Source organism: Puma concolor, chromosome A1 (assembly GCF_028749965.1).
Source record: "Puma concolor isolate L17-30 chromosome A1, mPumCon1.1.hap2, whole genome shotgun sequence".
Classification (NCBI taxonomy): domain Eukaryota; kingdom Metazoa; phylum Chordata; class Mammalia; order Carnivora; family Felidae; genus Puma; species Puma concolor.
The window spans coordinates 151,277,068-151,335,954 of NC_141667.1; the positions used below are offsets into that span (position 1 = coordinate 151,277,068).

Genomic DNA, 58,887 nt, shown 5'->3' on the forward strand with positions numbered 1-58,887 from the left:
AATAAGTAGAAGAACGAATTAATGACCTAAAAGACAGAGTAATGGAAAGTAATCAAGCTGAAAAAAAAGAGAAAAAAGAATTACACAAAACAAGATTAGATTTAGGAAACTCAGTGACTCCATTAAATGTAATAACAGTTGTATTATAGCAGTCTCAGAAGAAGAAGAGAGAGAAAAGGGAGTAGAAAATTTATTTGAAGAAATTCTATCTGAAAACTTCCCTAATCTGGGGAAGGAAGCGGACATCAAGTTCCAGGAGGCACAGAGAATGCCATCAAAATCAAGAGAAGCAGACCCACAACAAGACATATTGTAATTAAATTTGCAAAATATAAAGAAAAAATCTGTAAAAACAGAAAAAGTAGTCAGCAACTTACAAGGAAAAACCCATAAGGCTAGCAGGAGATTTTTGGATAGAAACTTTGCAAGCCAGAAAGGAGTGGCATGATATATTCGACATGCTGAATAGGAAAAATCTGCAGCCAAGAATACTTTATTTAGCAAGCCTACCATTCAGAATAGAAGAAAAGATAAAGATTTACCTAGACAAACAAAAACTAAAGGAGTCCATATCCACTAAACTAGCCCTGCAAGAAATATTAAAAGGGACTGTTTGAGTGGAAAGAGAGAACAAAAGTGACAGTATAAAGGCAGGAAACACAAAAACAGTAAAAACTAACATTTCTGTAAAAAATAGGTCAAGGAACTCACAAAAAAGGATATGAAGTATAATAACATATACCTAAAATGTGGGGGGGGGGAGGGAGGAGAAAAGAATGGGTTCAAATTTAAATGACCATTCAACTTGATATAGACTGCTATGTGCAGAAGAGGTTATATACAAACCTAATGGTAACCGTATATCAAAAACCGCTAGTAGATATAAAAAGAATAAAGGGAAAGAATTCCAGATATATCAGTAAAGAAAATTAGCAAAATGTGAAAGAGAGAAAGAAAGGATCAGAGAAAATCTTCAAAAATAGCCACAAAACAAGTAATAAAATGGCAATAAATACATATCTATTGGTAAATACTTTGTAAATAGACTAAATTCTTCAATCAAAAGACATGGGGTAACAAAATGGATTAAAAAAACCACAAGACCTGTCTATATGCTGCCTATAAGAGACTCACTTCAAACCTAAAGACACCTGCAGATTGAAAATGATGGAGAAACATAGATCATGCATATGGATGTTAAAAGAAAGCTTGAGTGGCAGCATGTGAGACAAAATAGACTTTAAAACAAAGACTGTAACAAGAGACAAAGGAGGACACTATATAATAATAAAGGGGACAATCCAAAAAGAAAAAAATAACAATTGTAAATATTTATGCACCCAACATAAGGAACCCAAATACATGAAATAGTTAATAACAAACATAAAGGAACTAATGAATAATAATACAATAATAGTAGGAGACTTTAACACCCCACTTGCATCAATGGACAGATAATCTAAACAGAAAATCAAGAAGGAAACAATGATTTTGAATGACACTGGACCAGATGGACTTAACAGATATATTCAGAACATTTCATCCTAAAACAGCAGAATACACATTCTTTTCAAGTGCACGCAGAACATTCTCCAGAATAGGGGTGCCTGGGTGCCTCAGTCAGTTAAGCAGCTGACTTTGGCCTGCGTCATGATCTCATGGGTCATGGGTTCAAGCCCTGTGTCTGGCTCTGTGCTAACAGCTCAGAGCCTGCTTCAGATTCTGTCTCTACCTCTCTCTCTGCCCTTCTCCCGTTCACTCTCTCTCTCTCAAAAATAAACATTAAATTTTTTTAAAAGAATGTTCTCCAGAATAGATCACAGATTAACCCACAAAAGAAGCCTCAAAAAATTTAAGAAGATTGAAGTCATACCATGCATCTTTTCTCACAACAATGATATGAAATTGGAAGTCAGACACAAAAAATCTGGAAGGACCACAAATGCATGGAGGTTAAATAACATGCTACTAAACAATGAGTGAGTCAACCAGGAAATAAAAGAGGAAATTAAAAAATACATGGAAACAAATGAAAATGAAAGCACGGTAGTCCAAAATCTTTGGGATGCAATAAAGTGGTTCGAAGAGGAAAGTTCATAGCAATACAGGTCTACCTCAAGAAGAGAGAAAAATCTCAAATAAACAACTAACCTGATACCTAAAGGAGCTAGGAAAAGAAGAACAAATAAAACCTAAAACCAGCAGAAGGAAAGAAATAACAATATAGATTATAGCAGAAATAAATGATACAGAAACTAAAAAATAATAGAACAGATCAATGATACCAGAATCTGGTTCTCTGAAAAAATTAATCAAATTGATAAACCTGTAACCATACTTACCATAAGAAAAGAGAAAGGACCCAAATAAATTCACAAATGAGAGAGGAGAAATAACTAACACCATATAAATGCAAACAATTATAAGAGAATATTTATGAAAAACTATATGTCATAAAAATGGACAACCTGGAAGAAATGAATAAATTCCTAGAAACATATAAACTACCAAAACCGAAACAGGCAGAAATAGAAAACTTGAACAGACCAACAACCAGTAAAGAAATTGAGTCAGTAATCAAAAATCTCCCAACAATAAAGTCCAAGTCCAGATAGCTTCACAGGCAAATTCTGTCAAACATCTAAAGAAGAGTTAATACCTATTCTCCTCAAACTATTCCAAAAAAATTGAAATGGAAGGAAAACTTCCAAATTCATTCTATGAGGCCAACATTATCCTGATGCCAAAACTGGATACAGATACCACTAAAAAAGAGAACTACAGGCCAATATCTCTGATAAATGTAGATACCTGTATCCTCAACAAAATACTAGCAAACTGTATCCAACAATACATAAAAAAAAAAATCATTTGCCATGATCAATTGGGATTGATTCCTGAATTGTAAGGGTGGTTCCATTTTCCAAATCAATCAATGTGATACATCATATTAATAAAAGAAAGGATAAGAACCACATGATCATTTTAATAGATGCATAAAAAGCATTTGACAAGTACAACATTCATTCATGATAAAAACCCTCAACAAAGGGTTAGAGGGAACATAACTCAACATAATAAAGACCATCTATGAAAAAACCCACAGCTAATATCATCCTTAATGGGAAGAAACTGAAAGCTTTTTCCCTAAGGTGAAGAATAAATGAGGATGTCCATTCTCACCAATTCTATTCAACATAGTACTTGAAGTCCTAGCCTCAGCAATCAGACAACAAAAAGAAATAAAAGACATCTAAATTAGCAAGGAAGAAGTCAAACTTTTACTATTTGCAGATGACATGATACTCTATGTAGAAAACCCAAAAAACTCCACCAAAAAATTTCTAGAACTAATACATGAATTCAGCAAAGCTGCAGGATGTAAAATCAATGTACATAAATCTGTTGCATTTCTATACACCAATAATGAAGCAGCAGAAAAAGAAATCACGGAATGGAGCCCACTTACACTTGCATCCATAACCACAAGATACCTAGGAATGAATCTAACCAAAGAGGTAAAAGACCTGTATTCTGAAAACTATAGGACACTTATGAAAGAAATTGAAGATGACACAAAGAAATGGAATATTCCATGCTCATGGATTAGAACAAACATTGTTAAAATGTCTATACTACCCAAAGCAATCTATAGATTTAATGCAATCCCTATCAAAATACTACCAGAATTTTTCACAGACTAGAACAAACAATTATAAAATTTGTATGGAACCGTAAAAAAACCTTGCATAGCCAAAGCAGTCTTGAAAAAGAAAAGCAAAGCTGGAGATGTCACATTTCTAGACTTTAAGTTATATTACAAAACTGTAGTCCTCAAGATAGTATGGTACTGGCACAAAAATAGACACATAGTGAATGGAATAGAATTGAAAACCCAGAAGTGAACCCACAACTGTGTGGTCAATTAATCTTTAACAAAGCAGGAAAGAATATCCAGTGGAAAAAGTCTTTTCAATAAGTGGTGCTGGGAAAACTGGACAGCTGCATACAAAAGAATGAAACTTAGACTACTTTCTTACACCATACACAACAATAAATTAAAAATGGATGAAAGACCTAAATGTGGGATGGGAAACCATCAAAATCCTAGAGGAGAACACAGGCAGTAACTTCTTTGACATCAGCTATATCTTCTTTCTAGATATGTCTCCTGAGGCAAGAGAAACAAAAGCAAAAAATAAACTGTTGGGACTTTATCAAAATAAAAAGCTTCTGCACAACAAAGGAAACAACCAACAGAATTAAAAGTCAACCTGCAGACTGGGAGAAGATATTTGCAAATGGCATATTCGATTCAGGGTTTGTATCTAAAATATATAAAGAACTTATAAAACTCAACACCCCAAAGCCAAATTATCCAATGAAAAGTGGGCAGAAGACATGAAAAAACATTCTCCAAAGAAGACATACAGATGGCTAACAGACATATGAAAAGATGTTCACCATCACTCATCATCAGGGAAATACAAATCAAAACCACTACGAGATACCACCTCACACCTGTCAGAATGCAGGTGGGAATGCAAATTGGTGTAGCTACTCTACAAAAACAGTATGGAGGTTCCCCCAAAAGTTAAAGATAAAACCAGGCTACAATCCAGCAATTGCACTACTGTGGGTATTTACCTAAGGAATACAAAAACACTAATTCAAAGGGATACATGCACCCCTACGTTTATAGAAGCATTGTCTACAATAGACAACTTATGGAAGCATCCAAAGTGTCGATCGACAGATAAAGAAGAGGTGGCATATATATACAATGGAATATTATTCAGCCATAAAAAAGAATGAAGTCTTGCCATTTGCTACATGGTGGATGGAGCTAGAAAGTCTTACGCTAAGTGAAATAAGTCAGTCAGAGAAAGACAAATACCATATAGTTTCACTCATGTGGAATTAAAGAAACAAAACAAAAGATCATAGGGGAAAAAAAGGAGAGACAAACCAAGAAACAGACTCTTCACTATAGAGAACAAACTGATGGTCACCAGAGGAGAGATGGGTGGGGGAATGGATTAAATAGGTGATGGGGATTAAGGAGTGTACTTGGGATGAGCATAGGGTGATGTATGGAAGTGTTGAATCACTATATTGTACACCCCAAACTAACATTACACTGTATATTAACTAACTGGAATGAAAATAAAAACTTAAAAAAATAATCAAGCTCAGAGTAGAGAAACCACCTGAAAACTAGTCGGCTTGTGATTTCCAAGTGTTAGAATGAAATTTTGGGTTGAACTCCAGAAAGGCCAAGAATAGAAGACTCAGACCACAGAATTTAAAAAATGAAGGCACAAAATAGGGAAGTAGCTATGATATAAGAACCATTTTTCCAAGGAGAGACATGTGTATCATAGGTAGACAGGAAGAAGTGTAGGGACCCAAGTCTGATGAGGCCTGGATTCTCAGGGGTATGTGGTATCCCCAGTAATTGGGCCTTGGCCCAGGAAAGTGGTCTTGAGATGATGGTTGGGGGCTACTTCAGGGCACAGAGGCAGTGCCATATTCTGGAGGTTGCCTGGAAATAACATGAGCACCAAAGATAAGCCCATGTCCAGCACACTGCTGTTGGTCCTGTGGAGAGTAGACAAGAAAAGGCTGAGGGAGATGCCCCGAGTGACAGGCCCAAGGCATCCTCCAGGGAAGGCCCCATGCAGTGCATGCCAGGAATGTTGAAGAGAGGTCCTGGAATTGGTTTCTATAAGACCCTGTAGCAGGTGTGGCCTGGAGGAGCCAGGGTCACGACAGGAGGTAATGGCACCAGGCCAGCCAGCCGCATGGCAGTGATTACATACAGTGGAGACCCTAACTCTGCCCAGAGCTGTTGAAGAGTGGAGAGTGAACTCTGGGGAGCCTCTACAACCTCCCCAAACTTAGATCACCCTCAGGGATGAGGGGAGCTGATGGAGAATTGGGGGAACCTTGACATGCCAAGCATTTACCCAAAGGAGCCTGAGTTAGCTTGAGAGGAACTGAGATTCAATTCAGAAATGACTAAAGGGACATGTAGGCACAAGTGTGTTTACAGAATCTGTGGAAACAGAGGATGTTGTCCAGTAGTAACTTCATTCAATTATGGATAAAGAGCCATGCATTTATGTGCCTCTGAGTTACAATGTGTCCATGTCAAAACTTCCACATTTGTGAGACAGAGAAAAGCTCAAGAAGGGATTTGGTTAAGTAAGTTAATTTAGCTTCACATCATGAAATCCCAGATAGCCATTAAAAGGTGGTGCTTGCTTTATATGCACTAACTTGGGGAGATGCCCTTGAGATATGATTAACTGAAAAAAAGTACAAATGACAGAGCAAACATTGTCCCTTTAAGTGAGAGAAAGGAAGGCAGATGGGGACACAGGTGGGAAGGATGAATAGATCTCAGGACCTGCCAATTGAGACACTGCCTCATGGTCAGGGTGCTGCTGTTCCACTCTTCAGGGCCCACCTGAATGGAGGAAGAGGAAGATGCCCAGGTGGAGCCCCTCCCCCTACACACACCAGCAGCCCTGACCCCACCCTACAGGCCACCCTACCTGCTCATCCTCATTCCCTCCCACTGCACAGGGCACAATTGTGATTTCGTTTACCCCTGAGATTGGCCTACATGGGGATAATACTGGTACTCAAATACCTAATGGGCTATTGTGGAGAACAGGATTTGATTTCTTCCATCTGTCTCTGGTGGAGGGCAACTTAGGAACACAGTCTTTTTGAATGGTTCCAGTTTTCTAAAGGCCCTGCATAGTTGAAACCATATATTTATCAAAGTTAATTATTCTGTATTTTCTCTTCTCCACATTGTCTCTTTTACCTCACAGACTCTCTGGCATTATAGCATGTCATACTGTAGTAGAAGTTTCATTGGCTTCATAACATTGTAGCACATGTAATTTCAAGCACTGATTCTTATTTGTGTTTCTCAGCTCTGGCACTAATGTTGCCACCTAATGAATGTGGTACACTACTGTGGTACTTCTGGGAAACACAGCTTACAGTATGATAAGAATTTTAAAATAGTATAGTCACATTGTAGAAAGAAAGAAAAAGAAAGAAAGAAAGAAAGAAAGAGGGAAAGGGAAGGAAGAAGGAAGGAAGGAAAGAAAGAAAAGAAAGGGAGGGAGAGAGAGGGAGAAAGCAAGCAAGCAAGCAAGCAAGCAAGCAAGCAAGCATAGTCAGAGACCACTTGCAGGTGAGATGTGGGGATATTGCAGCCTGGGTTTCAAGATCCTAAGCAACTGAAGCAAAAATTTGGTTACTTCCTAAAGGGCGCCACCGTGTGGCTATATTGTGCTGTGTGGCCATGAACCTAAAACTGCTTACCTATAAAAATCACTGGATCTTGAGAAACTCAACAGAAGACCACAGGGGAAGGGAAGGGGTAAAAAATAGTTATAGAGAGGGAGGCAAACCATAAGAGACTCTTAAATACAGAGAAAAAACTGAGGTTTGATGGGGGGGTGGGGGAGAGGGGAAAATGGGTGATGGGCATTGAGGAGGGCACTTGGGATGAGCACTGGGTGTTGTATGTAAGCAATGAACCACGGGAATCTACCCCAAAAACCAAAAGCACACTTTACACACTGTATGTTAGCCAGTTTGACAATAAGTTATATTAAAATAAATAACTATTAAAAATGAAGAAAATCACTGCCATTCACAATGATGTGCATGGAACGTATTATGCTAAGTGAAATAAGTCAGTCATAGAAAGACAAATACCTTATGATTTCACTCATATGTGGAATTTAAGGAATGCAATTATGATGAACACAGGATAATATATGGAAGTGTTGAATCACTACATTGTACTCCTGAAACTAATATTACACCGTGTGATAGCTAACTGGAATTTAAATAAAAACTTAACCAAAAAAGTCCAGAAACATAAAAAAATCCAGAAACATAAGAAAAAAATCACTGCCCCAATATTTTTTTTAATTTAGAAGGATTCACATTATTTTTTATTTATTTATTATTTTTTTTTTAATTTTTTTTTTCAACGTTTATTTATTTTTGGGACAGAGAGAGACAGAGCATGAACGGGGGAGGGGCAGAGAGAGAGGGAGACACAGAATCGGAAACAGGCTCCGGGCTCTGAGCCATCAGCCCAGAGCCCGACGCGGGGCTCGAACTCACGGACCCCGCGAGATCGTGACCTGGCTGAAGTCGGACGCTTAACCGACTGCGCCACCCAGGCGCCCCAGGATTCACATTATTTTTAAAAACCGTGCACAAAGAGAGGACTTATGAATTATTTTTAGCATGCAATTTCAAATTCACATAATTTATACCTATGGAGAAGAGCATACTTAGGGAGAGACGAGCTGCACTACTTTGAAGAAGAGCTGTGTAGACAATGTGAGTCAAGAGGGTCCATCTTTCCCCTTTCCACCGGTGCTTGGGTGCTTGTGCCTAGAGAAGAAAACCCCTCTTTAAGATAGGTGACCAATCCAGTTATATTTTACTGAGTGCTGACTGGCCAGCCCCCATGGTAAGTACTCCATGCATTTATTTATTTGCTTATTCATTCAGTAGTGACACCTTGCACTCCTACTATGTGACAGGATCTCAGGATATAGGGGTGAATGAGTAGGAGCTCCTTGCTCCTTTGTAATCTATTGGTCTCACCACAACTCTGTGAGGTAGGTACTATATTCATCTTCACTTTTCTTATTGGAAACTGACTTGCCCCATAGCATTACTCTGTCGCTAGTTTGGACATGCCCCTGCCACCTATGGTCCCAAGTAGAGGCCATCTCTTTGGGGATGCATCATGCAATCAGGAAGGGCCACAGAGGTGAGGAGCACTGCCTGGTATGCCAGATCTCCACACACCTCCATTATCTGTGGATTTTCTACTTACTTGCTTATGCAAGAAGGACCCATTAGGCCTGTATAAGGAGCTCTTGGAGACACATGTATGAATGACCTCTCAGGGCTACTCAGTGGGAACTTTAAGTTGGAAGGGCCGTGAGAGGTGATAGCTTGTCCTCTGACCTTGCACAGTACCCTCTGCATGGGACCTCTGCTTTGGCTTGCATCCTTTCAGTGATAGGGGCTCAGCCCTTGTAAAGCAGCTGGTGAAACAAGCCAAGCTTCCCTTTATATATGAAGAAAACCACAGAAGACCCATGACGAAATGAATCTTTTACTCATGAAATTAAGACTTACTTCTTTGCAAAAAATGCAAAATACTTAAAATACGGAAATTGAGTTGCCTCCTCAGACCCTCAGAACTGTCAAGCTAGGACCTGTTTGAAAGTTGCATATGAGCTAGGTCTGTTTCTGGGCTCTCTGCTCTGTTCTATTGGTCTATTCATCTATCTCTGTGCCAAACCATCCTCATCATTATGGCATAATCAGGAATAATCAGGGATTTATAAATATGATATAAATATGTCTATTTATATCAGACATCATATAGCAAATCACATCCCTTTAGGCTTTTTTGGAAGTGTCTTGGTGATTCCAAAATTTTTTTTGAATATAGGTTTTATTATTATATAGGTCTGGCTAGGCCAACAGATGATGAAGTCATTGCCATTGAAAAGATCCCAGGAAGAGGGTACATGCTGCCACACTAAGGGGCCACAGAGGGAAGCATAGGGTCAGCAGATTTAGGATTGACTAGTTTGAATAATTTTAGGGGGCTCTGGATGAGATTAGAGCAGGTGGCAGAGTGTGAAAGCCAATAAAGGAGGTGGTTGGGGGTGGTCTCTGGGTTATGTGGTTCGCATATGAAAGATGCACTCTCTCTCCTGGGAGTTGTTCACTGTCTCTGGGAATTGGCTGACCCTGGGAGGGGGAGCCCCTCTGGCGTCCCCATGACTCCAGATGTCAAAACACCAGAACCCAGAAAATAAAAGACACCATTAATACTGTACCCATTTAAAGCTTTATTCTAAAATTTAGTTACAATAAAATTTTGTGATATGCAGTTTTGTAAATTTCATCTAATGCTTAGATGGGTGTATCAACTACCCTAATCATCATACACAATTTTATCATTTGCCCAAATTCCTTTATGCTGTCCTGCAGCCCCAACACCTGGCAACCACTAATGTAATTTGCCTTTTTCAAAATACTGTACAATGCAATCATGCAAGAGGTAGGTAGGCCTTAGAAGTGGCTTCTTTTACATAGCATAAGGCTTTTGAGATTCATCTAAGTTATTGTATCCATAATTCATTCCTTTTTGTTGAGGTAGAATTCACATAACAAAATTCACTATTTTAATCATTTTGAAGCGTACCATTTAGTGGGACTTAGTACTTTATAATGTCGTGCAGCCATCACCAATATCTAGTTCTATAACATTTTCATCTCCCCAAAAGGAAATGCTTTCTTTATAAAGCAGGCATCCTGATTCCCCCTCTCCTCATCGTCTGGCAACCACAAATCTGCTTTGGGTCTCTGTAATTTGCTTGTTCTAGATATTCATAGAAATAGAACCATGCAGTCTGTGGACTTTTGTGTCTGGCTTCTTTCACTTAGCATTGCTTTTGAGGTTCATCCATTTTGTAGCACATATCAGAACTTCATTCCTTTTTGTGACTGAATTGTATTTTATTGTATGGATAGACTGAATATTTATCCATTCATCTGTTGATGGCCTTTGAGGGTGTGTTCACCTTTTGTCTACTGTGAATAATGCTGCTATGAACATATGTGTACATGTATATGTTTGAGGGCCTGTTTTCAATTCTTTTGGGCACATGCTTAGGAGTGGAATTGCTGGGTCTATGGTAATTCTAACTTAATTTGTTAAGGCACCATCAAACTGCTTCCCATAGCAGCTGTGCCATTTTACATTCCTGCTAGTAATGTATGAGGGCTCCAATTTCTCCATGTGTTGGCCAACACTTGACATTTTTTGTTTTGTTGATTATGGCCATCCTAGTGGGTGTGCAGTGGTATTTTATTGTGGTTTTGACTTGCATTTCCCAAATGACTAATCACATCGAGCATCTTTTCATAGGCTTGTTGGTCATTTGTATATCTTTTTTGGGAAAATGTCTATTTCACCTCCCTTGTCCATTTTTTTTAAATTGAATATTTTGTCTTTTTGTTATTGACTCAAAGGAGTCTTTTATATATTTTGGATACTAGAACCTTGTCAAGATATATGATTCCCAAATATTTTCACCCATTCTTTGGTTTTTTCTTTTAATGTTTATTTACCTTTGAGACAGACAGAGAGACACAGTGTGAGCAGGGGAGGGGCAGGGAGAGAGGGAGACACAGAATCCGAAGCAAGCTCCAGGCTCCAAGCTGTCAGCACAGAGCCCAACCCCGGTCTCGAACTCACTAACTGTGAGATCATGACCTGAGCTGAAGTCAGATGTTCAACCGACTGAGCCACCCAGGCACCCCTGTTTACTAGTTTTAAAATCTGACTCAGAACTAATAAATACTTGTTGTATTTTCTATTATTTTCCCCAGGATATAATTCTTTTATGACCTCATTTGAAATATTTAGTTAATGAATATATCTGGGGTTCATTTGGCATATAAATTGTAGAGTTAACATAACTATTTTTGCTGAATTGTTATATATTTACCACAACACTTCCCACTACTCTATACCTACTTCCTTTTTAAATAAGCTTACTGTACAAAAAAAAAGAATACACATATATCATCATCTTTTTTTTTTGGTTTTCCACTCTGTTACTGTACTCTATATTTCTACTTTTGTACTAGTGTCAAAAGCTTTAAGGTTTGTTGTTTTATAATATGCTATAATATCTGCTCTTATCTGGGTGGTCTTTTGCTATCTACTTCTAGTACATTTTTTTTAAAGGAATTTTAGAATCATTGTGTTAAAAACATCCTTTGAGGATTTAGATTTCAATTTCATTTGGTTTGGTTGCATTTAAAAATGTATTTACGGGAGAGGGAAGATGGCGGCGTAGGAGGACGCTGGGCTCACCGCGCGTCCTGCTGATCACTTAGATTCCACCTACACCTGCCTAAATAACCCAGAAAACCGCCAGAGGATTAGCAGAACGGAGTTGCCGGAGCCAAGCGCAGACGAGAGGCCCACGGAAGAGGGTAGGAAGGGCGGCGAGGCGGTGCGCGCTCCACGGACTGGCGGGAGGGAACCCGGGCGGAGGGGCGGCTCACCGGCCAAGCAGAGCCCCCGAGTCTGGCTTGCAAAAAGCGGAGGGGCCTGACGGACTGTGTTCCGACAGCAAGCGCGACTTAGTGTCTGGGAGGTCATAAGTTAACAGCTCTGCTCAGAAAGCGGGAAGGCTGGAGGACAAAGGGAAGGAGAGCTGCTGAGCCCCCTGACGACAGAGCTCAGTTTGGTGGGGAACAAAGGCGCTCGCCAGCGCCATCTCCCCCGCCCATCCCCCAGCCAAAATCTCAAAGAGCACCAGTTCCTGCCAGGGAACTTGCTCGCTCGCGCAAACACCCAACTCTGCGCTTCTGCGGAGCCAAACCTCCGGCAGCGGATCTGACTCCCTCCTGCTGCCACAGGGCCCCTCCTGAAGTGGATCACCTAAGGAGAAGCAAGCTAAGCCTGCCCCTCCTGCCCCCGTGCACCTTGCCTACCCACCCCAGCTAAGACGCCAGATCCCCAGCATCACAAGCCTGGCAGTGTGCAAGTAGCCCAGACAGGCCACCCCACCCCACAGTGAATCCCACCCCTAGGAGAGGGGAAGAGAAGGCACACACCAGTCTGACTGTGGCCCCAGCGGTGGGCTGGGGGCAGACATCAGGTCTGACTGCGGCCCCGCCCACCAACTCCAGTTATACACCACAGCACAGGGGAAGTGCCCTGCAGGTCCTCACCACGCCAGGGACTATCCAAAATGACCAAGCGGAAGAATCCCCCTCAGAAGAATCTCCAGGAAATAACAACAGCTAATGAGCTGATCAAAAAGGATTTAAATAATATAACAGAAAGTGAATTTAGAATAATAGTCATAAAATTAATCGCTGGGCTTGAAAACAGTATAGCTGACAGCAGAGAATCTCTTGCTACAGAGATCAAGGGACTAAGGAACAGTCAGGAGGAGCTGAAAAACGCTTTAAACGAAATGCATAACAAAATGGAAACCACCACGGCTCGGATTGAAGAGGCAGAGGAGAGAATAGGTGAACTAGAAGATAAAGTTATGGAAAAAGAGGAAGCTGAGAAAAAGAGAGATAAAAAAATCCAGGAGTATGAGGGGAAAATTAGAGAACTAAGTGATACACTAAAAAGAAATAATATACGCATAATTGGTATCCCAGAGGAGGAAGAGACAGGGAAAGGTGCTGAAGGGGTACTTGAAGAAATAATAGCTGAGAACTTCCCTGAACTGGGGAAGGAAAAAGGCATTGAAATCCAAGAGGCACAGAGAACTCCCTTCAGACGTAACTTGAATCGATCTTCTGCACGACATATCATAGTGAAACTGGCAAAATACAAGGATAAAGAGAAAATTCTGAAAGCAGCAAGGGGTAAACGTGCCCTCACATATAAAGGGAGACCTATAAGACTCGTGACTGATCTCTCTTTTGAAACTTGGCAGGCCAGAAAGAATTGGCACGAGATTTTCAGTGTGCTAAGCAGAAAAAATATGCAGCCGAGAATCCTTTATCCAGCAAGTCTGTCATTTAGAATAGAAGGTGAGATAAAGGTCTTCCCAAACAAACAAAAACTGAAGGAATTTGTCACCACTAAACCAGCCCTACAAGAGATCCTAAGGGGTCCCTGTGAGACAAAGTACCAGAGACAACACTACAAGCATAAAACATACAGACATCACAATGACTCTAAACCCACATCTTTCTATAATAACACTGAATGTAAATGGATTAAATGCGCCAACCAAAAGACATAGGGTATCAGAATGGATAAAAAAACAAGACCCATCTATTTGCTGTCTACAAGAGACTCATTTTAGACCTGAGGACACCTTTAGATTGAGAGTGAGGGGATGGAGAACTATTTATCATGCTACTGGAAGCCAAAAGAAAGCTGGAGTAGCCATCCTTATATCAGACAAACTAGACTTTAAATTAAAGGCTGTAACAAGAGATGAAGAAGGACATTATATAATAGTGACAGGGTCTATCCATCAGGAAGAGCTAACAATTATAAATGTCTATGCGCCGAATACCGGAGCGCCCAAATATATAAACCAATTACTCATAAACATAAGCAACCTTATTGATAAGAATGTGGTAATTGCAGGGGACTTTAACACCCCACTTACAGAAATGGATAGATCATCTAGACACACGGTCAATAAAGAAACAAGGGCCCTGAATGAGACATTGGATCAGATGGACTTGACAGATCTATTTAGAACTCTGCATCCCAAAGCAACAGAATATACTTTCTTCTCGAGTGCACATGGAACATTCTCCAAGATAGATCATATACTGGGTCACAAAACAGCCCTTCATAAGTTTACAAGAATTGAAATCATACCATGCATACTTTCAGACCACAATGCTATGAAGCTTGAAATCAACCACAGAAAAAAGTCTGGAAAACCTCCAAAAGCATGGAGGTTAAAGAACACCCTACTAACGAATGAGTGGGTCAACCAGGCAATTAGAGAAGAAATTAAAAAATATATGGAAACAAACGAAAATGAAAATACAACAATCCAAACGCTTTGGGACGCAGCAAAGGCAGTCCTGAGAGGAAAATACATTGCAATCCAGGCCTATCTCAAGAAACAAGAAAAATCCCAAATGCAAAATCTAACAGCACACCTAAAGGAAATAGAAACAGAACAGCAAAGGCAGCCTAAACCCAGCAGAAGAAGAGAAATAATAAAGATCAGAGCAGAAATAAACAATATAGAATCTAAAAAAACTGTAGAGCAGATCAACGAAACCAAGAGTTGGTTTTTTGAAAAAATAAACAAAATTGACAAACCTCTAGCCAGGCTTCTCAAAAAGAAAAGGGAGATGACCCAAATAGATAAAATCATGAATGAAAATGGAATGATTACAACCAATCCCTCAGAGATACAAACAATTATCAGGGAATACTATGAAAAAGTATATGCCAACAAATTGGACAACCTGGAAGAAATGGACAAATTCCTGAACACCCGCACTCTTCCAAAACTCAATCAGGAGGAAATAGAAAGCTTGAACAGACCCATAACCAGCGAAGAAATTGAATCAGTTATCAAAAATCTCCCAACAAATAAGAGTCCAGGACCAGATGGCTTCCCAGGGGAGTTCTACCAGACGTTTAAAGCAGAGATAATACCTATCCTTCTCAAGCTATTCCAAGAAATAGAAAGGGAAGGAAAACTTCCAGACTCATTCTATGAAGCCAGTATTACTTTGATTCCTAAACCAGACAGAGACCCAGTAAAAAAAGAGAACTACAGGCCAATATCCCTGATGAATATGGATGCAAAAATTCTCAATAAGATACTAGCAAATCGAATTCAACGGCATATAAAAAGAATTATTCACCATGATCAAGTGGGATTCATTCCTGGGATGCAGGGCTGGTTCAACATTCGCAAATCAATCAACGTGATACATCACATTAACAAAAAAAAAGAAAAACCATATGATCCTGTCAATCGATGCAGAAAAGGCCTTTGACAAAATCCAGCACCCTTTCTTAATAAAAACCCTTGAGAAAGTCGGGATAGAAGGAACATACTTAAAGATCATCAAAGCCATTTATGAAAAGCCCACAGCTAACATCATCCTCAACGGGGAAAAACTGAGAGCTTTTTCCCTGAGATCAGGAACACGACAGGGATGCCCACTCTCACCGCTGTTGTTTAACATAGTGCTGGAAGTTCTAGCATCAGCAATCAGACAACAAAAGGAAATCAAAGGCGTCAAAATTGGCAAAGATGAAGTCAAGCTTTCGCTTTTTGCAGATGACATGATATTATACATGGAAAATCCGATAGACTCCACCAAAAGTCTGCTAGAACTGATACATGAATTCAGCAAAGTTGCAGGATACAAAATCAATGTACAGAAATCAGTTGCATTCTTATACACTAACAACGAAGCAACAGAAAGACAAATAAAGAAACTGATCCCATTCACAATTGCACCAAGAAGCATAAAATACCTAGGAATAAATCTAACCAAAGATGTAAAGGATCTGTATGCTGAAAACTATAGAAATCTTATGAAGGTAATTGAAGAAGATTTAAAGAAATGGAAAGACATTCCCTGCTCATGGATTGGAAGAATAAATATTGTCAAAATGTCAATACTACCCAAAGCTATCTACACATTCAATGCAATCCCAATCAAAATTGCACCAGCATTCTTCTCGAAACTAGAACAAGCAATCCTAAAATTCATATGGAACCACAAAAGGCCCCGAATAGCCAAAGTAATTTTGAAGAAGAAGACCAAAGCAGGAGGCATCACAATCCCAGACTTTAGCCTCTACTACAAAGCTGTCATCATCAAGACAGCATGGTATTGGCACAAAAACAGACACATAGACCAATGGAATAGAATAGAAACCCCAGAACTAGACCCACAAATGTATGGCCAACTCATCTTTGACAAAGCAGGAAAGAACATCCAATGGAAAAAAGACAGTCTCTTTAACAAATGGTGCTGGGAGAACTGGACAGCAACATGCAGAAGGTTGAAACTAGACCACTTTCTCACACCATTCACAAAAATAAACTCAAAATGGATAAAGGACCTGAATATGAGACAGGAAACCATCCAAACCTTAGAGGAGAAAGCAGGAAAAGACCTCTCTGACCTCAGCCGTAGCAATCTCTTCCTCGACACATCCCCAAAGGCAAGGGAATTAAAAGCAAAAGTGAATTACTGGGACCTTATGAAGATAAAAAGCTTCTGCACAGCAAAGGAAACAACCGACAAAACTAAAAGGCAACCAACGGAATGGGAAAAGATATTTGCAAATGACATATCGGACAAAGGGCTAGTATCCAAAATCTATAAAGAGCTCACCAAACTCCACACCCGAAAAGCAAATAACCCAGTGAAGAAATGGGCAGAAAACATGAATAGATACTTCTCTAAAGAAGACATCCGGATGGCCAACAGGCACATGAAAAGATGTTCAGTGTCGCTCCTTATCAGGGAAATATAAATCAAAACCACACTCAGGTATCACCTCACGCCAGTCAGAGTGGCCAAAATGAACAAATCAGGAGACTATAGATGCTGGAGAGGATGTGGAGAAACGGGAACCCTCTTGCACTGTTGGTGGGAATGAAAATTGGTGCAGCCGCTCTGGAAAGCAGTGTGGAGGTTCCTCAGAAAATTAAAAATAGACCTACCCTATGACCCAGCAATAGCACTGCTAGGAATTTATCCAAGGGACACAGGAGTACTGATGCATAGGGGCACTTGTACCCCAATGTTCATAGCAGCACTCTCAACAATAGCCAAATTATGGAAAGAGCCTAAATGTCCATCAACTGATGAATGGATAAAGAAATTGTGGTTTATATACACAATGGAATACTACGTGGCAATGAGAAAAAATGAAATATGGCCTTTTGTAGCAACGTGGATGGAACTGGAGAGTGTGATGCTAAGTGAAATAAGCCATACAGAGAAAGACAGATACCATATGGTTTCACTCTTATGTGGATCCTGAGAAACTTAACAGGAACCCATGGGGGAGGGGAAGGAAAAAAAAAAAAAAGAGGTTAGAGTGGGAGAGAGCCAAAGCATAAGAGACTGTTGAGAACTGAGAACAAACTAAGGGTTGATGGGGGGTGGGAGGGAGGAGAGGGTGGGTGATGGGTATTGAGGAGGGCATCTTTTGGGATGAGCACTGGGTGTTGTATGGAAACCAATTTGACAATAAATTTCATATATAAATAAAAAAAAAGAAAAAAATGTATTTACATCTTGGTAACTGTGATTATTTAATATTCCTCTCCCTGTACTTGATTTTTATCTGTTTCTTCTAATACAACTTTGAAGGTTTTTTTTTTTATAAAAAATGACTGATTTTTAAAAATTAATTGATCATATATGTGTGGGTGTGTTTTTGGACTTCATTGATCTATTTGTGTATTTTTATATCAATGACAAACTGCCTTGAATCCTATGGTTTTTTAAAAAGTCCTGATATCAGATAGTGCAAGTCTTCCAATTTTGTTCATCTTTTTGAAATGTATTTTGGCTCTCCTAAGTCTTTTGCATCTCCATATGAAACAGGTCATCATTTTCTATTAAAAAAAAAAAAGCCTGTTGAAATTTAAATTTAGATTGCATTAGATCTATAGACCATTTGGGGAAAAATTGATACCTTAACAATATTTCATCTTCAGGTCAATCAACTGAGAGGCTTTCTTTCTTTCTTTCTTTCTTCCTTTCTTTCTTAATTATTTATTTCTCTTAGCAATGTTTTGTAGTTTTCAGTGTGCGGGTCATATGTATTTATTATCAGACTTATTTGCAAGTTTAAAAAGTTAATTTAATTTAATATTTTAAAAGTTTGTATTTAAATTCCAATTAGTTAACTTATTTTGTAACATTAGTTTCAGGTGTACAATACAGTGATTCAACACTTCCATACAACACTAAGTGCTCACCACAACAAGCACATTTCTTACTCCCCATCACCTATTTCACCTATCGCCCCCCCACTTCCCCTCTGGTAACCATCAGTTTGTTCTCTGTAGTTAAGAGTCTGTTTCTTGATTTCTTAATTTCAATTCCAGTGTTTTTTATTTATTTTATTTCATCTGTTTTATCATTTTTGTTGATTTTTATATTTTGAATTCCAACGGTCTTTGTGAGTCCATAGAAATATAATTGATTTTTGTTTATTGATTTGGTATGGTGCAACATTGCTAAAGTCACTTATTTCTAGTAGTTTTTGGTAGATTCCACTGGAATTTCTACGTAAAAGATTATGTCATCTGCGAATAAAGAGTTTTACTTCTTTTAAAATCTAAATAGAAATCTTTATCTTGAGTTATTATACTTTCTAGAGCCTTTAATGCAATGTTGAATATAACTTGTGTAAGGAGATATCCTTGCCTTGTTTCTGATTATAGAGGATAGCATTTAGTCTTTCACTATTAAGTGTGACACTATTAAGCAGTCACACCAGAGGCTGCACACTACAGGGAAAGCTGAGTTTAAAGGAAAGTCACTGAAAAAACAAAAAAGAGTAAAAACAACATTCCCTAGGGGACCAAAATTCAGAATTACTTCAATAGGATATTTACAGTTTCCAGTATTCAAAAAAATCTATACAATCTATACAAAAAAAATCTATACAAAGAAACAGGAACATGTGACTTATAATAGGAAAAAAGTTAGGTAATAGAAATTGTCTTTAGAGGGCCCAGATGTTGAAATTAGTAAACATATTTCAAAGCTGTTAGTATAAATATGTTCAAAGAACTAAAGAAAACCATATTTAAACAATTAAAGAAAATTATGACAATAATCCATCAGATGGAGACTATCATTAAAGAGGTAAAGATTATTTAAAAAACAATTGAAAATTCTGTAATTAAAAATAAAATGACTGGTATGGAAAATTTCTAGAGGTGCTCTAGATTTGAGCTGGCAGGAAAAAGAATCAATACCTTAAAGACAGAGGAATAGAGATTATGCGATCTGAAAAACAAAAGTTAAAACAATGAAGAAAAAGAAAAAGAGCCTCAGAGTCTTGTGAGACACAACTAAGCATAATGGGAGTACCAGGAGAAGAAAAAGATTGAAGGACAGAAAAACAAAACAAAACAAAAAAACCCTCAAGTAATATTGGCCAAAAATGTCCCAAAATATTTGATGAAAAATAATCCATACATCCAAGAAGTTCAATGAACCCCATGTTGGATATATTCAGTCATCCACATGGTCCCCTCATCGTCAAATTGTTGAAAGCTAAAGATAGTGAGAGAGTTTTGAAAGCAACAAGATAAAGCTAACTCCTCAGAAACAACAGAGGACACATGTGTGTGATAATATATTCAGTGTGATGAAACCTCTCAGCTAAGAATCTTATACTGAGCAAAAATATTTTTCAAAAATGAAGATGAAATAAAGGCATTCCCAGATAAACAAAAATGAAGAAATTAACTGTTAGCAGACCTGCATTACCAGAAATAGTTTAGCAAGGTTTTTTTCAATGTGAAAATAAGCAACACCAGACAGTAAATGAAGAAAGAACAAATATCAATAAAAGCAATTATGTAGATAATTATAAAACAGTATAATTATATATTTTCTCTTTTTTCTCTTATGTTATTTAAAAATAAGTGCGTAAGACAATAATTATAAAATTGTATTGTTGCTTTTTAGCATATAAAGGAACATATATATTATCTATATCGATAATAGTACAAAGCGGGAGGTAGAGATGAAGCTATAGATTTTTTTTTCTTTTCAAATTTTTATTTAAATTCATTAGTTAACATACGGTGCAATATTGGTTTCAGGAGTAGAATTCAGTGATTCATAACTTACATATAACACCCAGTGCTCATCATAACAGGTACCCTTTTTTTTTTTAAATGCTTATTTACTTTTGAGAGAGAGAGCGCGCGAGAGAGAGAGAGAGCGAGCAGGAGAGTGGCAGAGAGAGAGGGAGACACAATCCAAAGCAGGAACCCAACTCGGGGGTCCAACCCACAAACTGAGATCATGACTACAGCCGAAGTCAGACTGAGCCACAGGCGCTCCAACAGGTACCCTCTTCACTACCCATCACCTGGGGCATCTGGGTGGCCTAGTCAGTTAAGTGTACAACTCATTATCTTATGGTTCATGAGTTTGAGCCCTGCACTGGGCTCTGCACTCCTGCCTGGGATTCTCTCTCTCCCTCTCTCTCTGTCAACGCCACCCCCACCACATGCTCTTTCTCTCTCTCAAAAATAAATAAATAAACTGAAAAAAATACCCATCACCCATCTAGCCCATCCCCCACCCACCTCCCTCCATCAACCCACAGTTCTCTATCTTCAAGAGTCTTGGGCGCCTGGGTGGCGCAGTCGGTTAAGCGTCCGACTTCAGCCAGGTCACGATCTCGCGGCCTGTGAGTTCGAGCCCCGCGTCGGGCTCTGGGCTGATGGCTCGGAGCCTGGAGCCTGTTTCCGATTCTGTGTCTCCCTCTCTCTCTGCCCCTCCCCCGTTCATGCTCTGTCTCTCTCTGTCCCAAAAATAAACGTTGAAAAAAAAAATAAAATAAAAAAAAGAGTCTGTTATGGTTTGCTTCCCCTTCTCTTTTTTCTTCCCCCACTCCCATATGTTCATCTGTTTTGTTTCTTAAATTCCATATATGAGTGAAATCACATGGTATTTGTCTTTCTTTGACTTATTTTGCTTAGCATGATGCTCTCTAGCTCTATCCATGTTGTTGCAAATGGCAAGATTTCATTCTTTTTGATGGCTGAATAATGTTGCATGGTATATATATACCACATCTTCTTTATGCACTCATCTATGGACACTTGGGCTGCTTCCATAATTTGGCTGTTGTAAATAATGCTGGTATAAACGTAGGGGTGCATGTATCTTTTTGAATTAGTGTTTTTATACTTTTTGGGTAAATATCCAATAGTGCAAATCCTAGATCGTAGGTTAAGTTCTATTTTTAATTTTTTTTGAGGAACCTCCTTACTGTTTTCCACAATGGTTGCACCAATTTGCATACCCACCAACAAAAGCGAGGGGGTTCCTTTTTTCTCCACATCCTTGCCAACACTTGTTGTTTCTTGTGTTTTTGACATTAGCCATTTTGACAGGTGTGAGGTGATATGTCATTGTAGTTTACATTTGCATTTCCCTGATGATGAGTGATGTTGAGCATCTTTTCATGGGTCTTTTGGCCATCTGGATGTCCTCTTTGGAGAAATGTCTGTTCATGTCATCTGCCCATTTTAATTGGATTATTTGGTTTTTTTGAGTGTTGAGTTGTATCAATTCGTTATTTGTTTTGGATACTAGCCTCTTATTGGATATGTCATTTTCAAATATCTTCTTCCATTCAGTAGGTTGTCTTTTAGTTTTAATTTTTTTTAATGTTTATTTATTTTTGAAGGAGAGAGAGACAGAGTGCAAGTGGGGGAGAGGCAGAGAGAGGGAGACACAGAATCAGAAGCAGGCTCCAGGCTCCGAACTGTCAGTACAGAGCCTGATGTGGGGCTCGAACTCACGAACTGTGAGATCATGACCTGAGCCGAAGTTGGACGCTCAACCGACTGAGCCACCCAGGCACCCCATTGTCTTTTAGCTTTATTGATTATCTACTTAGCTGTGAAGAAATTTTTTATTGATGTAGTTCTAATAGTTTATTTTTGCTTTTATTTCCCTTGCCTCAGGAGATATATCTAGAAAAATGTTGCTATGGCCAATGTCAGAGAGATTACTGCCTGTGCTCTCTTCAAGGATTTTTATGGTTTCAGGTCTCACATATAAGTCTTTAATTCATTTTCAGTTTGTTTTTGTGTATGGTGTAAAAAAGTGGCCCAGTTTCTTTCTTTCTTTCTTTCTTTTTTTTTTTTTGCATGTTGCTGTCCAGTTTTCCTAGCACCATTTGTTGAAGAGACTGTCTTTTTCCCATTGGATATTCTTTCCTGCTTTGTTAAAGACTAATTGTCCATATAATAGTGGGTTTGTTTCTAGGTTTTCTGTTCTATTCCACTGATCTATGTGTTTATTTTTGTGCTGCTACCATTGTTTTAATTACTACCGCTTTGTAATATAACTTGAAATCTGGAATTGTGATGCCTCCACTTTTGTTTTTCTTTCTCAAGATTGCTTTGGCTATTCAGGGTCTTTTATACTTCCCAAGTTTAAAACTTGTTACAAAGATACAGTAATCAGACAGTTTGATAGTGGCATAAGAAAAGAGATACAGGCCTGTGGAATAGAATTGAGAGGCTCAGAAATAAACTCTTACATTTATGATTAATTGATTTTGAACAAAGGTGTCAACACAATTCAGTGGGGGTAAAGGATAGTCTTTTCAATAAATAATGCAGGACATCTGGGTGGCTCAGTCACTTAAGTGTCCGACTTCAGCTCAGGACATGATCTCATGGTTCGTGAGTTCGAGCCCCGAATTGGGCTCTGTACTGACAGTTCAGAGCCTGGAGATTGCTTCGGATTCTGTGTCACCCTCTCTCTCTACCCCTTGCCTGCTCACACTCTGTCTCTCTCTCTCTCAAAAATAAATAAGCATTAAAAAATTATAAATAATGCTAGTACATCTGGATAGCCACATGCAAAAAGATGACTTTGGACAATTACTTCACATAACACACAAAAGTTAATTTAAAATATATCATATACCTAAATGTAAGAGCTAAAGCTACACAATTTCTAGATACAAAAAACAAAAACACAAGAGCAAACCTTTGAAACCTTGTATGTAGGAAAAATCCTCACTCTTCCTTCTGTGTGTTTCTCCATTACTCTCACATGGCTACCACAGTCACATTTCTGACACCTGATGTGTGTGGGATTTCCCAACACCAAGCAATTCTGTGACACAAGCTGGGTTTCCTACCATTTAATTCCACTCTGACACTATCTACCTGGAGATAGAGTCAGATCCCACAGGTTAAGGGCTCAGTCCCACAACACTGCCCCCACTTTAGATGCTAACTGCAAGTAGTAAGTCCCTAGGTTACCCACAACTTCTGTCCAAGTTGGCTATAGATCAGAGGTTCCCATCACCCCCTTCCTCTTTGATTTGATTATTTGCTAGAACAGCTCACAGAACTCAGTGAAACACTTATGTTTACTGGTTTATTATATAATAAAGGATATAATAAAGGACATGGATGAACTGCCAGGTAAGGAGATACATTGGGCAAGATCTGGAAGGGTCCTGAGAGCAGAAGCTTCTGTCCTCACAGAGTTGGATCACATCACCCTCCTGGTATATGGTTGTGTTCACTGACCTCAAAGCTCTCCACACCCTTACTATAGGGATTTTATGGAGTTTTCTTTACCTAGCCATGATAAATTATTAACTACATTTCCAGCTCCTCTCCCCTCTCTGGAGAAATACGAACTTTAAAAGTTCTCCTCGTGAAATCTCAGATGAATATGAGGAATATGTTATTGCAAACTGGAACTTGAACAATCCTGAACTTGGCCAAACTATGTTTCCATGTGTTGTGAAAAGTAGAACTTGTAAGTGTTGAACTTGGATATTTGGTTGAGGATATTTCCAAGAAAAATGTTGAAAGCATGGCTTGCATTCTCCTGACTGCTTATAGTGAAATGTGAGAGGAGAGAAATCATTGAAAAAGGAATTGTCAAGCAAAAAGGAGCCAGAATGTGAAGATTCGAAAAATTGTTTATCTATATTGCAAAAAATGAGAAGCTGTGCTCATAGAGAACACCATGTGTGGCTGAACAACCTCCATTACAGAGATTGTGGGTGTGGAACATGTGGATTCAATCAACCATCTCAGTAGAAGCACTGTAGCTTGGATTGAGGAGGGCCAGAGGTGGGATGAAATGAAGAAAGCCCATCAAACTTCTGGAATTCCACAGGCAGGAAATGGAATGGCATAGCTCTCTGGATGTGAACATGCATCATCCTTCAGTAACACGGAAAAATGACCCCAAAAGGAGCTCAGAGGTCAGCAGGGCTGCCACTGCCCCCATGGGTTTAGAGGGCAAATGCCCAGGCAGCAAGACTGTCTCCTTCATTCTAGAGGGTTTGGGGCTGTAGCTCAGGGCTGAGGGAGCAGGGCCACTACCTTGGCTTGTCTGGAGGACAGAACATTTAAGCCAAAGAGGATTATTCTCTAGCCTTAAAATCTGGTGGAATTTCCCACAAAAGCATCTTGAGATTAGCTGCATATATTCACGTTGATAAATGAGTTCTGTAGAAGTATTGCAGGCTGAAGAAGCAAAGATGTGAATTCTAGTGCTGATGTTGATAAAATAAACTAAATATATGAATAACTTACAAATCTAATGGAATTTGTCCTGCTAGGTTTTGGGCTTGCTTAGGACCTGTTACCCTTCTTCCTTCCAATTTCTTTTTTTTTTTTTTTTTGGGGGGGGGAATGAAAATGTCTATCTTATGTCTGTCTTACCATTGCATTTTGTAAACAGATAACTTGTTTGTTTTCACTGTTTCAATACTAGAGAAGAATTTTGCCTTAAGATGAACCGTACCTCTAATCTCACCCATACCTGATTTAGATGCTATTCAGGTGGTATTTTGGACTTAAAGTTGATGCTGGGATAGGTTAAGACTTTTGTGGTTGTTGCGATAAGGCAAATGTATTTTGCATTGGTGGACATGAATTTTGGAGAACCAAAGGATAGAGTGCTATGGGTTAAATTGTGTCTTTGTACAATTCACACTTTGAGGCCCTGAGTACCTCAGAATGTGAATGTACTTGGAGATAGAGTTTTCAAAGTGGTAATTAAGGTTAAATGAGGTCACTGGGGTGGGTTCTAATCTGACATGACTTGTTCTTATAAGAAGAAGAGGCTAGGACACACACATACACAAAAGAAACAACATGTGAGGGGCACCTGGTGACTCAGTCAGTTAAGTTTCCGACTTTGGCTCAAGGTCATGATCTCATGGTTTGTGAGTTCAAGCCCTGCTTTGGACTTTGTGCTGACAGCTCAAAGTCTGGAGCCTGCTTTGGATTCTGTGTCCTCCCCTCTCTCTGCCCCTCCCTCATTCACATTCTGTCTCTCTCTCTCAAAAATAAATAGACATGAAAAAAATCAAAAATTAAATAAAGAAAAAAAGAAAGAAAGACCATGTAAGCACACAGGGAGGAGACAGTCATCTACAAGCCAAGGAGAGAGGCCTCAGAAGAAATCCACTCTGCCGACAAGTTGATCTCAGCATTATGAGCAAATAAGTTTCTGTTTAAGCCAAAAAAACAGTAATAAAGTATTAATACATGTTACTACATAGATGGCCCTCAAAAATATTATGATGAGTGAAAGAAACTCAACACAAAAGAACGCATATTGTAAGAGTTTGTTTATATGAAATGTCTAGAAAAAGCAAATTTACAGAGACAGTGGTTGCCTGGGTCTGGGAGTAAGAATGGGGAGTGATTGCAAACAGGCACAAGTTTTCTTTTTGGGTTAACAGAAATGTTATAAACTTAGATTTTGGTGAAAGTTACATACTTTGTAAAGATACTAAAAATTCTTGAAGTGTAATCTTAATATCAGTAAATTTTATGGTGTGTACATTATGTCTTAATAAAGCTGTTTAAAAATTAATGGTTGAAAAGAATTATTCAACATGGTATTTGTTGGATCACAGAAATATGATTATGTTTTACTTTATTGTGTCTACAATTAAGATTTCTTTCTTTTAAAACTTTTTTTTTAAATGTATTTATTTCTGAGAGACAGAGAGAGACAGAATGCAAGCGGGGGGGGGGGGGGGTGGTGAGTGGGGGAGAGAGAGAGGGAGAGAGAGAGAGAGAGAGAGAGAGAGAGAGAGAGAGAGAGAGAATCTGAAGCAGGCTCCAGGCTCTGAGCTGTCCATACAGAGCCCGAAGTGAGGCTTGAACCCATAAACTGTGAAATCCTGACCTGAGCTGAAGTCAGACCTCAACTGACTGAGCCACCCAGGTACCCCAAGATTTATTTCTTTAACAGAGTAGAGGGCTACCTTTAAACAGCTAGGATAATTTCATTCATATTGTAGTATCATGAGTTTTTCCTCTTTTTTTATTTTAAAAAGGGCGTTGAAGCATAAGAGGCTGATGAAACACTGGGAGGTTGAAAAGTCAATATTGTCAACATTTTTTTGCATAAGAATAAAGGTCCAACTCCTGGGTTTTAGAAACCGTTTGTATATCTCATTAATGTACATCCCTTTAGATATAGGTTATATAGAATCATATTTCCTTCTGTTTGCTGAGAGGAGTACAGATTGTCACAACTACTTTGAAAAACTACTTGGTCTAATAAAAGGACTTGGGTCATTCACTAAGTGATAATAATCGAAATGCAGGCAAAAGATTTAAAAACCAACAACAAAGAAGTGGGGGTAATTATTAGAACATCAAAAATTTTTAAATAGTCTAAGTATTCCAAAGTGTGCACCATGGTGCACACTTTGGAATACTTTGGAATACTTTGGAATACTTAGACTATTTAAAAATTTTTGATGTTCTAATAATTACCCCCGCTTCTTTGTATTAACTTCAGTCAGAGTGTTTGTAAGGGAGCTGACTTCTGAGTTCCACCTCGCATTGCCAGGTCATGTCTCTTATCCCATAGACTCAGACTTATTCGAAAAGAAAGACACAAAGGCCTACAGGATCTGTTAAGGTGCAGAAAAAAAAGATTAGGGTGAAGAAAAGCCTGACCTTGAAAACAGGGATCACATTTTAGGCCCAGATAATATTGCTCTTAGGTGTCTAAAATGATATCAAGTTGCTACCTCTAAGTTCTGATTTTTTTAATCCAATGTATTCTTTTTTATTGAGATATGATGGACAGACAACATTTTATTTCAGGTGTATAACATAATGATTGGATATTTGGATATATTGCAAAATAATCACCACAGCAAGTCTAATCAACACCTATCACCATTCAGTTACAGAATTTTTCTCTTGTGGTAAGAACTTTTAAGACTTAGTTTCTTAATGACTTTGAAATATGCAATGCGGCATTATTTTTTATGAATATAATTTATTGTCAAATTGGCTTATATACGACACCCAGTGCTCATCCCAACAAGTGCCCTCCTCAATGCCCATCACCCATTTCCCCCTCCCTCCCACCTCCCATCCACTCTCAGTTTGTTATCTGTATTTAATAGTTTCTTGTGGTTTGTCTCCCTCCCTCCCTGTTTGTCTCTATTTTTTTCCCCTTCCCTTCTCCCATGGTCTTCTGTTCAGTTTCTCAAGATCTACATATGAGTGAAAACATACGATATCCGTCTTTCTCTGAGTGATTTATTTCATTCAACATAATACCTTCGAGTTCCATCCACATTGCTGTAAATGGCATGATTTCATTCTCATTGCCAAGTAGTATTCCATTGAATATATAAACCACATCTTTATCCATTCATCAGTTGATGGACATTTAGCCTCTTTCTATCATTTGGCTATTGTTGAAAGTGCTGCTATAAACATTGGGGTACAAGTGCCCCTATGCATCGGCACTCCTATATCCCTTGGGTAAATTCCTAGCAGTGCTAGTGCTGGATCATAGGGTAGCTCTATTTTTAATTTTTTGAGGAACCTCCGCACTGTTTTCCAGAGCGGCTGCACCAGTTTGCATTCCCATCAACAGTGCAAGAGGGTTCCCATTTCTCCACATCCTCACCAGCATCTGTAGTTTCCTGATTTGTTCATTTTAGCCACTCTGACTGGTGTGAGGTGGTATCTCAGTGTGGTTTTGATTTGTATTTCCCTGATGATGAGTGACGTTAAGCATCTTTTCATGTGTCTGTTGGCCATCTGGATGTCTTCTTTGGAAAAGTGTCTATTCATGTCTTCTGCCCATTTCTTCACTGGATTATTTGTTTTTTTGGGTGTTCAGTTTGGTAAGTTTTTTTTGGATTTTGGACGCTAGCCCTTTATCCGGTATGTCATTTGCAAATATCTTTTCCCATTCCATCGGTTGCCTTTTAGTTTTGTTGATTGTTTCCTTTGTAGTGCAGAAGATTTTTATGTTGATGAGGTCCCAATAGTTCATTTTTTTTGCTTTTAATTCCCTTGCGTTTGGAGATGTGTTGAGTAAGAAATTGCTGCTGCTGAGGTCGAAGAGGTTTTTGCCTGCTTTCTCCTCTAGGGTTTTGATGGTTTCCTTCTCAAATTTAGGTCTGTCATCCATTTTGAGTTTATTTTTGTGTATGGTGTAAGAAGGTGGTCTAGTTTCATTCTTCTGCATGTTCTCCCAGCACCATTTGCTAAAAAGACTGTCTTTTTTTCCATTGGATGCTCTTTCTTGTTTTGTCAAAAATTAGTTGGCCATACATTTGTGGGTCTAATTCTATGTTCTGTATTCTATTCCATTGGTTTATGTGTCTGTTTTTTGTGCCAATACCATAATGTCTTGATGGTTACAGCTTTGTAGTACAGGCTAAAGTCTGGGATTGTGATACCTCCCACTTTGGTTTTCTTCTTCAATATACTTTAGCTATTCAGGGTCTTTTGTGGTTCCATACAAATTTTAGGATTGTTTGTTCTAGCTTTGAGAGAATGCTGGTGTAATTTTGATTGTTATTGCACTGTGTAGATTGCCTTGGATAGTACTGACATTTTAACAATATTTATTCTTCCAATCCATGAGCATGGAATGTTTTGCTATTTCTTTGTGTCTTCTTCAATTTCCTTCATAAGCTTTCTATAGTCTTTGGTGTATAGATTTTTCACCTCTTTGGTTAGGTTTATTGCTAGGTATTTTATGGGTTTTGGTGCAATTGTAAATGGGATCAATTCCTTGATTTCCTTTTCTGTTGCTTCATTATTGGTGTATAAAAATGCAACCGATTTCTGTACATTGATTTTGTACCCTTCAACTTTGCTGAATTCATATATCGGTTCTAGGAGTCTTTTGGGTTTTCCATGTAGAGTATCATGTCGCCTGTGAAAAGTGAAAGTTTGACTTCTTCTTTGCCTATTTAATGCCTTTTACTTCATTTTGTTGTCTGATTGCTGATGCTAGGACTTCCAACACTATGTTAAACAACAATGGTGAGAGTGGACATCACCAACCAACAATGGTGAGAATGGAGATCATGACCTGAGGTGAGGTCGGATGCTTAACCAACTGAGCCAACCAGGTGCCTCTGATTTTTTTTTAACAAAAAATTTAAAAAAAAATTTTTTACATTTATTTATTTTTGAGAAACAGAGTGAGACAAAGCGTGAGCGGGGGAGGAGCAGAGAGAGAAGGAGACACAGAATGTGAAGCAGGCTCCAGGCTCTGAGCAAGCGGTCAGCACAGAGCCTGATGTGGGACTCCAACCCACAAACTGTGAGATCATGACCTGAGCCGAAGTCGGAGGCTCAACCGACTGAGCCACCCAGGTGTCCCATAACAAAAATTTTTTTAACGTCTATTTATTTTCGAGAGACAGAGCATGAGCGGGGGAGCAGCAGAGAGAGAGGGAGACAGAATCCGAAGCAGGCTCTAGGCTCTGAGCTGTTAGCACAAAGCCAGTGGTGGGGCTTGAACCCAGGAACTGTGAGATCATGACCTGAGCCAGTCAGGTGCCCCTACAAGTTCTGGTTTTATAAAATGTGTCTAGAATCCTTACTTCCCAGGAAAGGGGAAGGAGAGACAAGAAGGAGTAGCTGGAAAGTCAGGTTCTAGGGAAAGGGAAGAGGGTAGGTTAGGGACTCCACTCTGGTGTCCCACGCCTAGCCAGTTCCCTTCTGGGGTCCTCCCGCTTCCTGAACACTCAGGTGGTTGTACCATCCCTTAGGATCTAGGCACCACAGATTCTGAGTGGTTTGACCTCTGGGTATGGGGGGCTAGAGTAAGCACAGGTAGACCCTGGTGTTGACTCTGAATCTCCGGATTGGAGGGAGCACTCCTGAGCCTGGAGCCGTTCCTGGGTTCTGGGAACCATGGTGTTGCACCTTCCCCACCCCCAAAGGAACTGGGGCCTGGCTGATGAAGGGCGGCTGTGCCCGCAATGAGCTGGTCTATTTCGTGCCTTCGATGAGAAGTAGTGGTTGGGAAGCGACCTGGGTGCGCGCGCCCATCCCTCGTGCAGTACTCGCGCGCCCCTTTCTTTGTTCACACGTTCCAAGGACGCGTCATAGGCGGCACACCCAACAGTGTGCGCTTTGCCTGGCCCCTTTGGCAGCTAACGGAAACCTGAGCCACTGACTTCATTTGAAGGACCCGACCTTGCAGAAGTGCTCCTCATGGGCAGTTACCTGAGCCGGCCCCGCCCTCGGCCGCTGTCCCCTTCTCTGCTAGGCTGGGACCCGCCCGAGACGCTTGAGAGCCTCGGGCCCACGCACCCAGCCCGCAGTGTTCCTCCGACTTGCCGGGTTCACTCGGCGGCCCCCACCCTGGACCTAACTCGCAGGCCGTCATGCGAGAATCTTGTGGCTTCACCCCGTCGTCGTCGGTACCGTCGGCGGTTTGCCATAGTCCATCTGCGGCAATATCCAATCCAGCAGGCCCGGTGTTTATTTATGGGGGTCTTTTCCTCAGTGCCCCACACCCTCCATCCGAAGCCTGTGCTGTCTGCCTGCAGGTCCAAGATGTTCTGCACTTCAGTGATCCTGAAGATGGCATCTGCTAAGGGCAAGCTGACGCTGGGTTTGGCTCTGAAGGAGACAGTCCTCTGTATGTGGTCTTCGCTGTCTAATCACCTCCCAAATCCTTGTGTAAGGGAGACCTTGATGAGGGCCCTCGAAGAGAATGGTCAAGCGAAAGCCAAAGAAGAGAAAGACCTGACCTCCCTGGTTGAGAGCAGGGAAGAGCTGGCAAAGCCTGAAGAAGGGCACCCAGTCCCCAAGAGGCAGGATGATCTGAGAGGGGATGCCGAGTGCAGTGGGAGCATGCAGTCAGCATTTAGACGCCTGATGGTCAACGGAGTCCTCTCTTCCTTTGTGCCCAGGCCGGGGCCTCTGAAGAGAGACTTCTGTTCTACCAGCTTAGAAGACAGCCTGATTAGGAAATCCCACACCTGCTTTTTGAGCTCATGCAGCAAACGCAATGCCATCACCAGTTCTTACAGCTCCACTCGAGGGTTCCCACCGCTGCCGAGGAGCTTCCCAGGCACAGCTGGGATCCGAGGCCCAGCCTCATACCAGCCCCAAGTGGCTGCAAAGAAAGCCAGTGAGGAAAGCTATCATTCTAGCTCTTCAGCCTCAGTAGAACCACAAAGGAAGATCAAGCATGAAAATGTTGCAGATGCACCTTCTGGGCAGAAGCAAAGTTTGAGGGATCGCTCACCTCTACCTGACAGCTCCAGGCCCCAGAAGCGCAAGATTCCTCTGCTGTTGTCCTCTAGGCGACATGACTCACTGATCCTGCTCCCACCACCCCAGGTGGGTTATCGAGTCACTGCTGAAGACCTTGACTTAGAGAAGAGAGCTGCGATCCAGTGGATCAACAAGGCCTTGGAAGGGTAAGACTGAGGCCATCTCCAACTGTAGCGCCCCTCAGCTTTCCTGTTTGTCCATACCCGCCTGTGGCAGGCACTCCCTCCTCCAGCTCCCAGCACTAATTCACAGCAGAAGACTTCTGGCAGATGCAGAACTCCCCAGGCCCAGTGGCCTTCCCATAGTTGGATGGAGGGGCACCTCCATGGGCTGTTTTTCTTGGTTCTCTCTAAACCTTTGCCTTACTTGGCTTGGCTGTAAGAAAGGGGTCCTCCTTTCCCTGGTCCACCAGGGTTTATTCCCCAGTACTTTGTGCAGGGCCTCACTGGTTCTTTGGAGGAGCATTGTAGGAAACCATCAAAGTTCTGCTATGCCCAGGGCACTGTGCCTGTGGGCCAACTACCCCCATCAAGTAGGTTAGCTGTCTCCATAGAGACAATGTTTCATTCCCATTGTCTTTCTGCCTGATGTGACCCTAGAAATTGGGTGGCTGGAGCTTGTTAGGCCAGCCCACCCAGTGATCCCTGCAACCGAAGAACAAGATTTGGACCAGTTTTTCTCCAGGCAGGAGCAGGCAAGACAGCCTTCAGTCTTTCTCTTTCTACATATGAACACTCGGTACCACATAAACATTCAATAAATGAACAAAGTTATGTATGTCACACACATATATAGTCATATATATTTATATGTTATATATGTTTTATATAGTCATATATAATATATATGTATATAATATGTATTATGTGTATTGTTAAATGTATTATATATATTACATAATTTGCTATCTGTAATGTACATAATATATATGTAATGCATATGTATAATATATATATAACATACTACATATGTATAATGTATAATGTATAATTATTATACATAATAATAGAACATACAATTAATATAAAATATATGCATACATTATATACATATGTAATATATGTATATATAGGTGATATATATAATAGGTGATATATATAATAATTCCTGTACATATAAAATGTATATAATATGTGTAATATATACAAAATATACAATATGTATCATATAATAATATATATTGAATACATATGTGATTTTTTGTTATGCCAAATATTCCATGTCTTTTCTCTTTGAACACAATGGAGGAAAAATTGACTTGTACAAGTAGCTGGTCTTAACTGTGTCAGGTTTTCTGTGGCTCAGCTGATGGCAAAGCAGCACCACTTTATGCTCTAGACACTGACTCCTGATTTTTGTATTTGAGACCATGAGGTGGCAACCCATGCACCAGCCTTTTCCCTCTTTTGTGTCTCACAGGCTCACCCGACATCACTCTGGGCTTGATCATGCCTACTGTATGTTATGAAATGGCTGTGACAACTTAGTCTTTTTTAAATTTTTTAAATTGGATGCAACTGTAGACTTACAAGACAGTTACAAAGTTACAGAGAATCCCCATCTAGTCTTCACTGAGCTTCTCCTAATGTTAATATCTTACAGAACAATGGTTGAAACCAGGAAACTGACACTGATATGATGCTATTAGCTAAACTTCAGACTTTAATTGGATTTTCCTAGTTTTTCTAGTAAAGTTTTCTTTCTGTCCCAGTATCAGTCCAGAATCTCAAATTTGATTTAGTTGTCATGTCTCCTAGTCTCCTCCCAACTGACCATCTCTCTGTCTTAATATCTTGTGTAACCTTGATGTGTCTGAAGAGTACTGGTTAGGTATTTTGTAGAATTTCCCTCAATCTGGATTTCTCTTTTTTCTCATAAGAACATTGAGGTTAGGATTTTGAAGAAAAATCTTAGGTGATGTACCCTTCTCAGCACGTCACCTCAAGGGTACATAATATCCATATATCTTACTATGGGAAATATTAGCCTTGATCACCTGGTTAAGGTGATGTATACCAGAGTTCTCCATTGGATAGTTATTTTTCCCTGTGTAATAAATATTTCAGGGGGGAAATCATACTTTGATGCTACCAAAAAATTATGTTTGTCCTTGAACTTTGCATCATCAGTGGATCTTGCCTACAGCAATTATTGTGCTGTTTTATAAAAAATTTTTGATGTTTTTTTATTATTTATTTTTGAGGGAGAGACAGAGTGTGAGCAGGGAAGGGGCAGAGAGAGAGGGGGAGACACAGAATCTGAAGCAGGTTCCAGGCTCATACCTGTCAGCATGCGGGGCTCAAACCCACCAACCATGAGATCGTGACCTGAGCTGAAGTCAGACACTTAACCGACTGATCCACCCAGGTGCCCCCAAAACACTGCTTTTAAGAATCACTTGGTTCAGCTCCTTTCAGCTTCAAGTGAGGTTATGTGATTCATTTGTATTACACTTAGATTCATTTCTCACAGTCTGCATTCCATTTCGGGTTCTCCTAACAGTCTAACAATCTAGTTGATTTTAATTTGCAAACAGTGAATCTCACTCTTTTTGGTGTGCAGTTTGCTTATATTTTGTTGAGTACTTCTGTGTCTGAGTATTCTGTGTTTGAGTATCCATGAGAGATATTGGTCTGAAATTTTATTTTCTTGTGCTCTTTTTGTCTGGCTTTGATATCAGAGTAATATTGCTCACATAGAATGAGCTGGAAGGGTTCCCTCCTATATATCTGGAAGAATTTGTAGAAGGATTGGTATAATTTCTTCTTGAAATGTTTGGGAGGCTTTACCAATGGAGCCATCTGGGCCTGGGTTTCTATGGGAAGATTTAAAAATTACTAATTCAATATCTTGCTGTAGGCCTACTAAGGTTTTCTAATTCTTCTTGAATCAGTTTCGGTAACTGGTGTCTTTCTGGGAATCTGCCCATTTCATGTAAGTTGTCTAATGTGTTGGCATAAAATTGTCCATTGTATTTCCTTATAATCTTAATATTTGTAAGGTAGAAAATGATACCCTCTCTTCAATTTCTAATTTTCTTAGTGACTTTATTCTGTATCTCCACCTAAATGTCTCCCATTCTCATTCTTGCTTTCTTTTTGGTCAGTGTGTCTAAACGTTGTTAATTGTGTTGATTTTTTGTGGTTTTTATTGCTGTTTTCTATTTTTGTTGTTAATTTAGGTTCTAATCTTTATTATTTAATTCTTAATGCTTCCTTTGGGTTTAGTTTGCTCTTCTCTTAGAAGTTTCTTAAGGTGGAAGATTAGGGATTTGACCTTTCTCTTCTGTAATTTAGGCATTTTAAGCTATAAATTCGCCTTTTTAATGGCATTAGAATAATGTTGAAACTATGTTTGGATGACATTCAGTTCAATATATGTTCTAATTTCTATTATGATTTTTTTCTTTTACCCTAAGTTTAGAAGTATGTTCTTTAATTTCCAAATATTTGGGGATTTTTGCACATTTCTTTCTGGTTTTGATTTATAATTTTATTCCACTGTGATCTTAAACCTACATTTAATGATTTCAATCCTTTTAAATTTGTTGGGACATTTTTTATGGCCAACCATATGCTCTATTTTGGAAAATGTTCCATAGGTATTTAAAAAAAGGTATATTCTACTGTTTGGGGGCAGAGTGTTCAATCAATGTCAAGTTGAGTTGTTGGATAGTGTTGTCCAAAACTTAAAAATAAGTCTTTTAGGGGAGCCTGGGTGGCTCAGTTGGTTGAGCGTCTGACTTCAGCTCATGGTTTGTGAGTTCGAGCCCCGTGTCGTCTCTGTGCTGACAACTGAGAGCCTGGAGTCTCTGTGCTGACAGCTCAGAGCCTGGAGCCTGCTTCCAATTCTGTCTCCCTCTCTGTCCCTCTGTCCCTCTCCCCCTCACGCTCTGTCTCTATCTCTCAAAAATAAATAAACATTAAAAAAATTTTTTAAAATGTCTTTTTATTCTTGCTGATTTCCTGTCTAATTTTTCTATCAGCTATTGAAAATGGAGGCTTAAAATACTCAACTATAATTGTCTTATTGTCTGTTTTACATTTCAATTCTGTAAGTTTTGGCTGTGTGGATGTTGGAGCTCTGTTGTTAGCTGCACATAAGTTTTAAATTGTGATAGCTTCCTGATTATTGACCATTTTATCATTATGAAATGTCCCTCTTTCTCTTTTGTAATATTTTTAGACTTAAAGTTAGCTTTGCCAAATATTGTTACAGTTAATCCAGCTCTTATGGATACTGTTTACGATTAATATATTTTTCCATTCTTTTAATTTGAATTTGTTTTTATACTTGAATCTAAGCTGTATCTCTTATAGCCCAGCATATAATGGGTCTTGCTATTTAAAATCCAGTCTCTGTTCTTTTATTTGTACTTTTGAATCTATTCACATTTATTGTAATTATTGCCATGGTTGGGTTTACTTTTTCCATTTTGCTACTTATTTTCTATTTGTCTCGTGTGTGGTTTTTGTTTTTTGTTTTTTGCTTCTCTGTTGCTCCTTTACTACCTTTGTGCTAAATAGATTTTTTTTTAGTGTATAATTTTAATCTCCTCTCTTCCCCCTTTATTTTTACTATTTTTGAGTTATTTTCATAGTGGTTTCTCTAAGAATTACAATATGCATCTTAAATTTTCAAATATCTACCTCCTTACATGCAGATGACAAATAAATACATCAAAAGATATTTAACACCATTAGCTGGTAAGGAAATGCAAATTAAAACCGCAATGAGCTATTACTACATGCCTCTGAGAATGGCTAAAATAAGTAGTGATGATATCAAGTGCTGTGAAGATGCTAGGTCATTCATACATTGATAGTCAAAATGCAAAATGATACAGCCACTCTAGAAAACAGTTTGGCAGTTCCTTTGAAAACCAAAAGTGGACTTACATTTGACTGAGCAGTTGTACTCATGGCCATTTATCACAAAGAAATGAAAACTTATTTCCATGAGAAAACATGTTCACCAATGTTTATAGCAGCCTTATACCTGATATCTCAAAACTGTAAACTACCCAAAAGTCCTTCAATGGGTGAATGGTTAAACAACTATGTACATCATTCTATGAAATACTATTCAGCAATAAAAATAAACGAGGAACACCTGGGTGGCTCAGTCAGTTAAGTGTCTCCCCTTTCTCTCCGCCCCTCCCTGATCACTCTGTCTCTCAAAAATAAATAAATGTTAAAAAAAATGAACTATTGATACGCAATTTAGATGGACCTCAAGAGAATTATGATGAGTGAATAAAGTCAGTCTCCAAAGGTTACATAGCATATGATTCCATTTATGTAACATTCTTGAAATAATAAAAGTATGGAAATAGAGAATAGATTAGTAGTTGACAAGGGTTAGGCATGGGGTGGATATATATGGCTATGAAGAGATGTCACAAGGGAGGCTTTTGGTGATAGATTAGTTCTGCATATTGATTGTGGTGGTTACACAAATCTGCATAGACATTGTAATTGAATTGCATATAAATACACACACATAAATACATGTAAAATAATGAAAAATGAGTAAACTTTGTAGATTGTACCAATGTAATTTTTCTTGTTTTTATGTTGTTCTATGGTTATACAGGTATTGTGATTGGGGGAAATTGACTAAAGGGTACATACAAACTCCCTGTACCTTCCCCCCAAATTTGCTGGCAAACATAAAATTATATCAAAATAAAATGTAAAGGAAGTATATCTCAGATTAATATGAATTAATTGATTAATACTAATTTATTTCCAGTAAATAATGTAAACTTTGCTCCAACATAGATATATTATTTTTCCTCTCTGAGAGACTATTGCATCTTTATATGTTATAAGCCCAGGTTGATAATTATTATTTTGTAAACTTATGCCTTTTAAATCAGTTTCTTCATGATAAGAGCTAAGATGATGGAGTAGTAGGAGGACCCTATGCTTACCTTGTCCCTCGAACACAGCTAAATGAGTATCAAATCATTCTGAACACCCAACAAATAGATCTGAGGACTGAGAGAGCAGACTGCACAATTAGTGGGAGAGAAGAGACTACATCATGGAAGATAGGAGGTGCAGAGATGTGATTTGAGGAACAAAAGGATCTCAGGTGCTGCAGAGGAGAGGGAGCCCTGATCACAGAGGAGAGAGAGCAGCACAAAGGAGATTGCACAAAGAAAACACTTCGCCGAGGCTATTTACTGGGAAAAGGAGAGGGACTGATTATTTGAGTTTTTACAACTAGCAGAGCTCAAAGACTGGAGTTCTAGAGGTCCACACCCTGGCTGGTGTTGAATCTGGCAGGCACTACAGTGATTCAGTGGAGAAAGCAGGGAGAGGGCTGGGAGCAGATGGTGTGATCTGAGAATCCCTCAGATCCTCGCTGAAAATAAATGATATAGAAGATAATAATAATAATAATAATAATAATAATAATAATAATAAAACAAGTAAAACAGGTCAATGAGACTAGGAGCTGGTTCCTTGACTTAATAAAATTGGTAACCCCAGCTTTATCAAAAAGAAAAGAGAAAGGACCCAAATAATTAAACCATTAATGAGAGAGGAGAAATCATAACCAACAGAAATACAATTATAAGAGAATATTATGAAAAATTCTATGTCATCAAATTGGGCAATCTGGAAGAAGTGGATAAATTCCTATGAACATATAAACCACCAAAACTGAAACAGAAAGAAACAAAATTTGAACAGACTGATAACCAGCAAAGAAATTGAATCAGAAATCAAAAATCTCCTAACAAAAAAAATTACAGAGCCGGATGGCTTCCTAGGGGACTTCTATGAAACATTTTAAAAAAGAGTTAAAATGTATTCTTCTGAAACTGTTCTAAAAAATAGAAATGGCAGGAAAACTTCCAAACTCATTCTACAAGGCCATAATTACCTTGATTCCAAAACCAAAGACCCCACTAAAAAAGAGAATTATAGGCCAATATTCATGATGAACACGGATGCAAAAACTCATAACAAGTTACTACGCATTAAATCCAACAGTACATTAAAGGAATCATTCACCACAATCAACTGAGACTTATTCCTTGGCTGTAAGTTTGGTTCAATATTCACAAATCAATCAATGTGATATACCACATTAATAAATGAAAGGATAAGAACCATATGATCCTCTCAATAGATGCAAACATATGTTAAAAAGCATTTGACAAAGTACAGCATCCATTCTTGATAAAACCCTCAGCAAAGGGATGTTATAGGGGACTCTGAGTATAAAGGAAAGGCCATAAGTAAGAATTAGAAAAATAAGAAGTATAAAAGGAGTAAAAATAAGGATATCAGTCAAGGGACTCACAAAATAAAAGGACATAAACTATGACACCATATACCTAAAACATGGGGAGAAGAGTAAAGAATGGGTTCAAACTTAAGTGACCATCAACTTAAGATAGGCTGCTGTATGCAGAAGATGTTATACACACTTAATGGTAACCACAAATCAAAAACCAGTAGTAGATATACAAAAAATGAAGAGAAAGTCATCCAGGTATGTCACTAAAGACAGCAAACTTACGGTGAGAGAAGATAGCATGGAAAGAAAGGAACAGAGCAAATCCACAAAAAGAAACACAAAACAAATAACAAGATGGCAACAAGTATATACCTATTATAATTGTTTTTAATGTAAATGTACTAAATGCTCCAATCAAGAGACATAGGGTGATAGACTGGATTAAAAAAGAGCCATCTATATGTTGCCTACAAGAGACTCATGTAAGACCCTAACAACACATGCATATTGAAAGTGAAGGGATGCAGAAGCATTTATCATGCAAATGGATGTGAAAAGAAAAGCAGGGGTAGCAATACTTATATGAGAAAAAATTGACTTTAAAACAAAGACAGTAACAAGAGATAAAGAAGGACACTATATAATCATTAAGGAGACAATCCAAAGAGAAGGCATAACAATTGTAAGTATGTATGCACCCAACATGTCAGCACCCAAACACATAAAATGGTTAATGACAAATATAAGGGACCTAACTGATAGTAACACAATAATAATAGGGGATACCCCACTTACATTGATGGACAGATCATTCAGACAGAAAATCAACCAAGAAATGGTGGCTTTGAATGACACAGTAGACCATACGGATTTAATAGATATATTCAGAGCATTTCATCCAGAACAGCACAATACACATTCTTTTCACCAGCACACAAAACATTCTCCAGAATAGATGACATATTAGTCACAAAACAAGTCTCAACAATTTCAAAAAGATCAAATTATACCATGCATCTTTTCTGACCACAATGCAATGAAATTAGAAATCAACCACAAAAAAAATTCTGGAAAGAGCACAAATATTTGGAGTTTAAATAACATGCTACTAAACAATGAATAGTTCAGTGAAGAAATGAAAGAGGAAATCAAAAAATACATGCAGACAAATGAAAATGAAAACATAGTAGTCCAAAACCCTTGGGATACAGCAAAAGTGGTTCTAAGAGGGAAATTAATAGCAATACAGGCCTACCTCAAGAAGCAAGACAAATGTCAAATAAAAAATCTAAACTTACACCTAATGGAACTATAAAAGAACAACAAACAAAGCCTAAAGCCAGCAAAAGGGAAGTCATAAAGATTAGAGCATAAATAATCAATGAAACCAACAGCTTGTTCTCTGAAAAGATCAACAAAATTAATAGCTTCTACCCAGACTCATCAAAAGAGAAAGGGAAGGAGGGAGGGAGGCAGAGAGAGAGAGAGAGAGAGAGAGAGAGAGAGGACTCAAATAAAAAAAACCAGAAATTAAAGAGGAGAAATAACAACCAAAACCACAGAAATACAAAGGATTTTAAGAAAATTTTATGAAAAAATATATGCCAACAAACTGGACAACCTAGAAGAAATAGATAAATTGTAGAAAGATATAAACTACCAGAACTGAGGCAGGAAGAAATAGAAAATCTGATTAGACAGATTACCAGCAAGGTAATCCTTTCCAAAATATAGAAGAGGAAAGATCACTTCCAAATTCATTCTATGAGGCCAACATTACCCTGATTCCAAAACCAGATAAAGATACCACACAAAAAGAGAACCACAGGCCAATATCTCTAATGAACATAAATGTAAAAATCCTTAAAATTATGTTAAACTGAACCCAACAATATATTTTTAAAAATTCACCATGATCAAGTGGGATTTATTTCTGGGATGCTAGTGTGTTTTAATATTTTCAAATCCATCAATGTAATACATCACATTAATAAGAGAAAGGACAAAAACCATACGATCACTTCCATAACTGCAGAAAAAGCATTTGAAAAAGCGTAAGATACACTCATGACAAAACCCTCAACAAAGTATTTAGAGGGAACATACCTCAACATAATAAAGGCCTTTTATGAAGAACCCATAGCTAACACCATAGACAAAGGTGAAAAATTGAGAGCTTTTCCTCCATGGTCAGGAACAAGATGGGGCTATCCACTCTCACCAGTTATCCAGCGTAGTACTAGAAGTCCTAACCACAGCAATCAGACAAGAGAAAGGAATAAAAGGTGTCCAAATTGGTAAAGATGAAGTAAAACTTTCACTATTTGCAGATGACCTGATACTATATATACAGAAAACTCCAAAATCTACTAGAACTGATAAATGAATTAATCAAGGTCACAGGATACAAAATTAATGTACAGAAATCCACTGCATTTCTATATGCCAATAATGAAGCAGCAGAAGAGAAATTAAGAAAGCAATCCCATTTACAGTAGCACTAAAAGTAATAAGATACTTAGGAATAAATTTAACCAAAGGGGTGAAATTGAAATTGAAGATGACACAAAGAAATGGAAAGTAATTCCATGCTCATGAATTGGAAGAACCAATATTATTAAAATGTCTATACTACCCAAAGCAATCTACACATTTAATGCAACCCCTATCAAAATACAAATGGCATTTTTCACAGAACTAGAACAAACAATCCTAAAACTTGTATGGAACCACAAAAGACCCCAAATACCAAAGCAATCTTTGAAAAAAAAGAAAAAGAAAAAAGAAAACAGGAAGCATCACAGTTCCACACTTCAAGTTATATTACAAAGCTACAGTAATCAAAACAGTATGGTACTGGCACAAAAATAGAAACACAGATCAATGGAACAGAATATTAAGCCCAGAAATAAACCTGTAATTATATGGTCAATTAATCTTCAACAAAGGAGATAAGACTATTCAATGGGAAAAAGACATTCTCTTTAACAAAAGGTGTTTGGAAAACTGGACAGCTACATCCAAAAGAATGAAATTGAACCACATTTTTTTTTTACATCATACACGAAAATAAACTCAGAATAGATTAAGAATTTAAATGTGAGACCGGAAATCATAAAGATCCCAGATGAGAGCACAGGCAGTAATTTCTCTGACATCAGCCATAGTGACATCTTTCTAGATAAATCTCTTGAAGCAAAGGAAATAAAAGCAAAAATAAAATATTGGTATTACATCAAAATAAAGAAGTTTCTGCACAGCAAAGGAAACAACAAAACTAAAAGACAACCTATGGAATGGGAGAAGATATTTGCAATATAAGAGATATTCACTGAAAAGGAAAAAAATAAAACTCCATTTCCAAATGGCATGATGGTCTGTATAGAAAATCCCAGGAAAATCTACAAAATAAATCCTCCTGAAGCAAATTATTGAGCTTGACCTGCTCTCAGGATACAAGATCAATACACAAAAATGAATTTCATTTCTATATACTAATGGTGAATAGGTAGAAACTAAAATCAAAGCCGCAATAACACACTTACAATTTCTTCAGAGAAAACGAAATACTGAGGTATAAATCAAACAAGATATGCACAGGATCTGTGAGATAAAAATAAAAAATGCAAATGGAAGAAATAAAAGATGATCTAAATTCTTGGAGAGACCTACCATGTGAAAGGACCAAAAATCTCAACATAATAAACATGTCAAATCTCTCTGAATTCATTTATAGGGTTTTTTTTTTTGCTTGCTTATTTGTTTGTTTGTTGGGTTTTTAAATGTTTTTAAGTTTTAATTCTAATGTAGTTAACATACAATGTTACATTTGTTTCAGGTGTACAGTATAGCGATTCAACAATTCTATATACTACTCAGTGCTCATCAAGGTGTATACTCTTAATCCCCTTTACCAATTTCACCCATCTCCCCACCCACTTCCCCTCTACTAACCATCTCTTCTCTATAGCTTGTTGATTTTATTTTTTTCAGAAAAGTGGGGTTTTGCTTAATTTTCTCTATTTTCCTGTTTCAATTTCATTGGCTGCTGCTTTTGTCTTTAATAATTCTTTCCTTCTGCTTTCTTGGTATTTATTTTTATTTTTTTCTAATTTCTGGAGGTAGTAACTTAGATTATTGAGTTCTATTGAGTTCTGTTTTTTTTTTAATGTTTGTTTTTAAGAGAGAGAGAGACAGAGAGACAGAGTGTGAGCAGGGGAGGGCCAAAGAGAGAGGGAGACACAGAATCCAAAGCAGGCTCCAGGCTGTGAGCTGTCAACACAGAGCCTGATGCGGGGCTCAAACCCATGAATGGTGAGATTATGACCTGAGCCAAAGTCAAACGCCCAACTGACTGAGCCACCCAGGTACTTAGTGAATTCTGTTTTCTAAAGTAAACATTTGTCGCTATAAGTACCTCTCTCAGCACTGCTTTGGCTACATCCCACAAATTTTGATAAGTTGTGCTTTCATTTACATTCAATACATTATATATATATTTTTCCTGTGGGACTTTCTCTTTGACTCATGAATTATTTAGAAGTATGTCATCTAATTTCCAAATATTTGAAGATTTTTTTGTTCACTTTCTGTAATTTATTTCTAGCTTTATGCTAGTATGGTCAGAGAACCTTCTCTATGATTTCTACTCTTTTAAATTTGTTAAGGTTTATTTTATGGTCCTCCTTAAGTGTTATCTTGATAATTGTTCTATGGATGTCAGAAAAGAATGTGTATTTTACTATTTTTGGAGTATTTTACAAATGTCCATCAAGTTCTTTTTCTTTATAGCATTGCTGAATTCTTCTATTTTGCTGATTTTCTGTTTAATTTTATCAATTGATAAATGAGGACTGAAACCCCCAACTATACTTGTGAATTTGTCTATTCTTTTGGTTCTTTCAGTTTTTTGCTTCATGTAGTTTGTTTTTTTTAAAAAAAAATTTAAATGTTTATTTATTTTGAGAGAGTGACAGAGTGCGAGAGGGAGACACAGAATTCGAAGTAGGCTCCAGGCTCTGAGCTGTCAGTACAGAGTCTGATGCAGGGCTTGAACTCAACCTGAGTCCAAGTCAGATGCTTAACCGACTGAGCCACCCAGGCGCCCCATGCTTCATGTATTTTGAAGCTTTATTGTTTGGTACATACACCTTTAGAATTGCTGTATCTTCTTGGTGGATAGGTCCTTTTGTTGTTATGTAATGTCCCTATTTATCCCTACTTACTTTCTTTGCACCAAAGTCTACTTTATCTGATGTTAATATATCCCTTTCTGATTAAAAAAATAATGTTTGCATGCTTTGTCCTTTTCCTTTCCAGCATAGGTATGTCATTATGTTTGAGGTGAGTTCTTGCAGGCAAACTACATTTAGGTCTGCCAAACTCTGTCTTTCAATTTGTGTATTCAGACCATAGACATTTAAAGTAACTATTGGTATATTCGGGCATGGTTCTGTCCTTTTATTATTTGTTGTCTGTTTCCTATATTTATGTTCTTCTGCTACTTTTTCCTTCTATCCTGTAAGTTAGCTGAACATTTTTAGAGTTCCATTTTGACTGATTTATAGTGTTCTCCAGCATATTACTTTTTGTGTAGTTTTCATAGTAGTTGTTCTAGTTATAATCATACATATATGTAATCACAGCCTACTGGTGTTGATGTCTTATCACTTCACGTGAAATGTAGAAACTTTACCTACCTTTACCCTTCCACTTTAAAAAATATAATTATTTCCACTATATACTTTAAGTACCACATCAGATGGTGTTATAACTTCTGCTTCAACCATAAAATATGATTAAAAAACTCATGAACTGAAGTATTGTGTATTATATTTACTTCCAGTTTTATCATTTTCTTTCTATTTGGAGATCTTCCTGTAGCCGGTATTTAAGACTAGGTCTGTTAGCAATAAAGTCTCTTAGTTTTCCTTGTTTTAGGATATCATTATTTCTTATTCACTCTTGAAGGAAGGACATGGGATTCAAAATTGACAGTTCTCTGCTTTCAACGCCTGAAAGATGTGTCTTTTCTTTTTAGCCTCCATTGTTTTAGATGAGAAATCTGTTGTCGTTCAAATTGGTGCTCTCTTCAATGCAATATCTTGCTTCTTTCTGGCTGTTTTAAAGTTGTTTCCCTTTTTGGGGCACCTGCGGGGCTTAGCCAGTTTAGCATCCGACTAGATTTCAGTTCAGGTCATGATCTCGAAGTGGTGAAATCAAGCCCTGCATCAAGCCCCAAGTTGGACTGTGAGCATGGAGCCTGCTTAGGATTCTCTCTCTCTCTCTCTCTCTCTCTCTCTCTCTCTCTCTCTCCCCCTCCCTTTCTCTCTCTCTCTCTCTCCCCCTCCCTCCCTCCATACCTCCCTCCCTCTCCCTCTCTCTTCCCCTCCCCTGCTCATGCTCACTCTCTCTCAAAATAAATAAACACTAAAAGAACAAATAAAATTGTTTCCTTGTTAGTTTTCAGAAGTTTAGTTTTGCTGTGTCTCGGCATGGATTTTTCTTTTCTTGTTATCCTTTTTGGGAACTGTTCAGCTTCTTGAATCTGTAGAATTATGTCTTTTGCCAAATTTGGGACTTTCAGCCATTATTTCTTCCAATACATGTTTATTTCCACACGTTGTCCTCTCCTTCTTCTGGGGCTCTGATAATATAAATTCTATGAATGCTAGACCTCCTTTTTCTTTAGTCTTTTAAGTTCCCGAGGATCTTTCACACACTCTTCCCCCCTTTTTTTGGTGTACTGTGTTCTCTTTACTCAGATTGGGTAAATTCTACTCATTTGTTTTCATTGATTCTGTCCTCTGTCATCTTCACTTACTATTGAGTCTATCTAGCAAGTTTTTAAACGTTAGTTATTTTATTTCAGTTGTATAATTTCCACTTAAGGTTTTGGAGAAGTTAAAATGGCAGAATAGTGGGGGTTATGCTGAGCTTGCCTTGTCCTTCCAACACAGCTAGATCATCATCAAATTATTATTTTTTTTTAATTTTTTTTTAACGTTTATTTATTTTTGGGACAGAGAGAGAGACAGAGCATGAACGGGGGAGGGGCAGAGAGAGAGGGAGACACAGAATCGGAAACAGGCTCCAGGCTCTGAGCCATCAGCCCAGAGCCTGACGCGGGGCTCGAACTCACGGACCGCGAGATCGTGACCTGGCTGAAGTCGGACGCTTAACCGACTGCGCCACCCAGGCGCCCCTCCATCATCAAATTATTTTTAACAACTAGGAAATCAATCGAAGGATTAAGAAAATAATCTGTACAATTGGAGTGGGAGAACATGGCAGATGTGAGGTTCAGAGCTATTAATTGGGGGAGAGGAAAGTCTCAGTACCACAGCAGGAAGGGAAACTTTTTCATGGAGAGTGGTAAGGAAGAGAGGGAGAGAGTGGTGGGGAAGGAATGACTTGTAGGATTCACACAAGACCCCATAGTGTGTGGATCCCCTGGGTCGCACTAAGAGATATTGCTTCCTTTCCCGGTGTATATTTGGAAGAGGACTTTTGTTTGTTTGGTTTTGGTTTTGTCTCTTCAAGGACAATAGTCCTGTTGGGAGCCATTGAGTGACCATTCAATAGCAGGGAGTTGCTATGGTAGCACCTGCAGATGGTAGACATACTGGTTGCAGCTTTTTGCTGTTCACTGAAGTAGACTCCAGCCACTTGGCTTGCCTTGTGTGACTGCTTTTCTGAAACAGAGGCACACAGAGACTGCAAATAACCTGATCACAGCTTTACACTGTGTGCCACAATATATTCCAGACACTGTGAGTGTGCCATGTGACTACTTTTCTGGGACAGGCCAGTGAAGGGCAGAGGAAGAGAGCAGGTCTGCTCCAGGCCCGGCCCTTTAAGATTTGGGGTTATGAATCACAGTCACCAGCCAGAGATAAAACACAGGAGAACTGTGGTGCTGGGTGTGCCAACTGCCAGGTACAGACAGGTTAAGGACAGGGATTTGACAAAAGCCTAGGACGCTTTTCTGTAAGGGCCACCTGAACAGAGGTGAGTTCCCCTCCCATGGGATTAAAGGGTGAAGTGATGCCATCTTCCATCTACTCCCCAATCCCAGCAACATCAGGCTTCAGAGGGAAGCACAGCGCCATCTAGCGGAGGCTGAAGTCTCTTACATCAAGCCCCACCCCCTGCATCCTGGAAGTGTTTCCATGACACACGTCAGCCTGAGAGTCAGTGATGCAGGACCTTCCGGCAAAGACCAGCACAAACAACTCCCTTGCACCAAGTCTACAGATCGTAGTGTTGCAAAGTTTCAGCTCTAGGGAAAATACGATCTAACTTCAGTTTTACCGTTATTCTTTATTTTATTATTATTTTTCATTTATTTTCTTGTTTTTAAATTCCTTTTTTTACTATTATTTTTATTTATACATTTTATATATATACATATTCTTTTAATTTTATTGTTTCTTGTCTTTTATTATATTTTGTTATATATATGCATATATATATATATTTTTTGAAGTTTATTTATTTTTGAAGTTTATTTATTTTGAGACAAAGACAGAGTGTGAACAGGGGAGGGGCAGAGAAAGAGAGGGAGAGTGACAATCGCAAGCAGGCCCCGCACTGTCAGCATGGAGCTCGATGCGGGGCTCAAACTAAAAAACTGTGATATCATGACCTGAGCTGAAACCAAGAGTAGGATGCTTAACCTACTGAACCACTCAGGCACCCCTATTTTATTTTCTTATATTTTATTTTATTTTTGGATCTAAATTTCTTTAGCAAGTAGACCAAAACACATACAGGATCTAGGAGGTATTTTGTTTGCTTGTTTTTCTTTTTATTTCTTCATTTTTTTTCTTCTTCTTTTCTTTTCTGGACAAAATAACAAGATGGAGAAATTCATCCCAAAATAAAGAACAGTAGACTTCAAGTTGTGTTACAAAGCTGTAATCATCAAGACAGTATGGTACTGGCACAAGAACAGACATTAAGATCAATGGAACAGAATAGAGAACCCAGAAATGGACCCACAAACATATGGCCAACTAATCTTTGACAAAGCAGGAAAGAATATCCAATGGAATAAAGACAGTCTCTTCAGCAACTGGTGCTGGGAAAACTGGACAGCAACCTGCAGAAAAATGAACCTGGACCACTTTCTTACACCATACACAAAAATAAACTCAAAATGGATGAAAAACCTCAATGTAAGACAGGAAGCATCAAAATCCTCGAGGAGAAAGCAGGCAAAAGCCTCTTTGACCTTGGCCATAGCAACTTCTTAGTCAACACGTCTCCAGAAGCAAGGGAAACAAAAGCAAACATGAACTACTGGGACCTCATCAAAATAAGAAGCTTCTGCACAGCAAAGGAAACAATCAGCAAAATGAAAAGGCAACCAACAGAATGGGAGAAGGTATTTGCAAGCTACATATCAGATAAAGGATTAGTGTCCAAAATCTATAAAGAACTTATCAAACTCAACACCCAAAAAACAAATAATCCAGTGAAGAGATGGGCAAAAGACATGAATAGACACTTCTCCAAAGAAGACATCCAGATAGCCAACCGCCACATGAACAAATGCTCAACATCACTCATCATCAGGGAAATACAAATCAAAACCACAGTGAGATGCCACCTCACACCTGTCAGAATGGCTAACATTAACAACTCAGGCAACAATAGATGTTGGCGAGGATGCAGAGAGAGAGGATCTCTTTTACACTGCTGGTGGGAATGCTAGCTGGTGCAGCCACTCTGGAAAACAGTATGGAGGTTCCTCAAAAAAATTAAAAATAGAACTACCCTATGGCCCAGCAATTACACTACTAGGTATTTATCCAAGGGATACAGGTATGTTGTTTTGAAGGGGCACATGCACCCCAATGTTTATAGTAGCACTATCCACAATAGCCAAAGTACAGAAAGAGCCCAAATGCCCCTCAATGGATGAATGGATAAAGAAGATGTGGTATATATATACAATGGAGTATTACTCGGCAATCAAAAAGAATGAAATCTTGCCATTTACAACTACATGGATGGAACTGGAGGGTATTGTTCTAAGAGAAATTAGTCATTCAGAGAAAGACAAATATCATAAGACTTCACTCATATGAGGACTTTAAGATGCAGAACAGATAAACATAATGGAAGGGAAGCAAAAATAATATAAAAACGGAGGGGGACAAAGCATAAGAGAACAAACTGAGGGTTACTGGAGGAGTTGTGGGAGGGGGGATGGGCTAAATGGGTAAAGGGCATTAAGGAATACACTTCTGAAATCATTGTTGCACTATATGCTAACTAACTTGGATGTAAATTTAAAAAATAAATTAAATAAAATGGTAAAAAAATTTAAAAAAAGAAAGAAAGGACAGTAGAACTCACAGCCAGGGATTTAATCAATACAGATATAAGTAAGATGTCTGAACTAGAATTTAAAACCATGATTACAAGGATACTAGCTGGGCTTGAAAAAAACCATAGAAGATGCTAGAGAATCCCTTTCTGCAGAGATAGAAGAACTAAAATCTAGTCATGCTGAAATTAAAAATGGTATAATTGAGATTCAATCTCCAATGGATGCCATGATAGCAAGGATGGATGAAGCAGAGTAATAAATCAGTGACACAGAAGATAAAATTATGGAAAATAATGAAGCTGAAAAGAGTGGGAAACAAGGCAAAAGACCCACAATACAAGACATAGAGAGAACTCAGTGATTTATTAAGAGGAAAACAATTATATCATAGGAGTCCCAGAAAATGAAGAGACACAAAAAAGGGGCAGAAGGTGTATGTGAGCAAATTATAGCTGAAAACTTTCCTAATCTGGGGAGGACACAGACATCAAAATCCAGAAGCACAGAAAACTCCCTTTAAGTTCAACAAAAGCTGACAATTACCAAGGAATATCATAGTCAAATTCACAAATACACAGACAAGGAAATAATCATGAAAACAAGAAGAAAAAAACCTTACCTACAAGGCAAGAGAGATCGGTTCACAGCAGATCTGTCTACAGAAACTTGGCAGGCCACAAGGGAATGGCAGGATATATTCAACATGCCGAATGGGAAAAACATGCAGCCAAGAATTCTTTATCCAGCAGGGCTGTCATTCAGAATGGAAGGAGAGATAAAGAGTTTCCCAGACAAACAAAACTAAAGGAGTTCATGCCCAGTAATCCAGCCCTGCAAGAAATTTTAAGTGAGACAGTGAGACTCTTTCAGTGGAGAAAAAACAAAACAAAACAAAAGACCAAAAGCAACAATGACTAGAAAGGACCAGAGAACATCACCAGAAACACCAGTTCTACAGACAACACAATGTTCATATTTTTCAATTATCACTCTGAGTGTAAATGGACTAAATGTTCCAATCAAAAGACATAAGGTATCAGAATGGGTTAAAAAAAAAAAAAACAGGATCCATTTATATGCTGCCTACAAGAGCCTCATTTTAGACCTAAAGACACCTGCAGATGGAAAGTGAGGGGATGGAGAACCATCTATCATGCTAATGGACATTAAAAGAAAAGCCAGAGTAGCCATATTTATAGCAGATAAACTAGATTTTAAAACAAAGACTGTATCAAGAGATGAAGAAGGGCATTATATCATAATTAAGGGGTCTATTTATCAAGAAGATTTAAGAATTATAAATAATTATGCCTCTAACTTGAAAGCACTCTAATATATAAATCATTAATAACAAACACAAAGAAACTTATTGACAGTAACACAATAATAGTAGGGAACTTCAACACCTCATTCACAGCAATGGACAGATCATCCAAGCAGAAAGTCAACAAGGAAATAATGGCTTTGAGTAACACACTGGACCAGATGGACTTAATAAATATATTCAGAACATTTCATTCTAAAGCAGCAGAATACACATTCTTCTTAAGTGCAAATGGAACATTCTCCATAATAGATCATATACTGGGTCACAAATCAGCACTCAACAAGTACAAAAAGATCAAGATCATCCATGCATATTTTCAGGTCACAACACTATGAAACTTGAAGTTAACTACGAGAAAAAATTTGGAAAGCCCTCAAATACATGGAGGTTAAAGAACATCCTACTAAAGAATGAATGGGTTAACCAGAAAATTAAATAAGAAATAAATAAATACATGGAAGCAAATGAAAATGAAAACACGACAGTCCAAACCCTTTGGGATGAAGCAAAGACAGTATTAAGAGGAAAGTACATTGCAATTCAGGCCTATCTCAAGAAGCAAGAAAGGTCCCAAATATACAACCTAATCTTACACCTAAAGGAGCTAGAAAAGGAAAAGCAAATAAAGCCTAAAGCCAGCAGAAGAGGGGAAATAATGAAGATTAGAGCAGAAATAAATGATATAGAAACAAACAAAAAACCTCGAGTAGAACATATCAATGAAACTAAGAGCTAGTTCTTTGAAAGGATAAAATTAATAAACCCTTAGCCAGATATATAAAAAAGAAAATAGAAAGGACACAAATAGATAAAATAATGAGTAAAAAAAGACAGATCACAACCAATACCACAGAAATACAAACAATTATAAGAGAATACTATGAAATATTATATGCTAACAAATTGGGCAATCTGGAAGAAATGTACAAATTCCTAGACACTCACAAACTATCAAAACTGAAACAGGAAGAAACAGAAAATTTGAACAGACCTATAACCAGCAAATAAATTGAATCAGTAATCAAAAATCTGCCAACAAACAAGAGTCCTGGGCCAGATGGCTTCCCAGAGGCATTCCACCAGACATTTAAAGTAGAGTTAATACCTATTGTTCTCAAACTGTTCTAAAAGAAGAGAATGGAAGTGAAACTTTCAAACTCATTCTATGAAACCAGCATTGCCTTGATTCCAAAACCAGACAAAGATCCCACTAAAGTGGAGAGTTATGGGCCAATATCCCTAATGAACACGGATGTAAAAATTCTCAACAAGATGCTGGCCAATCAATTTCAACAGTATATTAAAAGAATTATTCACCACGATCAAGTGGGCTACAGGGCTGCTTCAATATTTGTATATCAATCAAGATACACCTCATTAATAAAAGGATAAGAATCCTATGGTCCTGACAATAGATACAGAAAAAAAATTTGACAAAATACAGAATTCCTTCTTGATAAAAACCCTCAAGAAAGCATGGATAGATGGAACATACCTCAACATCATAAAAGCCATATATGAAAGATCCACATCTAATATAATCCTCAATGGGGAAAAACTGAAAGCCTTTTTCCCTATACTGAGGAATGAGACAAAGACGTCCACTCTCATCATTACTATTAGCCTCAGAAATCAGAAAACAAAAAGAAATAAAAGGTATCCAAATCAGCAGAGAAGAAGTAAAACTTTCACTATTTCACTATGTCCATGTACAGACATGTACTCTACATGGAAAACCTGAAAGACTCCATCAAAAAATTTCTGGTACTGATACATGAATTCAGGAAAGTTGCAGGATATAAAATCAATGTACAGGAATTGGTGCATTTATGTATACCAATAATGAAGCAACAGAAAGAGAAATCAAGGTATTAATCCCATTTACAATTGCACCCAAAACTGTAAGACATCTAGAGAAAAACCTAACCAAAGATGTAAAAGATCTCTACACCTGAAAATTATAGAATGCTTGTGAAAGAAATTGAAGAAGACACAAAGAAATGGAAAAAGTTCCATGCTCATGGATTGGAAGAACAAACATTTTTAAAATGTCTAAACTACCCAAAGCAATCTACACATTTAATGCAATCCCTATCAAGATACCAACAGCATATTTTGCACAGCTAGAACAAACAATCCTAAAATTTGTATTTAACCACAAAAGACCCATATAGCCAAAATAATCCTGAAAAAGAAAAAAAAAAACTGGAGGCATCATGATTCTGGAATTCAAGCTATACTAAAAAAACTCTAATGATGAAAACAGTATGGTATTGGCCCCCAAACAGACACATTAATCAATGGAACAGAATAGAAAACCCAGAAATGGACCCAGAACTATATAGTCAACTAATCTTTGACAAAAGAGGAAAGACTCTCCAATGGAAAAAAGACGGTCTCTTCAACAAATGTTTCTGGGAAAATGGATGCCATGACATGCAGAAGAATGAATCTGGACCACTTTCTTACACCATACATAAAAATAAATTCAAAATGGATGAAAGACCTAAATGTAAGACAGGAAACCATCAAAATCCTAAAGGAGAATACAGGCAGCAACATGTTTGACCTTGGCTGGAGCAACCTCTTACTAGACATGTCACCAAAGGCAAGGGAAACAAAAGTAAACATGAACTATAGGTATTTCATCAAAATAAAAAGCTCTGCACAGTGAAGGAAAAAATCAAAGGCAAACAAAAATCAAAAACAAAACTAAAAGGCAGCCTATGGAATGGGAGAAGATATTTGCAAATGACATATCTGATCAAGGGTTAGTATCCATAATCTATGAAGAACTTATCAAACTCAAAACCAAACAACCCAGCTATGAAATGAGCAGAAGACATGGACAGTTTTCAAAAGAAGGCATCCAGATGGCTAACAGACACATGAAAAGATGCTCAACATCACTTCTTATCAGGGAAATACAAATCAAAACCATGATTAGATACCACCTCACACCTGTAAGAAAGGCTAAAGCTAAAAACATAGAGGGGCGCCTGGGTGGCGCAGTCGGTTAAGCATCCGACTTCAGCCAGGTCACGATCTCGCGGTCCGTGAGTTCGAGCCCCGCGTCGGGCTCTGGGCTGATGGCTCGGAGCCTGGAGCCTGTTTCCGATTCTGTGTCTCCCTCTCTCTCTGCCCCTCCCCCGTTCATGCTCTGTCTCTCTCTGTCCCAAAAATAAATAAAAAACATTGAAAAAAAAATTAAAAAAAAAAAACATAGAAACAACAGCTGTTGGCAAGGATGCAGAGAAACAGGAACCCTCTGGCACTGTTGGTGGGAATGCAAACTGGTGCAGCCTTTCTGGAGAACTGTATGGAGGTTCCTCAAAACACCAAAAGTACAACTGCCCTACAATTCAGCAATTGTACTAGTCAGAATTTACCCAAAGGATACAAAAATATGGATTTGAAGGGGGTACAGGTAACGTTTATGGCAGCATTACAAACAATAGCCAAACTGTGGAGAGAGTCCTAATGTCCACTGACTGATGAATAAAGAGGAAGTGGGGTGTGTGTGTGTGTACACACACAATGGAATATTACTCAACTATCAAAAAGAATGAAATCTCACCATTTGTAATTACATGGTTGGAGCTAGAATGTATTATGCTAAGCAAAATAAGTCCATCAGAGAAAGACAAATACCATATGTTTTCACTCATATGTAGAATTTAAGGAACAAAACAGATGAACATATGAGATGGTGGCAGGGAGGAAGAGAAGAGAAGGAAACAAACCACAAGAAACAAACCACAGACCAAACTGTGGGTTGATGGAGGGAAGTGGGTGGGGGATGGACTAGATGGGTTAGGGGTATTAAGGAGTGCACATGTTATGAGCACTGGCTGTTGTATGTAAGTAAGTGATGGATCACTAAATTCTACTCCTGAAACCAATATTGCACTGTATGTTAACTAAAATTTAAATTTAAAAAAATTCTTCTTGGTTCTCTCCCCCCCCCATTTTTTTCTTTTAAAAATAACTTCTATTTTGTTGCTTAAAATTTTAGTCTTTTTTTATTTGTTTCAAGAAAGAATTTGTAATTTATTATTGATGCATATTTATGATGACTGCTTTAAAATATTTAACATTCCATCATCTTACTCATCCTGGTTTTGGTGTCAGCAAACTCTTTTATTCAAATTGTGATTTCACTGGTTCTTGGTATGAGGAATGATTTTTCTGTTATATCCTCAATGTTTTGGTTATGTTGTTAAGAGACTCTTTATCCTATTTCAATATTCTATTTAGCAGGTAGTTTTGCTGTTTAAGGTTAGCCTGTATGTTCTGACCTATTTTTGTGAGCTCGACAGTTTAATTCCAGAGACTTGCAATGTTATTCTGTTCTGCTTTATTCTTCTGGGGCTCCTGGGACTTCTTAATTCTGCTAGTACTCTCTGTGGGGACAGTGAGTGTTCACTGGGTTGCCTGGTATCCCTGAGCTACCTCCTGTTGAAGATAGGGTATCAGTAGCCATTTCTTTGAGGTCTTCTTATGCCACTGTTAAAGGGCAAAGAGACAAAGGGTTTTGCTGCTGCTGCTGCTGCTGCTGCTGCTGCTGCTGCTGCTGCTGTTGCTGTCATGGGCAGTTGGGGTTGTTTGCTGATGACTCAGTTGTAGAGTGAGGGTTGAATCTCTCCATGCAGTCTCTGTTGGGCTTCTCTATTCTTGTCCTTTGGCCAGAGACAGCAGGATTTTATTGTTGTTGTTGTTGTTGTTGTTGTTGTTGTTGTTGTTGTTGTTGTTGTTTTGTATATGCCCATTGGTGGTTCTAGGTTCTAGAACCCAGGTTCTTGGTTCTGGCACCAAGTCCTGGATATATGAGAAATTAACACACACACACACCCATACACAAGGAATTTGTCATATGTCATTCCTCCTGTTCCTAGTTAGTCCACTTTCATTTTGCCAGTCTTCAGAGTCTTTTTTATTGCTATCTGCATAATTTCTGAGGTGTTTTGTTCCATTAGAGGGGAGACACAGGGAACAGTAGTAAGTTTTTACCCTCTTGTTATGGTTCTGGTGTCTCTAACATTGCTTTTTGAGGAGAGGCTTTGCTGACCACCCCACTCTGCCACTGTGGAAGTCCCATACCCAAATCAGTTTGACTGTAAATTTGCTGACAAAAGTCTCATTTATTCCATATTTGTATCCTCCTCTGAAGGATCCTAACACAGTCCCAATACCCATCAGCTGTTCCAATTAATTAAAAAATAACAATTTTTATACATGTGTGTTTTAAATGGGTAAGGATACTAATTACATTACATAATTATACATATCTGGGATCCTTTTTCCTGTATTCTAAGTCTGTTCTCTGGGCTCACTTTTGTTCTTTCTGTTACTATTATTAAATAGTTCCTTTAAGTGAGGCTGTATGGGAGTAAGTTCTCTTATTTTATATCTACTATGACTTTTTTAGCCCTTACTTTTGAAAGATAATGTAGAAAGGTATAAGGTTTTTAGGTTGATACATAAATCCCCTTACCACCTTTATATTAGGGCATGGTTATGTGAAGACATTATAAGTTTTGAGTCTGTTGGCCAAGTACATTCCCATGGATAAGATTTTGTGTTCTTGTGTCAGCGTCAGTCATTCAAATGTGGACTCATATGTGTGTTGGGTAAGTTACTAATCCTCTGTTTACTTACAGATAAAATAAGGATAATCATAAGTGAGAGTTACAGAGTGCTTATATAAGTCCTCCTCTATGTCAAGTGCTTTGTGTCTAATACCCTTTTTTATTATTTATGTTGTTACTATTATTTTTTTCTCTTTTACAGATGATGGAGCTAATATCCAGAGCAAACTTGAGGACAGTGACATCATGACTCATCTGCATATGAGCTGACCCTCAAATCTGAGTACATATACTGTACTCTGTACTTGTAGTGCAATATTACATTCCATGTAGTGTCATTTTGATACTTAAATAAGATAATCATCTAAAGTTCTAACTGTGGTATCTGACTTATACTTGTATTCAGTACATTTTATCCCTTATGATTTCCTCCCCTTCTGCTGGCCACATCTGTGAGCCCACAGCCTTTTAGAGAATCCTCTCATTTCCCCTTGGCTATCATGGGAATGCTCATGTGTTGGCTGAGGTGATGGCCCAGATACTTCTTGACTCCTCATTCCCCAGGGTTCCAACAGTGGTGCTGTCTTCCATGTAGAGCCTGGGGAAAGCGCCATTTCTTCCTCCCATATTTACTCTCTGTGTCATGCCATGGAAGCATCTGTATTTATGTACAGAGCATCATAAAACCTCTCTTCAGTAACACCATGGGCTTCTCCATAGGCGCTCAGCTCAGTATGTGGGATCAGGTTTTGGACAGATGACAGTCTGGTGTCCTCCACATAACCTTTTCCTTCTCTCTTGCCTCTAACCCCCCCAAATTTCCCTTGTCTTCCCATCCCACTGTACCACTACCAGTCACTCATCTTCTCCATTGCTAGCTTTACTGAATCCAATTTAATTTCCTGCTCTAGGATAGTGAGAGCCACAGGGAAGAGCTTCAACACTTCAAGATGAAAGAGAATGAGGTGCCTGAGACCTGAACCAGAAATAAGTCCTAAAAGAGGAGGGGAAGGCTGAGGCAAGGTGCGCTACCAACACCAGAGCAGAGGGTTCTGTGAGGCCAGTGCCAGAGGAGGGCTAGATTCTTCTAGATTGGGACAGAGACGGATCTGCTGAGTGGAGTGCCTAGTGTTAGGTAGAGAAAATATCCCCCAGGTGTCTTTCAAGGGTACTAAGGAGGAGGAGGTCCTGTAGCAGCACATCTTGGGCTAGAGTCATTCACTGTGGAATGACAGACATGAGACAGGTACAATATGACCCTTGTTGGTTAGTGTTGGAATCTGGCATTTGTTGACTACTGCTGATGCCTAGCATCAGGGGATGGTGGCACCAGGGCACTGGGAAAATTGCTGTGGCCAGAACTCCTGGTCCTTCCTCCAGCAGTGATCAAATAGATACACAACAAGCAGGCCCTCAGCTCAGGGCCTCAAGATGTAATGGATGATTCAGAGGACATGCTAAATCCCACATGGCTTACATGTAAGGGGACCGTCTATCACAACTTGGGAGACCTGGACTCCTGGAGGAGGCAAGGGCTGACCTGAGAGAGGGGTCCCCACTGCTCCCACTTCTGAATGGTCTCCTGAAAAAAACACAACATCTGGCTTCTGCAGGTGAGACCCTCTCCCAGTAGCCTTACGTTTATTATCTGAGATGCTGCATTTTGTGTTGTGTTCTATTTTGTCTGTTGTGGCCATGAGTGGCAGGACCTGGATCTTTCCTGAAGGATGTGGATATCATTTGTATTTCACATCTTATAAATCAAGGTATCCACAGACAAGTGACTGGATGTGGAAATGTGGACAAGAACCAGGAAGAAGAGGGAAGCTGGGGGACCAGTGGTTACTTCTCTGTTAAGTCAGTGGAGTAAAAAGACACCCTTCTTTTATAATGCAGCTTTAAAAAGTCTTATTTTTCCCCCATCCTCTCTGCATTTATCCAATGTTAACAATATTCTTATATGAATGTATACACATAAATGGCACACAGAAAAAGTTGTTCATCATTTGTTTTACGAAAATGGGGTTATAATGTATGCCTTCTCTGCCTCTTCTGAACACATCTGAGAGATCTACATGAATCAGTTAATAGAGATCTAGCACATTCCTTTTAAGACCCTAATCCTGGGGCACCTGGGTGGGTCAGTTTGTTAAGTGTCTGACTTCAGCTCAGGTCATGATCTCATGGTTCATGGGTTCAAGCCCAGCATTTGGCTCTGTGCTGACAGCTGGAGCCTGGAGCCTGCTTTGGATTCTGTGTCTCCCTCTTTCTCTGCTTGAGCTCTGTCTCTCTCTCTTTCTCAAAATAAATAAATATTAAAACAATAATAATAATAATAATAATAATAATAAAAAGACTCTAATCCCGAGAGTCATCTTAACCCTAAAGTACCAACCTAAGCCCTAATCGTAAGATCTTAAATTTAAGGCCCTAACTCGAATCTTAACATTAGGGTCCTCACCTGAACCCTAATCCCCA

General features: G+C 38.5%; 1 protein-coding gene across 2 annotated transcripts; it reads left to right on the plus strand.

The window, feature by feature from the left end:
• Positions 1 to 30,691: 30,691 nt before the first annotated feature.
• On the plus strand, positions 30,692 to 56,785 carry LOC147584554 (nuclear envelope pore membrane protein POM 121-like). 2 transcript variants are annotated; one of them, XM_086719707.1, is made up of 2 exons: positions 30,692 to 31,964; positions 56,612 to 56,785. In XM_086719707.1, exons 1-2 carry the CDS (start codon positions 30,828 to 30,830, stop codon positions 56,657 to 56,659), a joined length of 1,185 nt encoding a protein of 394 aa, XP_086575833.1. In that variant the 5' UTR covers positions 30,692 to 30,827; the 3' UTR covers positions 56,660 to 56,785. The 2 variants fall into 2 exon arrangements, with proteins under 2 accessions (XP_086575833.1, XP_086575826.1); XM_086719700.1 differs by having other exon boundaries at positions 30,695 to 32,044.
• The last annotated feature ends 2,102 nt before the right edge of the window (positions 56,786 to 58,887 follow it).

Coding starts and splice junctions, on each gene's coding strand:
- LOC147584554 (XM_086719700.1), top strand. CDS start 30,828: ATGGGCAGTTACCTGAGCCGGCCCCGCCCTCGGCCGCTGTCCCCTTCT.